The sequence below is a fragment of the Rhinoraja longicauda genome, chromosome 5 (assembly GCF_053455715.1).
Source record: "Rhinoraja longicauda isolate Sanriku21f chromosome 5, sRhiLon1.1, whole genome shotgun sequence".
NCBI lineage: Eukaryota > Metazoa > Chordata > Chondrichthyes > Rajiformes > Arhynchobatidae > Rhinoraja > Rhinoraja longicauda.
Genome location: NC_135957.1, coordinates 63,609,751 through 63,681,839, shown reverse-complemented (window position 1 = coordinate 63,681,839; position 72,089 = coordinate 63,609,751). Strand labels below are relative to the sequence as shown.

General features: G+C 43.1%; 2 protein-coding genes across 2 annotated transcripts; both read right to left on the bottom strand.

The window, feature by feature from the left end:
• Nucleotides 1-8,313: 8,313 nt before the first annotated feature.
• LOC144594029 (4-galactosyl-N-acetylglucosaminide 3-alpha-L-fucosyltransferase 9-like) lies at nucleotides 8,314-9,390 on the bottom strand. Its single transcript, XM_078400194.1, has one exon. The coding sequence runs from the start codon at nucleotides 9,388-9,390 to the stop codon at nucleotides 8,314-8,316; it is 1,077 nt and encodes a 358-aa protein (XP_078256320.1).
• Nucleotides 9,391-32,163: 22,773 nt separating this feature from the next.
• Nucleotides 32,164-33,240, bottom strand: LOC144594028 (4-galactosyl-N-acetylglucosaminide 3-alpha-L-fucosyltransferase 9-like). The gene has a single exon (XM_078400193.1). It carries the CDS (start codon nucleotides 33,238-33,240, stop codon nucleotides 32,164-32,166), a length of 1,077 nt encoding a protein of 358 aa, XP_078256319.1.
• Between the last annotated feature and the right edge of the window lie 38,849 nt (nucleotides 33,241-72,089).

The following is a 72,089-nucleotide window of genomic DNA, read 5'->3' as shown; positions in this document are numbered from 1 at the left end:
AAATTGAATTAGTCAGTTGCTTCTGAAAAGGTTTTTTTTTAGATTAGAAGCAAACTAGAGTACTTCTTCAATGCTAATAGACCAAATTTTACTTACATAGAACACCACTGCTGACATCCTTGATATGGATCAACTCACTTTTCAACGCGCACACATCAAAATCAATGTGTAAGTCAGAGCTGAACTGGAGATCTGATACTGGTGCATCAAATCCCCATTCCACTCCTGGACTCGTGACTACGTCAAATGAAGGAACACCAACAACCTGAGCAGAGAGGGCATTTGTACCTTAGCTTGGCACCTTAACTCTATTCCAGCCAGGGATCACATTTGTATTAATTTGAATGGGCTTGCCAGATATCGGCAGGTCAGGCAGCAAAAAGTGGAGAAAGAAACAGGGTTGACATTTCATTTATGAATTGATTCTCATCAAAACTAATCAGTGTTATGAATCTAAAGTGTTAAATCTATTTCTCTCCAAGATACTTACCTAATGCATTTCTTTTGTAAATAGCATCATGCATAAATTGCACCCTTGCTACAAAGGAGATAGTAAAGTATAATGCCATCACGTTTATCCTCAAATTCTAACAATGAGTCAAAGCTCTGTGCACTAAAGTTTGCATACTTTACGAATATAGAATACATTTCATTTCAATTGTTGGAATATCATCAAGATATATACAGAAGAATTACTGCAAAATAACTACAAATGAATGACAGAGATGTTATACAAGACGTTGGCTTGGCGACACAGATATTGTGTTCAGTTTTGGTCACCATGCCGTAGGAAAGATGTCTTAAACTGGATAGTGCAGAGATGATTTACAAGGATGTATAAGAAGATAACTGCAGATAACCAAGCACAGGCTCGGCGATCGCTTCGCTGAACACCTGCGCTCGGTCCGCATTAACCAAACTGATCTCCCGGTGGCCGAGCACTTCAACTCCCCCTCCCATTCCCAGTCTGACCTTTCTGTCATGGGCCTCCTCCAGTGCCATAGTGAGGCCCACCGGAAATTGGAGGAACAGCACCTCATATTTCGCCTGGGCAGTTTGCAGCCCAGTGGTATGAACATCGACCTCCAACTTTAGATAGTTCCTCTGTCCCTCCTGTCCCCTCCTCCTCCCCAGATCTCCCTCTATCTTCCTGTCTCCATCTATATCCTTCCTTTGTCCCGCCCCCCTGACATCAGTCTGAAGAAGGGTCTCGACCCGAAACATCACCCATTCCTTCTCTCCTGAGATGCTGCCTGACCTGCTGAGTTACTCCAGCATTTTGTGAATAAATACCTTCGATTTACAAGGATGTTGCAGGACTTGAGGGCCTGAACTATAGGGAGAGACTGGGCAGGCTGAGAATGTACAGAGTTTTTTAGCCAGTGTAGGGAAATCAAGGACTAGAGAGCATAGTTTATTTTTGTAGTTTAGTTTAGTTTAGAGATACATAGGTTTAAGGTGAGAGGGGAAAGATTTAGTAGCAACCTGAGGGGCATCCTTTTCACAAGGAGAGTGATGGGTATATGGAATAAACTGCCAGAGAAAGTTATTGACAATAGACAATAGGTGTAGGAGTAGGTCACTCAGCCCTTCGAGCCAGCACCACCATTCAATGTGATCATGGCTAATCATTCTCAATCAAAGTACCCCGTTCCTGCTTTCTCCCCATACCCCCTGACTCCGCTATCCTTAAGAGCTCTATCTAGCACCCCCTTGAAGGCAAGTACAATAACATTTAAAGACATTTGGACAGGTACATGGATAGGAAAGGTTTAGAGGGATATGGGCCAAATGTTGGAAATCGGGACTCATTTAGATTGGCATCTTGGCCGGTCTGGCGAGTTCAGCCAAAGTCTGTTTCTATGCTGCATGACTCTATGACATGGGTTCTTTAAAAAAAGCCTTCTGTTTTTATTCATGCGCTGAACAGAACTCAGCTAAATCTGGCAGATATCAGTGATCGCCATCGGGTGCCAGTTCTGGCCTGACGTACTCCAAACTAAGGAATCTATGAAGCAGTATCAGAAAAAAAAGGACAAAATGCATGAATCTTTATCCTTCATCTAATTATATGGGGTATGGGGCGAAGGCAGGAACGGGGTACTGATTGAGAATGATCAGCAATGATCACATTGAATGGCGGTGCTGGCTCGAAGGGCCGAATGGCCTCCTCCTGCACCTATTGTCTATTGTCTATTGTCTATTGTCTATTGTCTATATGACCTATTTGTACCTAAACATTTTTAGTGCCTGCTTCCAGCAACAACCACCTCTCCATCACCACTCCTTTCTCCCCCCCTCCCACCTTTAACAAGAATTATCTTTTGACTGCTGTACCTTCAGGCCAGACACAATGGTGTAATTTACAGAGAGAAGCTCGACCATTTGTACTGCAAACTGTTGTGCCGAGATTCTTGTACATTCACATCATGCTAAATCTTCTGCTTGTTGCTAGGAGTCAACAATTTCACCTTCTGCCATGCCCTGCTGTTGTAAAGCTGGTGTAGTACATCCCTGTATGTCGCTCATTATAAATCCAGCTCACAACACTAGCTCTATTATGATAAAAATCCCATCTTTGTTATCAGGTTACACGAACAAATTATAATCCTTCACCTTTTGGCAATTCTATTACCCTGAAGATGTTGTTAAAAGTTGATCTCCAACGAATTTTATTCTGCAGTATGTCTAAAATCAACATAGTTGAAAAGGTTAGTGGGTAATAATACTGACAACACATATTCAAATTTGTTAATAATTCAAGTATAATGTAAGATGACACGTTATTCGATATGCAAAAGAAATATTAAGAATAATACCAGATTAAGGAATATTACTGCATGCAACCCTAGACATTTGTTATGGCTCTGCCCTGCTTTGTGAATCGATGACAGGGCTACATACAATCCAAAATTGTGAAGCGTTGGCAGAAGTCCCATAATGGAATTTAAAATGATTAGTAATATCCCTAGAGTGGAGAAAACCTAAAATCTAGGTCACCTCACACGATCATTTTCTCCTTTCAGAGGCAACTTTCTTGGTGCATTTTCTTTTCAAATTTCTCATCTCAAGGCCACACAGCTTCCATTCACTGTCATAATACATCTACCTAAAAAAAAATCCCATTCATCCACAAAAAAATGGCTGCTCTGTGTTACAATTAGAAACCATTCACAAAATCTCGTTCCAAAGGCAAAGTACAACAATACCATTTGAATAACCCAGCCACTAATATATTTAATTACCGCTCCGAATAAAATAAATATTCAGATGAAAACTTCTCATTGGAGCGTAACAGGAAGAACTAAACAATAGTTACTGAAATTTATTGTAACACCATATCGATATTTTTATACTGCCTTGCGCATTGAAGGTCAGATTTACTCCTTAATCCATAGCAACAATCCAGAAGATAACAATGGTTCAATGGTCAATTGGCTCCATTTTATTACATCAGGAAACAGTAGGGATGAGTGGGTCTTTACCTGGCTGACAAAATGTGATGAGTGTGGTGAGTGTGCAGGGGGGGGGCTCAGTTTTTAATAATTTATAGAAATTACTTCAACGAATGAAGCACAACTATGGCTGCTGAGGACATAAAGCAAGATTGTAAAGTAAAACTTATGGAAACTATCAAGGGAAATAGGTTAAGTAAATGGTCGAAGACCTGACAAACGGAGTAAATGCATGGCCAGAAACATATAAAATGCATATTATCTATAAGATGGAAAATTGCAAAGCTCTAACGTGCACTGAGATCCAGATGTGATAATGCACGATTTTCAGAAGACCAGTGCATAGATAAACAAGAGTTTAGGAAAGGCAAGAGAATGCCATTGTTTATTATTAGGGAAATTGAATACAAATCTCGGGAAGAGGTTCACTTTGTGAAGGTTGCTAAAGTCTCAAACACTGTGCAGAAAAGATATATGAGAGAGTTGCAAGGATGAGGGATTACAGCAGTAAATTGTAAGATGGAGAAGCTGGGATTGTTCTTCTAGGAGCAAAGAAGGCTGAGAGGAGATTGGATTGACCTGTGAAAGATCATTGCAGTTTTAGATAAGTAAAGGGAAGCTGTTCCATTTCAAGAAGCGTTCAAGGCCAGTGGGTGGAAAGGAATGGTGGATGACTGTTGATCCTCTTCCTGCCTCCCCCCGCCCCTGCTTTTTCCTCGCAATGTGGTTATGATCTAGAATACACTGCTTGTAAGTAGTCAATCAGCATTTCCAAACAAGGAACTGGGTCATGAGCGAGAATATTTTGCAGAGCTATTGAAAAGGCAAGGGAATGGGACCAAAATAATTATTTTATAAAGAGGCTGCAAAGGCTCTGTGAACCAGATCGCCTCCTTCTACTCTGCTACTGAAGACCGACAGGTAACACTAACGTCTGTGATGATCAAATGCTTGGAGAGGTTGGTAATGGTATTTATCAATTCCTACCTCAGCAAGAATCTGGATCCACAACAATTTGCCTACCACCACAATAGATCAATGGGGGATGTGATCTCACTGACTTTCCACTCTGCACTAGACTATTTGGATAATAAAAACACATGCATGAGACTGATGTTCATTGACTACAGCTTGGCATTCAACACCAACATCCCTTTCAAACATTACCAAGCTCAGGGAATTGGGTGTCTGTGCATCCCTCTGCAACTGGATCCTCGACTTCCTCATCAACAGAACACAACCAGTATGTTGTCTCGGAGTACACTACCTCCATCTGTTTCGTCGGCGGCAAAGACAACAGAGTGGCCGACGCCTTGTCTCGACCTGTGGTCCACGCCGTCCTGCAAGTGACCGATGGCATCGACTACTCAGCCCTGGCGGCCGCCCAGTTGACGGACGAGGAGATGTCCGCCTATCGTACCGCCGTTTCGGGCCTGCGGTTGGAGGACCTTCCCTGTGGCGCTGGGGGCGCAATGTCGCTGTGCGATGTCTCCACCGGGCAGCCGCGCCCCATTGTTCCTGTTGCCTGGCGGCGCCGGGTGTTCGAGGTGCTCCACGGGCTGGCCCACCCTTCCATTCGGGCGACGACGACCCTCGTGGCTTCCCGTTTCGTGTGGCACGGGTTGTGTAAACAGGTTGGACATTGGGCGCGCACCTGCATCCCGTGCCAAACTGCAAAAGTACAGCGGCATGTGCGAGCGCCACTCCAGGATTTCCCCGTCCCTCACCACCATTTTGACCACATCCACGTGGACATCGTGGGGCCGCTGCCGCCTTCTCGGGGCTTCACCCACCTCCTGACTATGGTGGACCGTTTCACGCGGTGGCCGGAGGCAGTTCCACTGCCGGACACTTCTGCCACTACTTGTGCCCGTGCGTTGACGGCTCACTGGATTGCCAGGTTTGGGGTGCCGCTCGACATCACGTCTGACAGGGGGCCGCAGTTCACCTCTGAACTGTGGTCATCCATGGCTCAACTACTGGGGGTTAATCTGCACCGCACCACAGCGTACCATCCGCAGGCGAACGGCCTGGTGGAGCGCTTCCACATCCAGCTCAAGGCTGCCCTGAAGGCCCGGCTCGTTGGTCCGGACTGGGTCTGGGTCGACGCGATGCCATGGGTTTTACTGGGTGTCCGCACCGCACCCAAAGAGTACTTGGCCACTTCCTCGGCTGAATTGGTGTACTGGGCTCCACTGACAGTGCCCGGTGAGTTCGTTCCTTCCGCCCAGGGTCAGGCGGAACAACCATCGGCTGCCCTGCAACGCCTTCGGGAGACAGTGGGCAAGCTGGCACCAGTGCCGACGTCTCGGCACGGTTCGGTTAGGTCGCATTTCCCTTCCGCCCTGCAGGACTGTCCATTTGTTTTCCTGTGCCGGGATGCACACCGGACGCCCCTTCAGCGGCCGTATGAAGGACCGTTCAAGGTGCTTGAGCGTGGCTCTGCCACCTTCGTTTTGGACATGGGGGGTCGTCCTGAGACTGTCTCTATTTCGCAGCTGAAGCCGGCGCACGTGGACGTTAGCCAGCCGGTCCTACTGGCGTGGCCTCGCCCTCGGGGTCGTCCTGCGTCCCGGCCCTTACCCCCGGAATTCCCGTGGGTGTCTTCCCCTGGCGGGGTGGTTCCGGTTCCTGCGACCGATGTGGTGCGCACACGGTCGTCTTGTACGTCCCCCTGTCCGTTTCGTGCCTGCGGTTCTTGGGGGGGGGGGTCCTGTGGCGGTGCCCGGGGGCTAGGCCACTCCCTTGGTCATTCCCCTCGGCACTGAGTGGACAGGGGGGGATTAGGTCACTCCCTGGGTCATTCCCCTGGGGACAGAGTGGTCTGGTGCTAAGGGGTTTGTTGGAAGGGGTTATTGTTTTGACTCGTGGTGATGACTGAGTGAGTGTATATTCAGTTACTGCATTAAAGTTATTGTTACTTCTTACCTGGCGTCTGGCCTGATCCCTGTCACGTCCAGACCCACTACAATGCCATCTTTTACAATAATTCAACCGTCCCTTTGACCCCAGCCTAACCTATACAATCTTCCTTCATAAGGCATATGACGGTTCAGACCAGTAAACATTCTCAGAACTGCTCCAAACAGATTCACATCCCTCCTTAAACTACATTGAATCACCAGTGTGATCTCACCAATGCCCTCTATAACTGAAAAATAATAACTCAACTTTCTACTTAATTCCATTTGCAACAAATGATAATATTCTTTCAGACGCAAGGAAATGAGCTGCTGGTTTACAAAGAAAACCCCCACAAAGTGCTGGAGTAACTCAATGGGTCAGGCAGCATCTCTGGAAGACGTGGATAGACAGCGTTACGAGTTGTACCCTTCCCCAGCTGACATTTTGTCAGCAAGCCTCAGTAATTACTGTACCTGCAAACCAGCCTCCTGTGAATCTTGGCCAATAGAGAACATTCAGACAGGAATAATCTGCTCAATTTACTTACAGTCTTTTATCTATTCTAGTTTTGAGGCAGTTATCTCACTGTAATAATATTTTTGCCAAAAATATAGTTTAGAAATTTTTCTTTTACCCAGTAAGTGTAGATGGGACATGCCAGCGTGTGTTTGGAGCAGATAACAATCATTTCAGTACAGTGTTTAATGAATAAGTGCCAAAAAAAAAGAATAGTTGTGAAACTGGTCTCTTTGTATAATTTTCCTTTATCCGGAACTTGGTTCAGAATCCACCACTCACAATCCCAGCACAAACTCTGAACTAGTGTGTGCAGTTATAATCTCCAGAAATAAACAGCATTTTACATTGTTGTCATATGTACCACTGTGTACAAATACCTGATAAAACGATAGCGTGAATAACGTTTAGTGCAAGATAAATAATAATAATAATAATAATATATTCCTTTATTCGTCCCACACCGGGGAAATTTACAGTGTTACAGCAGCAAAGTGGATAGCAAGAGAGCAAGAGATCATTCATTATAAATAAAAGATATATAAATTGTCATCAGTTTTCTGTGTGTTCATAGCTGTTATTGTTGACTCGTCTGCTGGGAGCAGTGCTGGTTGAGCAGTCTCCCAGCAGCGGGAAGGAAGGACCTCCTATGTCTGTAAAGTCCAATCAAAGATTGGACATGTAAAGTCCAATCAAAGATTGGACATGTAAAGTCCAATCAAAGATTGTTTGAGGGTAGATAGTAGCTCAGGACCACGCTCCAGATGTTGGTAGGATGGTTCAATTGTCTGATAACAGCTGGATAGAAACTGTCCGTGAATCTGGAGGTGTTCGTTTTCGCACTTCTATACCTTTTGCCTGATGGGAGGCATTGCCTGATGGGAGTTACTGATATATATATACTTCCAAGTAGAAAATGGGATTGCAACGAGTAAACTAAGAAGCAAACTGCACCATGCTGAAACCTTTCTGTTAGTCAACACACATATATTTAGAAGATAGACACAAAATGCTGGAGTAACTCAACGGGACAGGCAGCATCTCTGGAGAGAAGGAATAAGTGGTGTTTCGGGTCGAGACTCTTCGTCAGACTGCCTGACCTCTCAGCCTGAAGAAGGGTCTCAACTTGAAATATCACCCATTCCTTCTCACCAGAGATACTGCCTGAACAACTGAGTACCCCAGCATTTTGTATCTATCTTCAGTGTTAGATAGACACAAATCTTACAACATCTGCATTTCATCCTATATATACAATTAGGTCTGTTTCAGCTTTATTAAGAAATCTATCGATCTATTTTGAATTCATGTGCAATAAAATAAAATCAAGTTCCATTGTTAATTTTGAAGATGAATTTACAAAATTTCCTTTTGGAGATAAAAGCTAATAAAAATTATCATATGCTGCTGATGATTGACACTATTTACACACTTCAGTTCAATTCCAAAACCATTTCATCAAATTGGGGATGGATTTATATTCTTTATGTCGCCGAATATTTTCACAGACAGAGCATGCATGTTCATGCCCGAATTGAGCCTTCCTCACTTTATAGTATTTTTTCCATTTGAAGTAGCTCATGTACAATTTTTCATCACCATCCAGCTTGTGAAGGTAATCAGCAAGCTCTTTGGCTGAACGAAAGTCAGCCACGTGAATGAAGGAATCACCTGGAATGTAATTTTCATAGTTCTCCCTGGATGGGCCCAGGACCACAGGAACACTACCCGCCAGCAGAGCATTGTAGAGCTTTTCAGTTATGTAATCTTTATGTATTGAGTTCTCGAAGGAAAGGTAGAACTTACATTTAGATATCGTTGGGATCAAATCATTATTACTCAGATATTTTTTGAAAGCTCGACCATATGTGTTAATCGGAACATATTTTTGAAGTTCTTTGTAATATTTTACCCTGGCATAATTAAAATTCCAGTTGCTTACAATCCAACACACTAGGCTGCTTTTCTTTGGCAAATCAAAGGCTTGCTGAACTCCGTTTATTGTTAGCGATCCATAAGGCACAGGAATATCTGAGTCTCTTCGATATGTCACGGTCAAATTGAAGAGTCGGTTAAGCTTTGTCGTTTTAGGAGAGTTTGTAGGTGACTCCATATTCATCCAAACCCATTTCTGGAAAACTGGTCGAGGGTGTGTGGGCAGATTGGACAGGTCTCCTCTGATATTCCTGTGATGGAAAAGTACAGCATGGGATTTGTTATACATGTTCTTATCCACTGTCAAATGGCAGTCATGGATGTTAAAAACAGATCCACAAGAATTGAGCGCAAATTTTTGACCAAAAGGCCAATGCCAAATGAGCACAATAATTTGATTATCTTCTTGTCGTAAACCAAGGATATTTTTCATGCTTTGATTTGAGGTGGCCGATTTCATGGGAGGAAGAATCCATCTGTTTGTTGGCTTAGCGTAGAGCATAAACAAGGCAAAAAAGCAGTAGAAAATCATGATGGAAATTAAAATGGTGTGCATAATCCATTTCTTAGAAGAAGTCATAATATGTCCTGTGAAAGAGAAGAATGAAAACCATTAGGATCCAAGGAACATGGGTCCTCATTCACTATAACTAGATCAATATCTCGGATAGACACAAAATGGTGGAGTAACACAGCGGGTCAGGCAGCATCTCTGGAGAAAAGGAATAGGTGACATTTCGGGTCGGAATCCTTCTTCAGACTTAAAGATAGAGAAGGCCAGAACTAAATAGAGACCGCAACAGATGACCTGAGGAAGGGTGGAATCCATTATGGCCCATAGTTGGGTGGGGAAGATGTGTTAACGTCAGGGATACAAGAATTAGAACAGTGGAACAAGTTGAATGACCGGGTGGGTGGGGGGGGGGGGGGGGAGAGGGGGGGGGGGGGGGGGGTTGGAAGAAATACAGGAGTTACTTGAAATTAGAGAAATTAAAGGTTTCAAACCGCTGGATTGAAATATGAGGTGCTGTTCCTCCAATTTGCTTGTGGCCTTACTCTGACAGTGGAGGAGGCTTGGGACAGAAAGGTCAGTATGGGAAAGGGAAGGGGAGTTAAAATGTTTGGCAACCGGGAGAACACGTAGGCCACGGCGGACTTAGCGTAAGTATTCAGCAAAATGATTGCCAAGTCTACGCTTGGTGTTGCCGACAGAACATTGTCTGTAGTTCCTCCTGTGCAACTGAGGTTTGTTTGCCCAGGTGATATTAAAAAAAGATGTCACCAACAAATCCTAAAAATATTTAAAAATTGCTAAAGGAAAAAATGGAAAGAAAAGTGAATGGATGCCTTTCTCCAAGTTTCTTTCAAAACTTGAAGAAATTAAACTTGTTTCAAACCATTCAACACTCCTTTTATAATGTATTGAATGAGACATCCAATTTACAATCTGCAAGACCTTATAGAAACGTGGTAAATAGGTGCAGGAGTAGACCATTCGGTCCTTCGAGCCAGCACCACCATTCAATATGATCATGGCTGATCATCTAAAATCAGTACCCCGTTCCTGCTTTTTCCCCATATCCCCTGACTTCTTTAGCCCTAAGAGCTAAATCTAACTCTCTTTTGAAATATAATATGGAACTATAACCAACTTTTCTGCTGAGAGGGTGCAGCCATTGGGTAAAGTTTTTCAATATTCAGTTTCAGGAGGACACCAATGGATTGGAAATCGAAAATGTGACTCCATTGTTCAAGTAGGGAGGAAGAAAAAATATGTGCAACAATAATAGGCTTGTCAGCTTAAAATCTGTAGTGGATAGATGCTGATCAGTTCTTGGCCTCAGTTATTTAATATTTTTATTTATGACACGATCAAGAGGGCAGTGTTTGGGAGAACATGTTACCATTAGGCCTCTACAACTGAATGAGTTAGCAAATGATGATTAATGTGGGGCAGTGTGAGGTTATGCATTTTGTTTGGAAGAATCTAAAGAGAGACTAATAATTTACTGCAGGAAGATTATGGATGAGCAAAGTGCAGAGGTACCTTGACGCTCGTGCAGGAATTGTGAAAGTGTAGCTGTTGAGATGTCTCCAGTCATGCAATGAGGAGATATGCTGACAAGATAATGGGGCAATCATTTGAACCGATTGAGGTGCGTTGGCACCAATTCTCCCAAAATATTGATAACATTTTGTAGGATCACACACTGAGGGATATGAGGGACTGTCACAGAAGAGGAGATGAGGCCTGAGGGAAATCGGCCAATGTTTCCGCGCTGTATCTGAAATATGAAAATAAAATATGAAAATATGAAATGATTATTTTGAATAGCTGGGATGTTATGATGGTCCATGTGGTCAACTCCTCTTTCTATTTAATTATATTTTTATAAAGAGTAACATCTTCACCCAAACAATTGTGAATTTTTGGAATAATCCTCCAGGTGGTCTGCGGAGGCATAATCTTAGAGTTGACTCAAAGTAAAAATGGACACATTACTGGTTATAATTGAAATGGGTATAGTGCAGGAAACTGAAGCTGAGATATCTCAGCTCCTAAATCTTATGTTTTCTCTTCCCTTTCAACCCCTAGCTTGTTCTGACTTATCTGTTACAGATTGTGTGAGGTGGGAAGATTTGAGCACACAGCTTCAGCAATCATCAACATTTTGAATATAGTGCATTTGAAAACATGCAACTGAACCTGCAGTGTTTTCAAACCATCCGTGGCATTTCGGAAGTCATCTATTTAACCCAAAAGACATTTCAATTAATTTAGCTTTCTAAAACTCACTGCAAAACCTAAACTAATTCATCAATAATGAGATCAGTAAAACAGAAAAAACAACATTTTAATCAACAATTCCAATGCAAATTTGACATAAAGCCATTATTGTAGTACTTTCCTTACTCAATGACAAAAGATATGGCCACAAATGAGACAGATGAATGAAATATAATTATCAAACGAAATATAGGGTTTGATTGTGTGTTTATTAGGAATCATGAACATTCTGACTAAGATTACAAAGAATACTTAAAGTACATCAATTTCTCCAAAGAGCTTGAACTTACTGTTGTAGTTCCAATCAAGTAAACGTTTATGGATTTATTGTTGCTCAGTTAAGATAATGTTCAAATGTCTGTATTTCAGGATAATACTTTCTTTAAAATTTATTGCATAAAATTTTAATTATCTTTCTAACAAAAGGGAATACTACATCCTGAACACATTTTATATTGTTATACAAAGCACAGAAGGAGAATTAGAAACTACCATAAAATTATTGAAGACATACACAAAATGTGAGAATAACTCAGTGGAATCAGGCAGCATCTCTGGAGAAAAAGAATAGGTGGCGTTTTGGGTTGGAACCCTTCTTCAGACGTTACGCCACTATTCTTTTTCACCAGAGATGCAGCCTGACCCGTTGAGTTACTCCAGAATTTTGCATCTCTCCGGTATAAACCAGCATCTGCAGTTCCTTCCTACATAAAATTATTGAAAGCATTCATATTCTGGTTTTGGGACAACAATCCTTTCCTGGTTTGGAGCTGCTTCTTCTCTCTGATTTCTAACGCACAGCCCCATACTTATTCCCCTAGATTCCCCCAAAGTTCCAATGTTTCCCCCCTTATCCTCCCATCCTCCTCTTTCTGCAGCTCAGCCCCCATTAGTAATAAGGTTCATCCAGAAGTACAAAGTAGATGATCCATCTCAGTTTCCACCTGAGACCATCTGTTGTCTCAGTCCATCAGTGAAATCATGGCCTGGCCAATAGAATTCACTCAACATGACACCAAGAAAAACACTTGTCAAAAGTTATGTCAAAACCCTTTTTCATCTTCCTATCTATGTGAAGCCATTTCCAGGGAATTGTCTACTTGTATTGCTATACCCCACTGTCTACTCCCCAGAGACTGACAATGCACTGTGAAGATCCTACCTTGCTTTGACTTCTCCAAATACAACACCACACATATCTGAAATAAATTCCTTTCCTCAGCCCTTGTGCCATCTGCAAGCTTACGATTCATGCCTTGCACATTCTCATCCAAATCATTGATATAGATGACAAACAGCAATGTACCCGACATTGATCCTTGAGGTTGTATCCAGTTTTTTGCTAATTTAGTATCCAGTCAGCAAGCTGTCCTTGTATCCTGTGCAATCTACCACAGCAGCCTAGAATCTTATCCAAGGATTTGCTAAACTCCATATAAACAATGTCTATGGCCCTGCCCCAACAACCAACTTGGTTACGTTAAAAAAAAGCTCAATAAACTCGCGCAACAGGATTTCCCTCACACAAAACCTTGCTGGCTATTAGTGATAATTTTACAAAACTCTTTAGATTCTGGAGTAGTTCCTGAGGACTGGAGGGTAGCTAATGTAACCCCACTTTTTAAAAAGGGAGGGAGAGAGAAAACGGGGAATTATAGACCAGTTAGCCTAACATCGGTAGTGGGGGAAATGCTAGAGTCAGTTATTAAAGATGTGATAGCATTACATTTGGAAAGTGGTGAAATCATCGGACAAAATCAGCATGGATTTACCAAAGGCAAATCATGTCTGACGAATCTTATAGAATTTTTCGAGGATGTAACTAGTAGAGTGGATAAGGGAGAACCAGTCGATGTGTTATATCTGGACTTTCAGAAGGCCTTCGACAAGGTCCCACATAGGAGATTGGTGTACAAACTTAAAGCACACGGTATTGAGGGTTTAGTGTTGAGGTGGATAGAAAATTGGTTGGCGGACAGGAAGCAAAGAGTAGGAATAAACGGGTCCTTTTCAGAATGGCAGGCAGTGACTAGTGGGGTACCGCAAGGCTCAGTGCTGGGACCCCAGCTATTTACAATATATATTAATGATTTGGACGAGGGAATTGAATGCAACATCTCCAAGTTTGCGGATGACACGAAGCTGGGGGGCTATGTTAGCTGTGAGGAGGATGCTAGGAGGCTGCAACGTGACTTGGATAGGTTAGGTGAGTGGGCAAAGGCATGGCAGATGCAGTATAATGTGGATAAATGTGAGGTTATCCACTTTGGTGGCAAGAACAGGAAAGCAGACTATTACCTGAATGGTGGCCAATTAGGAGAAGGTGAGATGTAACGAGACCTGGGTGTCGTGGTGCACCAGTCATTGAAAATAGGCATGCAGGTGCAGCAGGCAGTGAAGAAAGTGAATGGTATGTTTGCATTCATAGCGAGGGGATTTGAGTATAGGAGCAGGGAGGTTCTGCTGCAGTTGTACAGGGCATTGGTGAGACCACACCTGGAGTATTGCGTACAGTTTTGGTCTCCTAATCTGAGGAAAGACATTCTTGCCATAGATGGAGTACAGAGAAGGTTCACCAGATTGATTCCTGGGATGGCAGGACTTTCATATGAAGAAAGACTGGATAGACTCGGCTTGTACTCGCTGGAATTTAGAAGATTGAGGGGGGATCTTATAGAAACTTACAAAATTCTTAAGGGGTTGGACAGGCTAGATGCAGGAAGATTCTTCCCGATGTTCGGGAAGTCCAGAACAAGGGGTCACAGTTTAAGGATAAGGGGGAAGTCTTTTAGGACCGAGATGAGAACGTTTTTTTTCACACAGAGAGTGGTGAATCTGTGGAATTCTCTGCCACAGAAGGTAGTTGAGGCCAGTTCATTGGCTATATTTAAGAGGGAGTTAGATGTGGCCCTTGTGGCTAAAGGGATCATGGGGTATGGAGAGAAGGCAGGTACGGGATACTGAGTTGGATGATCAGCAATGATCATATTGAATGGCGGTGCAGGCTCGAAGGGCCGAATGGCCTACTCCTGCACCTATTTTCTATGTTCTATGTTTCTACGTTTCTATGATGCCTCGATGGTCGATGAGAACGTGGAGGTACCACTGTATGCGGGTAGGGGAAGAACATTGGAGGACCCGGCATGGAGGGATTGCATTGGGGAGGGGGGGAAACAAAGTACAATGGTGACCCGTGTTGAGGAACCACTGTGGGGGGGGGAGAACTAAAGGAGGAGCCGGCGTGCTTTGTAACTTTGTCAGCACTGTAGGTTGTCACTATTTGTATACATTGGGTGTGCAAGCAAAGAATTGCACTGTGCCTAGTCACATGTGACAATAAAGAATTCCTAATCCATTTCAGAATCCAATTAAGAATTTTGTCATTTCTAATTTACAAGGGCAAATACATGTATCAGTGTTTTGGATTTAGTTAGGCGTGAAATGTTGGCCATCATAACGAGAGGATTTCAGTACAAGAGTAAAGAGGTTCTTCTGCAGTTGTATAGGGCCCTGGTAAGACCACATCTGGAGTATTGTGTACAGTTTTGGTCTCCTAATTTGAGGAAGGACATCCTTGTAATTGAGGCAGTATAGCATAGGTTCACGAGATTGATCCCTGGGTTGGTGAGACAATAGGCAATCGACAATAGACAATAGACAATAGATGCAGGAGGAGGCCATTTGGCCCGTCGAGGTAGCACCACCATTCAATGTGATCATGGCTGATCATTCTCAATCAATACCCCGTTCCTGCCTTCTCCCCATTCCCCCTGACTCCGCTATCCTTAAGAGCTCTATCTAACTCTCTCTTGAAAGCATTCAGAGAACTGGCCTGCACTGCCTTCTGAGGCAGAGATTTCCACAGATTTAGAACTCTCTGACTGAAAAAGTTTTTCCTCATCTCCGTTCTAAATGGCCTACCCCTTATTCTTAATCTGTGGCCCCTGGTTCTGGACTCCCCCAACATTGGGAACATGTTTCCTGCCTCTAACGTGTCCAACCCCTTAATAATCTTATATATTTCGATAAGATCCCCTCTCATCCTTCTAAATTCCAGTGTATACAAGCCTAGTCACTCCAGTCTTTCAACATATGACAGTCCTGCCATTCCGGGAATTAACCTAGTAAACCTACGCTGCACGCCCTCAATAGCAAGAATATCCTTCCTCAAATTTGGGGACCAAAACTGCACACAGTACTCCAGGTGCGGTCTCACTAGGGCCCTATACAACTGCTGAAGGACCTCTTTGCTCCTATACTCAACTCCTCTTGTTATGAAGGCCTCAGACTGATTCCTCAGACTGTCATATGAGGAAAGATTGAAAAGAATAGGCTTGTATTCACTGGAGTTTAGAAGGATGAGAGGGGATCTTATAGAGACATATAAAATTATAAAAGGACTTGACAAGCTAGATGCAGGAAAAATGTTCCCAATTTTGGGGAGTCCAGAACCAGGGGCCACAGTCTTAGAATAAAGGGGAGGCCATTTAAAACTGAGGTGAGAAGGAACTTTTTCACCCAGAGAGTTGTGAATTTGTGGAATTCTCTGGAAAAGAGGGCAATGGAGGCCAAATCACTGGATGAATTTAAGAGAGAGTTAGATAGAGCTCTGGGGGCTAGTGGAATCAAGGGATATGGGGAGAAGGCAGGCACGGGTTACTGATTGTGGATGATCAGCCATGATCACAATGAATGGCTGTGCTGGCTCAAAGGGCCGAATGGCCTGCACCTATTTTCTATGTTTCTATATCTTAATTGTTAATCTGAATTGCACAGGCATAAGTATGAGACAAAATCTCTACTACAAGCTCCGTTTTCACCCCAAATAATTCAAAGAACTGAAAGCTTTCATAGGTATTTACATAAAACAAGTATTTACATGTATAGCAAAACAGTTCTTATTGATATATTAGACTTAATATATGCAGTGTATTTATGTACGGCAAGTACAATAATCTCTCCCAGAGCACTAAAATCAGAATGCTAAAGAGTTGTATTTTTACTTGTATTTAGATTAGATTAATACAAATAATAGTAAACTCGTACCTGCTGAATGATATAGTCAAATCTCTGAGATGGGTAAATAGTCCAGTTTTCAGTCTGTCCTTCCCTAAAATATCCTTCTTCTTTCCGTAGGTTTTGATAAAAGGACACTGAAAAATTATAACTTGTGCATGCCTCACCTTTTACGATATGGTTTCGAGAGATTCCTGTTTGATAGGTGTTTATTTAAATTAGCTCAGTCTTGCTTAACCAGGAAGCAGGTCAACAGTTGAATTTGAAATGAAACAAGTCCCGATTGTTAATGATCTCCAAAAGTGCAATACAATTAGTTCTCACTGTTATAATTTCATAGCAGAAAATATAGTTTTATGTTGAATCTATTAAAAGTCTATCCTTCAGGTTGAGATCAGGTTTAGGCAGACTGAGCGGAAGTGTTCAGCGAAACAATCGCCGAGCCTGTGCTTGGGTAAACTCAAACTCTAACATATAACATATAACATATAACAACTACAGCATGGAAACAGGCCTGTCCGGCCCTACCAGTCCACGCCGACCATTCTCCCTGACCTAGTCTCATCTACCTGCACTCAGACGTAAAGAATGTCAACTGGCCTGGATAAAATATATCTGAGGTTGTTTTAGTTAAATGCAGGTGCATTTAGGAGGTTTTATTATCTTTATATTTTATTTTAAAAAACAAAAAGATACTTCTTTAAATTTTAATAGATTTTTACTGCTCTATTATATTTTTTCATTTGTTGAGGATCTGGCCAACATTTATTTTCTGGTAGATAGACACAAAATGCTGGAGTAACTCAGCAGGTCAGGCAGAATCTCTGGAGAAAATGGATAGGTAACGTTTCAGGTCAGGACCCTTCTTCAGACTGATTGTAGGGTGGTGGTGATGTGGGCGGGGATTGTTGTGGGGTACTGTAATGAAGAAAAAAGCAGGATAAATTGGGGCCAGCAACTGATGACCTCAGGCAGGGAGGTTCCCTGAAACACTGATTATTCGCAAGAGATGTACGATCCCAAGAGGGATACATCGGGCTGCAAATTGTGGAACTGGTTAACTGACCTTTAGTGGAGGAAGTGGGGTAAAGTGGGAACAGAAAGGGGAGGGAGGGAATGTTTGTAGAAGTTATCTAAAAGTATAGAATTCAAAGTTCGTACAGCTCGGATGTCAGTTACCTAAGCAAAATATGAGGTGCTGTTCCTCCAATTTGCATGTGGCCTCACTCTATCAGAGGAGGAAGCCCTGGACAGAAAGGTCAGTATGGGAATGGGAAGGGGATTTAAAACGGTTCAAAGCCGGGAGATCTAGTAGTCCTTGGCGAACCAAGCGTATGTGTTCAGCGAAACGGTCGCCGAGTTTGTGATTTGTCTTGCCAATGTGCAGGGGATATTTTCCTATCATCATTAGACTTGAAAGGTTGTGATGGCTGTTCTGGTGAGGACAGTCCCGTAATCTTGTGGATTGAGAGTTTCCAGATTTACGATACGATAAAGGAGGGAAATTGATCAAACCTTTAGGTGCAGCAACAAAGAAAGAATGGTCACATATTTCTGAGTCGGTCTATTGCAATTGGACTATTAGTGCTTTAGTGCTTGGATAGATTCTGGAGGCAATGTCTTCACTACTACAGCTGGAATATTATCCGATGCCACGGCCTTTGCCACATCTCTCACCCATTTCTTAATGTTGCGCAGCGTAAATCAAATTGGATTCCAAGAGTGTGGATGTCAAAGTGGATCGTTGGCTGAGCACAAGCTTTTGAGTTATGCTTGGTTGTGAAGGCTTTACTCTCACCTTTAACACTCGTGCTCAGACCTGGCATAACAGCTTCATTCATTTGGGTGTAATTCTTGGGTCTCTGTGATCATGTAGGAGAATTCGAGCATTAATAAATGAGGAAATAAATTTAAGTCCATCAGTGCTCACCAATCGTCCTTACCTGCCTGCCCTGATAGCCCAACAGTTGGATAATATTAGGTTCCACTGTTTCTGGGTCTCATCCTGTGCAGCATTTATCTAAGTTCATAATATGTGCTTGTGGTACCAAGGGGCAGAGACTAGTCTTTATCCAGTAATGCCAGTGAGTATCAGTTGCGGGTTGCTCATGCCTCCACAAACTTGGTTCATCCAGAGACAGTCCATGGGCATCGGCGTAGTCAATGATAGTGTCTTGAGAACAGTCATCATTACGGTCAAGGAGGTGATGAAGGTCCTAACACATATGAAGAAGGGTCTCGGCCCAAAACATCACCCATTCCTTTTCTCTAGTGATGTCGCCTGTCCAGCTGTTTTACTCCAGATTTTTGTGTCTATCTTTGAAGGTAGACAAATCTCCCAGGCCTGACCAGATATATCCGAGGGCACTGCGAGAAGCTAGAGAGGAAAGCGCAGGTGCCCTGGCTGAGATTTACGAGTCATCATTAAATACAGGTGAGGTGTCAGAAGACTGGAGGGTGGCAAATGTTGTCCTTCTCTTTTGCCCTCCCCTTCCCAGTTCTCCCACTGTCTTCCTCTCTCCACCTATATCCTTTCTTTGTCCCGCCCCCCTGACATCAGTCTAAAGAAGGGTCTCGACCCAAAACGTCACCCATTACCTCTCTCCCAGATGCTGCCTGACCTGCTGAGTTACTCCAGCATTTTGTGATACCACCAGCATCTGCAGTTATTTTCCTACATTCTTTCCTTGTATATCCTTGGACCAACTCCACTGCTGTTCCAGGTGTGGACTCCTATATATCGACGAGACCAAGCATAGACTGGGCGATTGTTTCGCTGAACACCTCTGCCTTGGCTTATGATCTAATGATCTTATGATCTTTTTTTAAAACTTTTATTTATTTCTTCAACACACATAGTACAGAACACATACAACATGGAGGAGATACATATTCAGTTACGCCTGTTTTCACGTATATTCTCTCGTTTTCATGTCTGTTATGAACATGGTTAATAACTACTTTGTAATGACCATAGGGATTGGTCCTTAGAGTCGAACCCTCGGATTGGCCAGCAAGGTCACATGGTGGTGCGACCATAGGGATTGGTCCTGAGAGTCGAACCCGCTGATTGGCCAGCTAGGTCAGGTGGTGGTTTTGTGGCCCAAAAACCAGGCAGTGGGAAGAGAACATCGATGTGAACAGTTTGAGTTAATGGTTGACTGTAATCTCGTTTGTTATCCTTTGTTATTGAATATTGCTGCCGCAATAAACTTCTTTAACAAAGTACAAGCCTCCAGACTCGCCATATTGGTGACCCCGACGTGATCTCGCCGATCATCTACCATGGAGGGACAAGACGCCCCTTCTTTGGTTCTAACGCCCGGCGTACCGCAGCTAAACGCGGTCAGCGTTCATCTTCCTCCGTTTTGGGCGCATCAACCACAACTTTGTTTTGCCCATGCTGAAGCTCAGTTCCACCTGAGAAACATCTCGGTGGACGAGACAAAGTTTTATTACCTGGTCAGCGCTCTACCGCCTGAGACGTCCGCACGAGTGATGCAGTTCATCACCTCCCCTCCTGCAGACGGCAAGTACGAGGCGCTGAAGGTACTCTTGCTTCGAACCTTCGGATTCAGTAGGCATGATCAAGCTGAGAGGCTTTTGCACCTGCCGGATCTCGGAGATCGGCTGCCATCCGCCCTCATGGCCGAAATGTTGGTGCTGGCAGGTGAGCACAAGGATTGCCTCATGTTCGAGCAGGCATTCCGAGAACAACTTCCAGAAGATGTTAGGCTTATGCTCACGGATTGTTCTTTTAAGGACCCCATGGCATATGCGGAGAAAGCCGATGCGCTCGAAAAAACACAGTTCGATCAACAGGGTCTCGGCACCATTAGGCAGCCGGCAGCGGCACCAAGATGGCGCCGCGACTCCTTACTCGTTCTGGTCGCGAAATCCGGCTCCCTGCTAGGTTCCGTACCTCGGGGTCTGGGGGGGGGGGGGGGTCATGTAGTGGCCATAGGGATTGGTCCTGAGAGTCAAACCCTCGGATTGGCCAGCAAGGTCACATGGTGGTGCGACGGATTGGTCCTGAGAGTTGAACCCGCTGATTGGCCAGCTAGGTCAGGTGGTGGTTTTGGGGCCCAAAAACCAGGCAGTGGGAAGAGAACTTCGATGTGAATAGTTTGAGTTAATGGTTGTCTGTAATCTCGTTTGTTATCCTTTGTAATTGAATATTGCTGCTGCAATAAACTTCTTTAACAAAGTACAAGCCTCCAGACTCGCCATAACTTCCTCATTGGTAATAATAATTCACATATTATCTCAACAAGGATATCACTCATCATATACCTTACCTCTCGTACCACCTATGAAATTACTCCTGTAACTGTGATATTAACCAAACGATCAACCGATGTAATAAAAATTAAAATCAATCCGAAAAAGTAAATAAATAAACAAAGCAAAAAAAAAAAAAAAAAAAAAAAAATGGTGACTAGAGTTCTGGCATCACCTGTATTAATGGTGACCATCTTTTAACAAACTCGTCTGTTTTCAACTGTATTTTTGCTGTGATTTTCTCCATGATAAATACACTTTTTACCCTGTCTCTCCATTGCGTTATGTGGCTTCAACTAGGAAACTGTTATCATTTTATTTTGCTATCAAAAGTAGAATTCTCAGTAGATAAATTAACTGTCCATCTGTCACATTATCAGGGAGTGTACCCAGTATACAGAGTGCTGGATCTAAAGTAAAGTTAATGCCCAATACCTGTTCAATTTTGTTTTAAACACTCTTCCTGAAATCCAGGAGCTTTGGGCAATCCCAAAATATATGTGTGAAGTCCCCCAACATTCCACAATCCCTCCAACATAGCTCAGATGTGTTACTATATTTTGATGTGATAGATGGAGTGTTAAAATACCGCATTTTCACCTTCCAATCAAATTCCCTCCATGTTGGACTGTTGGTTAATTTATGTCCTGCTTTGAATGATTCCTCCCAATTTTCATCTGTTATTATAATATTTGATTCCAACTCCCATTTTTCTTTGACATCCATATTGTTATCATTAGATTAATGTTGTATTATTTTATAAATTTTCAATAGGGCTCCTTTTTTTGTCTCTTCCTCTGAAGATGACATTAACAGTTCGTCTAGTTTGGATGGTTTTTTACAAATATTCCCACTGTAGCGACCATAGAAAGTGGTCCTAGTTGTCGAACCCTCAGATTGGCCAGCAAGGTCACGTGTGGGTGCGACCGTAGGGATTGGTCCAGAGAGTGACAAATGCCTTTTGTGCATCTAAACTGAGCAACATGGTAGGTTGAGGATTACTTTTAGTGCATGATATAAGATTTAGTGTTCTCCTAATATTGTTGGCTCCTTGTCCACAAGGAATAAAACCTGTTTGATCCGGTTTGATTAATTTGGTTATACATTTCTGCATTCTCTGTGCTAATATGTTTGTTAATATTTTTAAGTCATTTCAGATCAAGCTACCAGGCCTATATCCCTCACGTGAAGTTGGATCTTTGCCCTCCTTGTGTAGGACTGAGATGATGGCTTCTGACCAAGTTTTTGGCGGGTTACCTGATGATAGAGCATAGTTAAAGACTTTAGATAGTACTGGTGTAATCTCTTCTGTAAAACATTTGTAAAATTCTCCCGGGTACCCATCTGTGCCAAGGGATTTATTATTTTAAAGAGTTTTTATAGTATCAGGTATTTCTTGTAATGAAGTGTGCTGTATCATTTTAGATGCATCCTCTGCCGATAGAGATAGGGTCTCGACCCGAAACGTCACCCATTCCTTCTCTCCCGAGATGCTGCCTGACCTGACCAGCCCCCGGTACAGGAGTTTGAGGTCCCAGCGGTTCGTTTTTTCCATATTCACGTGGATTTAGTAGGACCCTTGCCTTCCTCCCGTGACTACACCCATCTGCTCACGGTGGTGGATCGGTTCACCCGGTGGCCAGAGGCTTTCCCATTGTCAGATACCTCTGCTGCCTCTTGTGCCAGGACCTTGGCCCTCCATTGGGTGGCACGTTTCGGGGTTCCGGCTGTTATTACCACCGACAGGGGGCCACAGTTCACTTTGACCCTCTGGGCCACGCTAGCAGAGCTGTACGGTTCCCGGTTGCAACACACCACAGCGTACCACCCCCAGGCTAATGGGCTTGTGGAGAGGTTCCACCGACAACTCAAGGCTGCCCTCAGTGTGAGGCTGGAAGGCCCGGACTGGGTAGACCAACTTCCCTGGGCCCTTCTGGGCATCCGGACCGCTCCTAAGCAGGATCTCGGTGCTTCGTCCGCGGAACTAGTATATGGATCGCCACTTCGAGTACCCGGGGATTTGCTTCCGGACTCCTCCGGCCAGCTGCCTCCAGTTCAGTCAGACTTAATATCTCTCCGGGCACGCGTGGGTTCCCTGTCCCCGGTTCTGACTTCACGTCATGGGTGTCCCATGGTACACGAACCGCCTGCCCTGCAGGACTGCGAGTTTGTATTTCTGCGTAAGGATGCCCATCGTTCCCCGTTGCAGAGGGTCTATGGGTTTTGCGTAAGGGGACGGTCACCTTCACCTTAGACGTGGGCGGCAGGAGTGAGCTCGTCTTGGTGTCCAGGCTTAAACCTGCGCACTTGGATCCGGACCGCCCGGTCCTGGCCGGCCAACCACCTCGGCGAGGCCGGCCTCCTGCAGTTCCGCTCAGTCCAGGACCCCCCGCTCTGGTAGTTCCACCAGGTCCGGAATCCCCTGCTCCTGTGGTTCAGGCTGCCCCTCTCCTTACTCGTTCTGGTCGCGAAATCCGGCTCCCTGCTAGGTTCCGTACCTCGGGTTCTGGGGGGGGTCATGTAGCGACCATAGAAAGTGGTCCTAGTTGTCGAACCCTCAGATTGGCCAGCAAGGTCACGTGTGGGTGCGACCGTAGGGATTGGTCCAGAGAGCGACACCGCTGATTGGACAGCGTGGTCATATGCGCTTTTGGCGCCCAAAAAGAGTCAGTTGGGAGACGTCTTCGAAGAGAACAGTTAGTTTTAATGGTTGTCTGTAATCTTGTTAAGAAAACTTTGTAATCGAATATTGCTGTCGCAATAAACTTCTTCAACAAAGAACAAGTTTCCAGACTCGCCATACCACATTCCTTATGTTTCTAAAGGTAATGTCGCAGTTGTAGGAATTTATAAAAGTCATGAGCTGGTAGATTAAATTCCTGTGCAAGTTGTTCGAATGACTTCATGGTCTGTCCATTAAACACTTGTGCGATATATATTAACCCCTTTTTTGTCCAATTGTTATACCCTGAGTCCATAGTTGATGATATATTTTAAAAGTAGAATTAGAAACCCCAATAGGCAATGACTGGAACAAAAACAGGAATCTTGGTCGTATGTTCATTCTTATCGTTTCTATTCTCCCCATCAAAGTCAGTGGTAAAATTTCCCATCTAGCCAAATCCTTCTTTATCTCAGTTGTCAATTTCCCATAGTTTGCCTCAAATAGCTGTGATATAATGGGAGTAATAATAACATCCAGGTATCTAATCCCTTTATTAGTCGATTTAAAGTGAACCTTTCCCTCTAGTTCTGCTGGAATATCACCTGAAAGCATCATAGCTACTGATTTAGTATCATTGGTCAAATATCCCGATATTCATTCAGGGTGTATAACAGGGCTGGTATAGATGAGGATGGGTCACTTATACATGTTAATATATCATCCGTGAATAAAGATATTTTGTGTTCTATCCCCCCATCGTCCCTTATTCCTTTTATGTCTTTATTTTTTCTTATTAACTCAGCCAACGGTTCCATACTAGCAGCAAATAATAATGGACTCAGACAATCTCCTTGTCTGACTCCTCTTTTGAGGAAGAAAAAATCTGAGCAACAACCATTAACTCTGATCCGTGATTTAGGGTTTTTATATACCATTTTCACCCAGTCTATGAAAATCGAGTGGAACCCAAAACCCTCCAATGTGCGGTATAGGAAACTCCATTTTACCCGATCAAATGCCTTTTGTGCATCTAAACTGAGCAACATGGTAGGTTGAGGATTACTTTTAGTGCATGATATAAGATTTAGTGTTCTCCTAATATTGTTGGCTCCTTGTCCACAAGGAATAAAACCCGTTTCATCCGGTTTGATTAATTTGGTTCTACATTTCTGCATTCTCTGTGCTAATATGTTTGTTAATATTTTTAAGTCATTTCAGAGCAAGCTACCAGGCCTATATCCCTCACATGAAGTTGGATCTTTGCCCTCCTTGTGTAGGACTGAGATGATGGCTTCTGACCAAGTTTTTGGTGGGTTACCTGATGATAGAGCATAGTTAAAGACTTTAGATAGTACTGGTGTAATCTCTTCTGTAAAACATTTGTAAAATTCTCCCGGGTACCCATCCGTGCCAAGGGATTTATTATTTTAAAGAGTTTTTATAGTGTCAGGTATTTCTTGTAATGAAGTGTGCTGTATCATTTTAGATGCATCCTCTGCCGATAGAGATAGTAAATGTAATCTTTTAAGGAATGCCTGTGTTTTGATTTCTGTGAAATTGGACTCCGAGTCGTTATATAGATTTTTATAATAATCTGCAAAAGCTTCCGCTATCTCTGATGGCTTTACCATAATTTGTTTGGAAGTAGGGAGTCTTATTTTTGAAATTATCCTATTTGTTTGGGCCTTTCGAAGTTGGAATGCTAATAAACGACTTGCTCTATTACCCATCTCATAATATCTTTGGCTTGTAGAAAACGTAGAGCTCCATCCGCTTTATATGTTAGAAGTTCTTCTAATCTTTGCCTAATTCTTTTCAGTTCAAGGAGTATGGAGTTGTCTGATGTTCTCTTATGTTCTAACTCCAATTCTCTAATTTTACTCTCTAGCACTCTCTGCTGTTGTAGATGCGCTTTTCTCAACCTAGAAGTTATTTCTATTATTTTCCCTCTTATGACTGCTTTACCCCCTCCCATAAAATCGATGGTAATACCTCACCATTGTCATTTATTTGAATGTATTCCCTTAAATTTTATTTTAGTTCCTTTACTACCCTCTCGTCTGATAGGATTGATACATTAAGTCTCCAATATTTGAAAAGATTTTATTTGTCCATTATTTGTCCATTATTTAATACTCTAGATTTTTTTGTGTGATTGGTCCCTGTTCTGGTGGTAACCTGTCTAATTTGCCATTCTGTACTGTATTGAAATCCCCACCCATTAATATCATCCCTTTTCCATTACTGGTAATTACATTAGCTACGTTTTTAAAGAATGTCTCTTTCCCCTCATTAGGGGCATAGATATTGAGTATAGGGATAATCATGTCTCCTATGGAGCCAATTATCATAACGTATCTTCCCATATTATCTTTTATCACTTTCTCTGCAGAGAATGGCAGCGATTTATTAATTAATATGGCCACTCCCCTTCTCTTGCCATATGAAGCATGAAATACTTGGTTTACCCTTTCCCTTTTCATTTTTTTATATTCCTCCTCAACCAAATGTGTTTCTTGTAATAAAGCAATTAAACATTGTAGTTTCTTCAGTTGGCTCAGTATCTTCTTCCTCTTGATGGGATGATTTAAACCATGGACATTATAAGATACAAAATTTAACCCATTCATATTAACCAACACTTCTGTTAGTTTGCATAGGTAGTATATTACCTTTAACAAGCTCTGCTTTTACTTCATATGTTTTATATTAGGCAGTTATTCTAATTGTCTAAGTATGTTTCAGGACCTCCACTTATTTATGCATTTATTTATTCAAGTACTTTTTCTGGTCCTACCATAATGATCAAGTTCGTGAGTTCACTCAGTGAGGGCCTATAAGTCTGTCTCTGTGATGTGTGGCTGCCACTTCTTCTCCTTCCGTCTTGTCACCATAGTCCAGCTGCCTTGCGCCAAGTCCCTCTGTAGTCTCTCTATCTCATCCTCCTCGACATGAATCCCCATGTCCTTCAGGGTAGGCGCAGCTTCCGTTAGTGTAGTGAACGTCTTAGTCCCCGAGTCCTTTAGTTTTTTTATTACGTCCCTTACCTTCTTCCTCTTTTTTTGTATCTCAGTCGTTCGTATAGTCTTGATTGAAGTAAATGGTCCGTCCTTCAAATGTAGCCTTTTGGTTCCATGCTTGCTGTATTATATGCTCTTTCACTTGTTCACGGACAATGATCGCTCTCGGGAGGGCAGTCTTCTCTTTCGGTTTGGCGACCAGCGAGCCGTGTGCTCTTTCATGGACATGAACGACAGGATTCATGTCCATGTCGTTTGGAATTTGCAGTAATGAACGAATAAAATCAGTCACAAATCCTATTGTGTCATTTTTCTCAGAGCCCTCCGTGATGCCATGTGTCCGTATATTATAACGTCTCGACCTTGATTCCAAATCGTCACACTTTGCAGATAACTTTGGCTCTTGGTGAAGTAGGAAGGCAACCGATCTTTCCAGCCGCGCTGTCTTATCTTCTGTGCCTCCCAGTCTTTCTTCCATATTTATTGTTCGCTGCTCCAAAGTGACTGTTCTTTCCACAAGTTCCATGTTATTCTCAAGTCTAGTCAAAGCATTTTTGTTGTCATTAACCGCTTCTGTGTGCTCTTGCCTTAGCCTGTGTATCTCCACCAATATTACCTAGTCCTGTTCGCCTCCTCCATGCTCGGTCTCCAGTTTCGTTCCTTTCGTCGCGTCGGCACCTCCTTCATTTACATTTTCCTTCTTCCCAGGCCTGCCTTTTCTCTCCATCTCCTTTTATTAAATTTCTTCGTCACATTTCCATTAATTCGACTCACTTTCTGCCGTACATGTTGTTTTTAAAGAGCTTGTTTTGGTCGGTTTTTGGAAGAGCTAAATTTCAACCCGTGTCCTACCACATGTCGCCACCGGAAGTCTCCGATCTTATAATCTTAAATCGGAAGCAGACCACTCCGCCCCTAACCTTGCCTGAGGACACCATGCAGTCCATTTGGTGTAGCGAGAATCCCTCAAGTTGTTTGGCACAATGAGGTGAAGCAGGTGTGAGCCATGTCTCTGTAAAACATAGTACGCCACAGTCCTTCAGTTCACTGAAGTAGGCGTGGCTATAATCAGATTCCCGTCCACCCCGACGATGTCCCCAAGACGGCCATCGTGACGCCATTTGGCCTTTTCGAATTCCTCCGTATGCCGTTTGGACTTAAGAATGCTGCGCAAGCTTTTCAGTGGCTGTGTGTGCCGTGGCCTGGACGTTGTATTCGTGTACCTCGATGACATTTTGGTGGCAAGCCGCTCGAGACAGGAGTATGCTGCCCATCTCCGCCAGCTATGCCAGCTCCTTAGCGATCATGGGCTTGCCATCAACATCGCCAAATGCCATTTCGGGGTGTCGTCCATTGATTTCCTGGGCCAACACGTGACCCCGCACGGGGCGCTGCCGCTCCCGGACAAGGTGGACGCGGTGCGCCAGTTTCCATGCCCGACCACCGTGAGGGGCCTCCAGGAGTTCGTTGGGATGGTGGCCTTTTACCACCGATTTGTGCCGTCTGCAGCCCGGATCACGGGCCTGCTGTTTCACCTCATGGCGGGCAAGCGCAAGGAGGTCGAATGGACTGACGTTGCGGTGGCGGCGTTCCACCGCGACAAGGAAACCCTGGCTACGGCCACGATACTCGTGCACGCACGGGCGGATGGACCAACTAGTCTGCCGGTCGACGCTTCGGATGTGGCGGTTGGGGCGGTGCTCGAACAGCAGATTGATGGGTGTTGGAAGCCTCTCGCCTTCTTCAGCCTGCCTTTGACCGCGAGCTCCATGCCCTTTACCTTACAGTCCGCCACTTCCGCTATTTCCTCGAGGGGCGTGCCTTCACCGCGTACACTGACCACAAGCCTCTCACCTTTGCGTTCGCCAAGGTGTCCGACCCGTGGTCAGCCCGCCAGCAGCGGCAGTTGGCTTTCGTCTCGGAGTACACTACCTCCATCTGTTTCGTCGGCGGCAAAGACAACAGAGTGGCCGACGCCTTGTCTCGACCTGTGGTCCACGCCGTCCTGCAAGTGACCGATGGCATCGACTACTCAACCCTGGCGGCCGCCCAGTTGACGGACGAGGAGATGTCCGCCTATCGTACCGCCGTTTCGGGCCTGCGGTTGGAGGACCTTCCCTGTGGCGCTGGGGGCGCAATGCCGCTGAGCGATGTCTCCACCGGGCAGCCGCGCCCCATTGTTGCTGTTGCCTGGCGGCGCCGGGTGTTCGAGGTGCTCCACGGGCTGGCCCACCCTTCCATTCGGGCGACGACGACCCTCGTGGCTTCCCGTTTCGTGTGGCACGGGTTGTGTAAACAGGTTGGACATTGGGCGCGCACCTGCATCCCTTGCCAAACTGCAAAAGTACAGCGGCATGTGCGAGCGCCACTCCAGGATTTCCCCGTCCCTCACCACCATTTTGACCACATCCACGTGGACATCGTGGGGCCGCTGCCGCCTTCTCGGGGCTTCACCCACCTCCTGACTATGGTGGACCGTTTCACGTGGTGGCCGGAGGCAGTTCCACTGCCGGACACTTCTGCCTCTACTTGTGCCCGTGCGTTGACGGCTCACTGGATTGCCAGGTTTGGGGTGCCGCTCGACATCACGTCTGACAGGGGGCCGCAGTTCACCTCTGAACTGTGGTCATCCATGGCTCAACTACTGGGGGTTAATCTGCACCGCACCACAGCGTACCATCCGCAGGCGAACGGCCTGGTGGAGCGCTTCCACATCCAGCTCAAGGCTGCCCTGAAGGCCCGGCTCGTTGGTCCGGACTGGGTCTGGGTCGACGCGTTGCCATCGGTTTTACTGGGTGTCCGCACCGCACCCAAAGAGTACTTGGCCACTTCCTCGGCTGAATTGGTGTACGGGGCTCCACTGACAGTGCCCGGTGAGTTCGTTCCATCCGCCCAGGGTCAGGCGGAACAACCATCGGCCGCCCTGCGACGCCTTCGGGAGACAGTGGGCAAGCTGGCACCAGTGCCGACGTCTCGGCACGGTTCGGTTAGGTCGCATTTCCCTTCCGCCCTGCAGGACTGTCCATTTGTTTTCCTGTGCCGGGATGCACACCGGACGCCCCTTCAGCGGCCGTATGAAGGACCGTTCAAGGTGCTTGAGCGTGGCTCTGCCACCTTCGTTTTGGACATGGGGGGTCGTCCTGAGACTGTCTCTATTTCGCAGCTGAAGCCGGCGCACGTGGACGTTAGCCAGCCGGTCCTACTGGCGTGGCCTCGCCCTCGGGGTCGTCCTGCGTCCCGGCCCTTACCCCCGGAATTCCCGTGGGTGTCTTCCCCTGGCGGGGTGGTTCCGGTTCCTGCAACCGCTGTGGTGCGCACACGGGCTGGTCGTCTTGTACGTCCCCCTGTCCGTTTCGTGCCTGCGGTTCTTGGGGGGGGGGGGGGGTCCTGTGGCGGTGCCCGGGGGCTAGGCCACTCCCTTGGTCATTCCCCTCAGCACTGAGTGGACAGGGGGGATTAGGTCACTCCCTGGGTCATTCCCCTGGGGACAGAGTGGTCTGGTGCTAAGGGGTTTGTTGGAAGGGGTTATTGTTTTGACTCGTGGTGATGACTGAGTGAGGGTATATTCAGTTACTGCATTAAAGTTATTGTTACTTCTTACCTGGCGTCTGGCCTGATCCCTGTCACGTCCAGACCCACTACAATGCCATCTTTTACAATAATTCAACCGTCCCTTTGACCCCAGCCTAACCTATACAATCTTCCTTCATAAGGCATATGACGGTTCACACCAGTAAACATTCTCAGAACTGCTCCAAACAGATTCACATCCCTCCTTAAACTACATTGAATCACCAGTGTGATCTCACCAATGCCCTCTATAACTGAAAAATAATAACTCAACTTTCTACTTAATTCCATTTGCAACAAATGATAATATTCTGTCAGACGCAAGGAAATGAGCTGCTGGTTTACAAAGAAAACCCCCACAAAGTGCTGGAGTAACTCAATGGGTCAGGCAGCATCTCTGGAAGACGTGGATAGACAGCGTTACGAGTTGTACCCTTCCCCAGCTGACATTTTGTCAGCAAGCCTCAGTAATTACTGTACCTGCAAACCAGCCTCCTGTGAATCTTGGCCAATAGAGAACATTCAGACAGGAATAATCTGCTCAATTTACTTACAGTCTTTTATCTATTCTAGTTTTGAGGCAGTTATCTCACTGTAATAATATTTTTGCCAAAAATATAGTTTAGAAATTTTTCTTTTACCCAGTAAGTGTAGATGGGACATGCCAGCGTGTGTTTGGAGCAGATAACAATCATTTCAGTACAGTGTTTAATGAATAAGTGCCAAAAAAAAAGAATAGTTGTGAAACTGGTCTCTTTGTATAATTTTCATTTATCCGGAACTTGGTTCAGAATCCACCACTCACAATCCCAGCACACACTCTGAACTAGTGTGTGCAGTTATAATCTCCAGAAATAAACAGCATTTTACATTGTTGTCATATGTACCACTGTGTACAAATACCTGATAAAACGATAGCGTGAATAACGTTTAGTGCAAGATAAATAATAATAATAATAATAATATATTCCTTTATTCGTCCCACACCGGGGAAATTTACAGTGTTACAGCAGCAAAGTGGATAGCAAGAGAGCAAGAGATCATTCATTATAAATAAAAGATACATAAATTGTCATCAGTTTTCTGTGTGTTCTTAGCTGTTATTGTTGACTCGTCTGCTGGGAGCAGTGCTGGTTGAGCAGTCTCCCAGCAGCGGGAAGGAAGGACCTCCTATGTCTGTAAAGTCCAATCAAAGATTGGACATGTAAAGTCCAATCAAAGATTGGACATGTAAAGTCCAATCAAAGATTGGACATGTAAAGTCCAATCAAAGATTGGACATGTAAAGTCCAATCAAAGATTGTTTGAGGGTAGATAGTAGCTCAGGACCACGCTCCAGATGTTGGTAGGATGGTTCAATTGTCTGATAACAGCTGGATAGAAACTGTCCGTGAATCTGGAGGTGTTCGTTTTCGCACTTCTATACCTTTTGCCTGATGGGAGGCATTGCCTGATGGGAGTTACTGATATATATATACTTCCAAGTAGAAAATGGGATTGCAACGAGTAAACTAAGAAGCAAACTGCACCATGCTGAAACCTTTCTGTTAGTCAACACACATATATTTAGAAGATAGACACAAAATGCTGGAGTAACTCAACGGGACAGGCAGCATCTCTGGAGAGAAGGAATAAGTGGTGTTTCGGGTCGAGACTCTTCGTCAGACTGCCTGACCTCTCAGCCTGAAGAAGGGTCTCGACTTGAAATATCACCCATTCCTTCTCACCAGAGATACTGCCTGAACAACTGAGTACCCCAGCATTTTGTGTCTATCTTCAGTGTTAGATAGACACAAATCTTACAACATCTGCATTTCATCCTATACATAGAATTAGGTCTGTTTCAGCTTTATTAAGAAATCTATCGATCTATTTTGAATTCATGTGCAATAAAATAAAATCAAGTTCCATTGTTAATTTTGAAGATGAATTTACAAAATTTCCTTTTGGAGATAAAAGCTAATAAAAATTATCATATGCTGTTGATGATTGACACTATTTACACACTTCAGTTCAATTCCAAAACCATTTCATCAAATTGGGGATGGATTTATATTCTTTATGTCGCCGAATATTTTCACAGACAGAGCATGCATGTTCATGCCCGAATTGATCCTTCCTCACTTTATAGTATTTTTTCCATTTGAAGTAGCTCATGTACAATTTTTCATCACCATCCAGCTTGTGAAGGTAATCAGCAAGCTCTTTGGCTGAACGAAAGTCAGCCACGTGAATGAAGGAATCACCTGGAATGTAATTTTCATAGTTCTCCCTGGATGGGCCCAGGACCACAGGAACACTACCCGCCAGCAGAGCATTGTAGAGCTTTTCAGTTATGTAATCTTTATGTATTGAGTTCTCGAAGGAAAGGTAGAACTTACATTTAGATATCGTTGGGATCAAATCATTATTACTCAGATATTTTTTGAAAGCTCGACCATATGTGTTAATCGGAACATATTTTTGAAGTTCTTTGTAATATTTTACCCTGGCATAATTAAAATTCCAGTTGCTTACAATCCAACACACTAGGCTGCTTTTCTTTGGCAAATCAAAGGCTTGCTGAACTCCGTTTATTGTTAGCGATCCATAAGGCACAGGAATATCTGAGTCTCTTCGATATGTCACGGTCAAATTGAAGAGTCGGTTAAGCTTTGTCGTTTTAGGAGAGTTTGTAGGTGACTCCATATTCATCCAAACCCATTTCTGGAAAACTGGTCGAGGGTGTGTGGGCAGATTGGACAGGTCTCCTCTGATATTCCTGTGATGGAAAAGTACAGCATGGGATTTGTTATACATGTTCTTATCCACTGTCAAATGGCAGTCATGGATGTTAAAAACAGATCCACAAGAATTGAGCGCAAATTTTTGACCAAAAGGCCAATGCCAAATGAGCACAATAATTTGATTATCTTCTTGTCGTAAACCAAGGATATTTTTCATGCTTTGATTTGAGGTGGCCGATTTCATGGGAGGAAGAATCCATCTGTTTGTTGGCTTAGCGTAGTGCATAAACAAGGCAAAAAAGCAGTAGAAAATCATGATGGAAATTAAAATGGTGTGCATAATCCATTTCTTAGAAGAAGTCATAATATGTCCTGTGAAAGAGAAGAATGAAAACCATTAGGATCCAAGGAACATGGGTCCTCATTCACTATAACTAGATCAATATCTCGGATAGACACAAAATGGTGGAGTAACACAGCGGGTCAGGCAGCATCTCTGGAGAAAAGGAATAGGTGACATTTCGGGTCGGAATCCTTCTTCAGACTTAAAGATAGAGAAGGCCAGAACTAAATAGAGACCGCAACAGATGACCTGAGGAAGGGTGGAATCCATTATGGCCCATAGTTGGGTGGGGAAGATGTGTTAACGTCAGGGATACAAGAATTAGAACAGTGGAACAAGTTGAATGACCGGGTGGGTGGGGGGGGGGGGGGGGGGGGTGGGGGAGAGGGGGGGGGGTTGGAAGAAATACAGGAGTTACTTGAAATTAGAGAAATTAAAGGTTTCAAACCGCTGGATTGAAATATGAGGTGCTGTTCCTCCAATTTGCTTGTGGCCTTACTCTGACAGTGGAGGAGGCTTGTGGAGGAGTGGAGGAGTTAAAATGTTTGGCAACCGGGAGAACACGTAGGCCACGGCGGACTTAGCGTAAGTATTCAGCAAAATGATTGCCAAGTCTACGCTTGGTGTTGCCGACAGAACATTGTCTGTAGTTCCTCCTGTGCAACTGAGGTTTGTTTGCCCAGGTGATATTAAAAAAAGATGTCACCAACAAATCCTAAAAATATTTAAAAATTGCTAAAGGAAAAAATGGAAAGAAAAGTGAATGGATGCCTTTCTCCAAGTTTCTTTCAAAACTTGAAGAAATTAAACTTGTTTCAAACCATTCAACACTCCTTTTATAATGTATTGAATGAGACATCCAATTTACAATCTGCAAGACCTTATAGAAACGTGGTAAATAGGTGCAGGAGTAGACCATTCGGTCCTTCGAGCCAGCACCACCATTCAATATGATCATGGCTGATCATCTAAAATCAGTACCCCGTTCCTGCTTTTTCCCCATATCCCCTGACTTCTTTAGCCCTAAGAGCTAAATCTAACTCTCTTTTGAAATATAATATGGAACTATAACCAACTTTTCTGCTGAGAGGGTGCAGCCATTGGGTAAAGTTTTTCAATATTCAGTTTCAGGAGGACACCAATGGATTGGAAATCGAAAATGTGACTCCATTGTTCAAGTAGGGAGGAAGAAAAAATATGTGCAACAATAATAGGCTTGTCAGCTTAAAATCTGTAGTGGATAGATGCTGATCAGTTTTTGGCCTCAGTTATTTAATATTTTTATTTATGACACGATCAAGAGGGCAGTGTTTGGGAGAACATGTTACCATTAGGCCTCTACAACTGAATGAGTTAGCAAATGATGATTAATGTGGGGCAGTGTGAGGTTATGCATTTTGTTTGGTATAATCTAAAGAGAGACTAATAATTTACTGCAGGAAGATTATGGATGAGCAAAGTGCAGAGGTACCTTGATGCTCGTGCAGGAATTGTGAAAGTGTAGCTGTTGAGATGTCTCCAGTCATGCAATGAGGAGATATGCTGACAAGATAATGGGGCAATCATTTGAACCGATTGAGGTGCGTTGGCACCAATTCTCCCAAAATGTTGATAACATTTTGTAGGATCACACACTGAGGGATATGAGGGACTGTCACAGAAGAGGAGATGAGGCCTGAGGGAAATCGGCCAATGTTTCCGCGCTGTATCTGAAATATGAAAATAAAATATGAAAATATGAAATGATTATTTTGAATAGCTGGGATGTTATGATGGTCCATGTGGTCAACTCCTCTTTCTATTTAATTATATTTTTATAAAGAGTAACATCTTCACCCAAACAATTGTGAATTTTTGGAATAATCCTCCAGGTGGTCTGCGGAGGCATAATCTTAGAGTTGACTCAAAGTAAAAATGGACACATTACTGGTTATAATTGAAATGGGTATAGTGCAGGAAACTGAAGCTGAGATATCTCAGCTCCTAAATCTTATGTTTTCTCTTCCCTTTCAACCCCTAGCTTGTTCTGACTTATCTGCTACAGATTGTGTGAGGTGGGAAGATTTGAGCACACAGCTTCAGCAATCATCAACATTTTGAATATAGTGCATTTGAAAACATGCAACTGAACCTGCAGTGTTTTCAAACCATCCGTGGCATTTCAGAAGTCATCTATTTAACCCAAAAGACATTTCAATTAATTTAGCTTTCTAAAACTCACTGCAAAACCTAAACTAATTCATCAATAATGAGATCAGTAAAACAGAAAAAACAACATTTTAATCAACAATTCCAATGCAAATTTGACATAAAGCCATTATTGTAGTACTTTCCTTACTCAATGACAAAAGATATGGCCACAAATGAGACAGATGAATGAAATATAATTATCAAACGAAATATAGGGTTTGATTGTGTGTTTATTAGGAATCATGAACATTCTGACTAAGATTACAAAGAATACTTAAAGTACATCAATTTCTCCAAAGAGCTTGAACTTACTGTTGTAGTTCCAATCAAGTAAACGTTTATGGATTTATTGTTGCTCAGTTAAGATAATGTTCAAATGTCTGTATTTCAGGATAATACTTTCTTTAAAATTTATTGCATAAAATTTTAATTATCTTTCTAACAAAAGGGAATACTACATCCTGAACACATTTTATATTGTTATACAAAGCACAGAAGGAGAATTAGAAACTACCATAAAATTATTGAAGACATACACAAAATGTGAGAATAACTCAGTGGAATCAGGCAGCATCTCTGGAGAAAAAGAATAGGTGGCGTTTTGGGTTGGAACCCTTCTTCAGACGTTACGCCACTATTCTTTTTCACCAGAGACCCGTTGAGTTACTCCAGAATTTTGCATCTCTCCGGTATAAACCAGCATCTGCAGTTCCTTCCTACATAAAATTATTGAAAGCATTCATATTCTGGTTTTGGGACAACAATCCTTTCCTGGTTTGGAGCTGCTTCTTCTCTCTGATTTCTAACGCACAGCCCCATACTTATTCCCCTAGATTCCCCCAAAGTTCCAATGTTTCCCCCCTTATCCTCCCATCCTCCTCTTTCTGCAGCTCAGCCCCCATTAGTAATAAGGTTCATCCAGAAGTACAAAGTAGATGATCCATCTCAGTTTCCACCTGAGACCATCTGTTGTCTCAGTCCATCAGTGAAATCATGGCCTGGCCAATAGAATTCACTCAACATGACACCAAGAAAAACACTTGTCAAAAGTTATGTCAAAACCCTTTTTCATCTTCCTATCTATGTGAAGCCATTTCCAGGGAATTGTCTACTTGTATTGCTATACCCCACTGTCTACCCCCCAGAGACTGACAATGCACTGTGAAGATCCTACCTTGCTTTGACTTCTCCAAATACAACACCACACATATCTGAAATAAATTCCTTTCCTCAGCCCTTGTGCCATCTGCAAGCTTACGATTCATGCCTTGCACATTCTCATCCAAATCATTGATATAGATGACAAACAGCAATGTACCCGACATTGATCCTTGAGGTTGTATCCAGTTTTTTGCTAATTTAGTATCCAGTCAGCAAGCTGTCCTTGTATCCTGTGCAATCTACCACAGCAGCCTAGAATCTTATCCAAGGATTTGCTAAACTCCATATAAACAATGTCTATGGCCCTGCCCCAACAACCAACTTGGTTACTTGTTAAAAAAAGCTCAATAAACTCGCGCGACAGGATTTCCCTCACACAAAACCTTGCTGGCTATCCCTAACCAACACTTGCCTTTCCAAATACCAATATACCTTATCCTTCAGAATCATCTCCAGTAGCTTTCAACCCACGGATGTTAAGCCTACTGGTCCCTGCCTTCTCCCCATACCCCCTGACTCTACTATCCTTAAGAGCTCTATCAAGCTCTCTTGAATGCATTCAGAGAATTGGCCTCCACTGCCTTCTGAGGCAGAGAATTCTGTAGATTTACAACCCTGACTGGATATTGAAGTTTTCAACCATCTCTACTTTGGTGCCATCAATGTATGTGTACCGCTTCACTTCCTGAATTCGAGCACTATCTTCTTGCTGACATTGAGAGACAGGTTATTGTCTTGACACCAGGTTACAAGGTTCTCAAACTTCTTCCTGAACTCCGTCTTGTCATTATTAGATATCTGGCCCACTACGGTGGCGTTGTCTGCAAATTTGTAAATTGAGTTGGACTTGGATTTGGCTGCACAGTTGTGGGTGTATAAGAAATAAAGAAATAAAGAAGGTGGCTGTGAATGCATCCTTGAGGAGCACCAGTGTTGAGGATAATAGTAGGGGGTGATTTGTCCCCTATCCTCTCTGATTGTGGTCTGTTGGTCAGGAAGTGAAGGATGCCTTTGCAGAGATGAATGCTGACTCCAGCTAGTTTGGTGATGAGCATCGTTGAGATAATGGTGATAAAAGTAGAGCTGTAGTCTATGAATAGGCATCTGACGTAGGTGGACACAAAATGCTGGAGTAACTCAGCGGGCCAGGCAGCATGCCTGGAGAGAAGAAATGGTGATGTTTTGGGTCGCAATCCTTCAAACTGATGTCAGGGGAGTGGGCGGGACAAAGATAGAATGTAGTCAGAGACAGTAAGACTGGTGGGAGAACTGCGAAGGGGAGGGGATAGAGCGGGAAAGCAAGGGCTATTTGAAGTTAAATAAGCCAATGTTCATACTGCTGGGGTGTAAACTACCCAAGCGAAATATGAGGTGCTGTTTGTCCAATTTGCTCTGGGCCTCACTTTGACCATGGAAGAGGCCCAGGCCAGAAAGGTCAGATTGGGAATGAGAGGGGGAGTTGAAATACTGACCAACCGGGTCTCTCTTACGCAAATGTCGGGCAGGGAGATGGCATCAACCATGGACCTGTTGTGGCGGTAGGCGAACTGCCGTGGGTCTAGGTTGCTTGGTAGACTGGATTTATTGGTCTGTTCCCTAACTGCCTCTCAAAGCACTTTGTGATGGTGGATGTCAAGGTCACTGGATGGTAGTCATTTAGGCATGAGATCTTGCATTTCTTTGGCACTGGGATGATAGCGGTCATCTTAAAGCAGGTGGGTACCTCAGAACGGAGTAGGAAGAGATGAAAGATGTTCATGAATACTCCCGCTATTTGTTCCGCGCAGTTCCTTAGGATGCTTCCAGCGACTCTGCCTGGCCTAGTTACGTTCTGTGGGTTCACCCTCAGGAAATACGATCTAACCTCTGCAACAGAGACCCTGGGATGAAGAACAATTGAGTTTGTAGGTCTATGTCATCTCAGAATCCCTGAATATGGTGGACCAGTCCACGGAAGCTAAGCAATTACGTAGCATGTAGCATGTGATACGTGTCCGTTGATCAGCATTGAACAACTCTCTGTACCGGATCCTCCTGCTTGTTTGTGGGCGGGAGTAGAGACACAGCAAACTGATCAGATTTACAGTGAAGTCATTTGCATCCTCTTCACAACTTGCTTTCCTACGATTGTTTGGGTTATCATCAAATTTACCAACCACACCTTTGGTGCCTGCAGATGTCATTTTTGAAAATTGCCATAAATTGAAGCATCACCACTGATCCCCATGAGAAGATTAACAAAGAATATACTGGAGTAACGCAATGCAGCATCTGCAGGAGGAAAGGATTTATCTATGAGTTGGGAAAACATGCTCAGACCTGAAATGATTGATAATTCTAATCCCCCCCCACAGATGTTGCTCAATCCATTGAGTTCCTCTAGCAGATTGTTTGTTGATCCATACTCCAGCATCTGCAGTCTCGTGTTTGTGTACGAGGATGGACCATAGACTAAATATCAAGAAGACAAAGGACCTCTAATGACCTGCTCCACCACAATATTGCACTCCACCACATGCAGTGTTGCAACACTCAAAATGCAGGGCGCCAGCAATTTCCTCCCGAGCTTCCCACAATGTCCTTGGATATATTTGATCAGGCCCGGGATATTTGTCTACCTTTATACACATCAGACCCTTCAGCACCTCCTCAACCATAACACTGACTGCCCTCAGAACACCTCCATTGACTACCCCAAATTCCCCTGTCCTCATCTCTTTCTCTACGGCAAAAACAGAGGAGAAATACTCATTCAAGACCTTGCCTATCTCTTGTGGCTCTATGCAGAGTTGGCCGCCTTGATTCCTGAGGGGTCGCATTCTCTCTCTGGTTACTCTTTTTCCCTTTATACATATAAAATCTCTTGGGATTATCTTTAATGCTATCTGCCAGAGATATCTCCTGCTCCCTTTTTGCCCTCCTGATTTCCCTTTATTAGTTTGCGCCTTAGTAACATGATAACATTAATATTGCAACAATACATGGGAGAGGAATGGTGGCAAAATGGAGCACTCGGGTTTCAGAGTGGACATAAATACAATCAAGCCATACACAAGAGCAATAGGTAGGGTGAAGAGAAAAATAAGAGAGCAGAATATAGTTTCTCAGTATTGTAGCACGACAGTTCCTGAGAAATAGTTCAATGATCCAATGATTCAATTATATTAGTCAATAGTCAATGGGCAGAGCTGGTCCCATACCAAACTGTGTTGCAACCCGACAGTTGGAGAAATACTGAATTCACTCAGTCTCCTGAGGAAGTAGAGACGGCGTGTTTTTTTTGGCCATAATTTCAATGTCGTTGATCCAGGACAGATTGTTCGCATATTTTAAAGAACAGCTGATCCAGTTTCAGGATCAGCATGTGCCAGTAAAGAGGAGGGACAATATTCTCAATGTAAGGGAACCTTTGATGACAAAAGAGGATGTAAATTTGATCAAAAAGGGAGAGCAAACATACGTAATATGAGGAACTTAAAATCAGGAGCTCAAAATCAGCCTTTGAGGAATATAAAGAACACGGATGAACTCAGCAGGGAATTAGTGAATTCCTCTCTGGGATCAGTGCTAGGGTATCCATTGTCTGTGATATACATCGATGACTAAGATGTTTGTTATCTTCAGATAAGGGTAGGAGAAATAATAGATGTAGGTGAGATATTGCTGTTTTGGAGGTCAAATGAAAGGAAATGTTTGCAGTTTATAGCAGGGCCCTTAGCAGCCTTGGTACACAGAGATCTAGGGGTCCAAGTACCCATTGCTTCCTGAAATTAGCAACACAGGTAAATGGAGAGTACGAGAGGTAAAGAAGGCATATGGCCAGAAGGACATGTTGCAACTTTATGAATATATCATTGCACAGCATTTGGAATGGTGTGTGCTGTTTAAATCGAAGGTAGACTCTAAATGCTGGAGTAACTCAGCTGGTCAGGCAGCTTCTCAGGAGAGAAGGAATAGGTGACGTTTCGGTTTGAGACCCTTCCTGAGAAGCCTGAGACTCACATCAAAGGTTCAGGAACACCTGCTGTTTTTGTGTAGACACAAAAAGCTGGAACAACTCGGCGGGACAGGCAGCATCTCTGGAGAGAAGGAATGGGTGACGTTTCGGATAATTTTTTGCAATGTCTTTCCCTGCACACGTGACAATAAAACATAATTCCCCTGCAACCGTAGGAGATGCAACACCTGTCCCTTTACCTCCCCCTTCGACTCCATGCAAGGACTCAAACAGTCTTTCTAGGTGAGGCAGAGGTTCACCTGCACCTCCTCCAACCTCATCTACTGTATCCGCTGTTTCAGCTGTCAACTTCTCTACATCGGCGAGACCATGTGCAGGCTCAGCGATTGTTTCGCTGAACATCTCCGCTCAGTCCGTCTTAACCTACCTGATCTCCCGGTGGCTCAGCACTTCAACTCCCCCTCCCACTCCCAATCTGACCTTTATTTCCTGGGCCTCCTCCATTGTCAGAGTGAGGCCCAGCGCAAATTGGAGGAACAGCACCTCGTATTTCGCTTGGGTAGTTTACAACCAAGCGGTATGAACATTGACTTCTCTAACTTCAGGTAGCCCCTGCTTTCCCTCTCTATCCCCTCCCCCTTCCCAGTTCTCCCGCTAGTCTTCCTGTCTCCTACTACATCCTATCTTTGTCCTGTCCCCTCCCCTGACATCAGTTTGAAGAAGGTTCTCGACCCGCAACGTCACCCATTCTTTCTCTCCAGAGATGTTGCCTGACCCGTTGAGTTATTCCAGCATTTTGTGTCTATCTTCGCTTTATACCAGCATCTGCAGTTTTTTGCCTAATTCCTTTGTATGGTACAAGCCCAACCGGGGCCTCATGGGTCGGACAGAGGAGCCAGGCCTCGCTGGTCGGAGTCTGGGTCGGCGTAGTGGCTGGGGCCCGCAGCAGCACCACGGAGGCGTGAGTGGGGCATTGACAGCGGTGAAGCCTCGGCGGTGGCGGTGAAGCCGTGGCGGCTACAGGGGTAAGACATGTCAGGTGAGATCGGCCCCGTGGAATGCTCATCCTGCAACATGTGGGTGATCAGGGATATTGTCGGTGTCCCTGATGACTACGTGTGAAGGAAGTGTGTCCAGCTGCAGCTACTGGCAGACCGCATTGAACGGTTGGAGCTGCGGTTGGACTCATACTGGAGCATCCACGATGCTGAGAAGGTCGTGAATAGCACGTACAGTGAGTTGGCCACACCACAGGTAAAGGTTAAGTGGACAGAAAGGAAATGGGTGGCCACTAGCCAGCGTAGCAGTAGGCAGGTAGTGCAGTGGTCCCCTGCGGTCATCTGCCTCCTAAACAGATATGCCATTTTGGATACGGTTGGGGGAGATGGCTCATCAGGGGAAGGCAGCAGCAGCCAAGTTCATGGCACCGTGGGTGGCTCTGCGGCAAAAGAGGGGAGGAAAAAGAGTGGAAGGGCTATAGTAATAGGGGATTCAATTGTAAGGGGAATAGATAGGCGTTTCTGCGGCCGCAAACGAGACTCCAGGATGGTATGTTGCCTCCCTGGTGCAAGGGTCAGGGATGTCTCTGAGCGGCTGCAGAACATTCTGGAGGGGGAGGGTGAACAGCCAGTTGTCGTGGTGTACATTGGCACCAACGATATAGGTAAAAAACGGGATGAGGTCCTACAAGGTGAATTTAGGGAGCTAGGGGATAAACTTAAAAGGTAATAATCTCTGGATTACTACCAGTGCCACGTGTTAGTCAAAGTAGAAATAGGAGGATATTTCAGATGAATACGTGGCTTGAAAAATGGTGCAAGGGGGAGGGATTCAAAGGTAATAATCTCTGGATTACTACCAGTGCCACGTGCTAGTCAGAGTAGAAATAGGAGGATATTTCAGATGAATGCGTGGCTTGAAAAATGGTGCAAGGGGGAGGGATTCAAATTTCTAGGACATTGGAACCAGTTCTGGGAGAGGTGGGACCAGTACAAACAGGACGGTCTGCACCTGAGCTGGAATGGAACCAATGTCCTTGGGGGAGTGTTTGCTAGTGCTGTCGGGGAGGATTTAAACTAATGTGGCAGGGGGATGGGAGCAGGAGCAGAGAGTCAGAGGGGTGCAAAATGAGGGTAGAAGCAATAGGTAGCAAGGTGAAAAGTAAAAGTGGCAGGCAGACAAATCCAGGGCAAAAATCAAAAAGGGCCACTTTTCAACATAATTGTATAAGGGGTAAGAGTGTTGTAAAAACAAGCCTGAAGGCTTTGTGTCTCAATGCAAGGAGCATTCGGAATGAGGTGGATGAGTTGAATGTGCAGATAGTTATTAATGAATATGATATTGTTAGGATTACGGAGACATGGCTCCAGGGTGACCAAGGCTGGGAGCTGAACATCCAGGGATATTCAATATTCAGGAGGGATAGACATAAAGGAAAAGGAGGTGGGGTAGCGTTGCTGATTAGAGAGGAGATTAACGCAATAGAAAGGAAGGACATTAGCTTGGAGAATGTGGAATCGATATGGGTAGCAGCACATTTGGAACGTGGTGAAATCATTGGACAAAGTCAGCATGGATTTATGAAAGGTAAATCAAGTCTGACGAATCTTAAAGAATTTTTCGAGGATGTAACTAGTAGAGAGGATAAGGGAGAACCAGTCGATTTGTTATATCTGGACTTTCAGAAGGCCTTCGACAAGGTCCCACATAGGAAATTGGTGTACAAACTTAAAGCACATGGTATTGAGGGTTCCGTGTTGAAGTGGATAGAAAATTGGTTGGCGGACAGGAAGCAAAGAGTAGGAATAAACTTGTCCTTTTTGGAATGGCAGGCAGTGACTAGTGGGGTACCGCAAGGCTCAGTGCTGGGACCCCAGTTATTTACAGTGTATATTAATGATTTGGACGAGGGAATTGAATGCAACATCTCCAAGTTTGCGGATGACACGAAGCTGGGGGGCAGTGCTAGCTGTGAGGAGGATGCTAGGAGGCTGCAACGTGACTTGGATAGGTTAGGTGAGTGGGCAACCTATAATGCGGATAAATGTGAAGTTATCCACTTTGGTGGCAAGAACAGGAAAGCAGACTATTACCTGAATGGTGGCCAATTAGGAGAAGGGGAGATGCAACGAGACCTGGGTGTCGTGGTGCACCAGTCATTGAAAATAGGCATGCAGGTGCAGCAGGCAGTGAAGAAAGCGAATGGTATGTTTGCATTCATAGCGAGGGGATTTGAGTATAGGAGCAGGGAGGTTCTACTGCAGTTGTACAGGGCATTGGTGAGACCACACCTGGAGTATTGCGTACAGTTTTGGTCTCCTAATCTGAGGAAAAACATTCTTGCCATAGATGGAGTACAGAGAATGTTCACCAGATTGATTCCTGGGATGCCAGGACTTTCATATGAAGAAAGAGTGGATAGACTCGGCTTGTACTCGCTGGAATTTAGAAGATTGAGGGGGGATCTTATAGAAACTTACAAAATTCTTAAGGGGTTGGACAGGCTAGATGCAGGAAGATTGTTCCCGATGTTCGGGAAGTCCAGAACAAGGGGTCACAGTTTAAGGATAAGGGGGAAGTCTTTTAGGACCGAGATGAGAAAGTTTTTTTTCACACAGAGAGTGGTGAATCTGTGGAATTCTCTGCCACAGAAGGTAGTTGAGGCCAGTTCATTGGCTATATTTAAGAGGGAGTTAGATGTGGCCCTTGTGGCTAAAGGGATCATGGGGTATGGAGAGAAGGCAGGTACGGGATACTGAGTTGGATGATCAGCAATGATCATATTGAATGGCTGTGCAGGCTCGAAGGGCCGAATGGCCTACTCCTGCACCTATTTTCTATGTTCTATGTTTCTATGTTTCTATGATGCCTCGATGGTCGATGCGAACGTGGAGGTACCACTGTATGCAGGTAGGGGAAGAACATTGGAGGACCCGGCATGGAGGGACTGCATTGGGGAGGGGGGGAAACAAAGTACAATGGTGACCCGTGTTGAGGAACCACTGTGGGGGGGGAGAACTAAAGGAGGAGCCGGCGTGCTTTGTAACTTTGTCAGCACTGTAGGTTGTCACTATTTGTATACATTGGGTGTGCAATCAAAGAATTGCACTGTGCCTAGTCACATGTGACAATAAAGAATTCCTAATCCATTTCAGAATCCAATTAAGAATTTTGGCATTTCTAATTTACAAGGGCAAATACATGTATCAGTGTTTTGGATTTAGTTAGGTGTGAAATGTTGGCCTTCATAACGAGAGGATTTCAGTACAAGAGTAAAGAGGTTCTTCTGCAGTTGTATAGGGCCCTGGTAAGACCACATCTGGAGTATTGTGTACAATTTTGGTCTCCTAATTTGAGGAAGGACATCCTTGTAATTGAGGCAGTACAGCATAGGTTCACGAGATTGATCCCTGGGTTGGTGAGACAATAGACAATAGACAATAGACAATAGGTGCAGGAGGAGGCCATTTGGCCCTTCGAGGTAGCACCACCATTCAATGTGATCATGGCTGATCATTTTCCGTCAGTACCCCGTTCCTGCCTTCTCCCCATTCCCCCTGACTCCGCTATCCTTAAGAGCTCTATCTAATGAGATGGAGGAACTGAGGGAAATCCAGGTTAGTCGGGAAATGGTGTTAGGTAAATTAAATGGATTAAAGGCAGATAAATCCCCAGGGCCAGATAGGCTTCATCCCAGAGTGCTTAAGGAAGTAGCCTCAGAAATAGTGGATGCATTAGTGATAATTTTTCAAAACGAAGCTGGGTGGCAGTGTTAGCTGTGAGGAGGATGCTAGGAGGCTGCAGAGTGACTTGGATAGATTAGGCGAGTGGGCAAATGCATGGCAGATGCAATATAATGTGGATAAATGTGAGGTTATCCACTTTGGCGGCAATAACAGGAAAGCAGAGTATTACCTGAATGGTGACCGATTGGGAGAAGGGGAGATGCAACGTGACCTGGGTGTCATGGTGCACCAGTCATTGAAAGCAAGCATGCAGGTGCAGCAGGCAGTGAAGAAAGCGAATGGTATGTTGGCATTCATAGCAAGAGGATTTGAGTTTAGGAGCAGGGAGGTTCTGCTGCAGTTGTACAGGGCCTTAGTGAGACCGCACCTGGAGTATTGTGTGCAGTTTTGGTCTCCTAACCTGAGGAAAGACGTTCTTGCCTTAGAGGGAGTACAGAAAAGGTTCACCAGATTGATCCCTGGGATGGCGGGACTTTCATATGAGGAAAGACTGGATAGACTGGGCTTGTACTCGCTGGAATTTAGAAGACTGAGGGGGATCTTATAGAAACATATAAAATTCTTAAGGGGTTGGAGAGGCGGGGGGGGGGGGGGCGTGTCCAATGCTTGGCTGAGTAGACATAACTTTTCAGCACTCCCGAAAACAAAGCCCTAAACTGCTAAAAAAAGACGAACTAAAGGAATCAAGTACTTTAAATTAAATCAGAAAGAATACAGAACGTACAGATGCCTTCCAAGAAAGTAAAAGGAGGAGTGCAACTGCCACAGAAGCAAGCAATGGAATCAAGGAAAAAAATCGAAGGAGGGCCCACAGCTCTGATGGAGCAGGGGACTAGATTTGGTGACCCCTCGGCAGGCGGTGAGTCTGGGGAGGGTTCCGGTATGAAGCTGGAATCTACTACTCCCAGCAAGCGCTCTTTGACTCGGGTCAAAATACGAGGGAGTCGCCGTGAGTTACCAAAAAAGCTCACTGTTTGCCGAGAGGCTGCTGATGTTTTGCCTGTTTTGTCTGGAGTTTCGGACTCGAGTGACGATGAGGTAACGGGAAACTCCACTAGCAGTGGAAGTGGAAATGAAGAAGAGGAAGAAAAGCAAGAAGATACAGAGACTAATATGAAAACGATGCTTCAAGAAATTATTAACAGGCTCAAGAAAATTGAAGGAGATAACAAATTAATGAGGAGAGATAACAAGAAATTTCGTAAGGCTTTGAAAAAAATGGAGGAGAAATTTCAAACAGTGACAAATAAAGTGGATAATATGCAAATGGAAAATGAAATGTTAAAATCTAGAGTGGAAAAAATTGAAGACAATATTACTGCAGCAGCAATTGAAAGCAAAAAGACGGCGGAGAAGTTGGATGCCTTGGAAAACTATAGCAGGAGAAATAATGTTAAAATTGTCGGTTTGCCAGAGGGAGTGGAGGGGGAAGACCCAATTAACTTTTTTCAAGATTGGATAGGGACCACTCTGGGAATAGATAAACAAGGTCCGATGGAAATAGAAAAAGCACATAGGGCTCTAAGACCGAAACCCTCGGCTAATCAAAAGCCAAGATCTGTGTTGATTAAATTTTTAAGATACCAAGATCGAGAATTGGTTTTCAAAACAGTCGGGAATAATATAAGAGAGGGAAAACCAATAGAACATGAAGGTACTAAAATAATCTTTTACCCAGACATCAGTAATGCCTTGTTGAGCAGAAAAAAAGAATTTAATAAGGCAAAAAATATTCTATGGAAGAAAGACTATAGGTTTATTTTACTGCATCCGGCTACTTTGAAGATTATGATCAACACTGGAGAAAATAAATTTTTTAAAGACTTTGTCAAAGCAGAAGAGTATGCGGAAGAATTGCCATCGAGAAATGCTTAAGAAGATTCATGAATGATTGATTATTAATAATATCTGTATACTATAGAGGGGATTAACTGTATTAAGGATCGTTAATTTTTAGAAGTACTTGATATATCGGGGGGGTTGGAGAATGTGGATGCTCCACCATAATCATGGGCACAAGTGTGGTGCGGACCACACCTCGTATAATAGAGGGGGGTAATGTTGCTAATCTATTTATTAACAACATTAGAGGGAGGGTCTATTTCTCTATCTTTCTTATTTCTTTTCTGTTTTTATACCTGGACTATGGAGGGGAGCACACTGAAATACGGCACAATGTAAATACCGGAAGAGGTATCAAGGTAAGGAAACAAAAAAAAAAGGAATGAATGGATAACACATTACATTTTTTAAGTTATAATGTGAATGGGTTAAATGGACCGATAAAAAGGAAGAGAATTTTAACACAGATGAAAAAATTGGAAGTAGATTTAGCTTTCTTGCAAGAAACACATCTAACGGAAAAAGAGCATCAAAAGTTAAAGAGAGATTGGGTAGGAAGTATGGTCGCATCTTCTTTTAACTCAAAAGCAAGAGGGGTTGCTATCCTATTTAAGAAAACGCTACCAATTAAGATACAAAATATTGTAAGTGACCCAGTAGGTAGATTTATAATTGTACATTGTCAAATTTTCTCAGAATTGTGGACTTTAATGAATATATATGCACCAAATACAGATGATGAGAAGTTTGTGCAGGATACTTTTCTAAATCTAGCGGAAGCACATGAAAATATATTGATAGGGGGAGATTTCAATTTTTGTTTAAATCCATTAATGGATAGATCATCAAGGACAACGACAAGGACAAGAGCAGCGAAGACAACCTTGAATTTAATGGAAAGTTTAAATTTAATAGATGTTTGGAGGAAAAGCCATCCCAAGGAAAGAGATTACTCTTTTTATTCCAATAGACATGATACATATTCTAGAATAGATCTATTTTTGATTTCAGCTCAATTAAGCGGTAGAATAATACAAATAGATTACAAGGCTAGATTGTTATCGGATCACTCACCATTATTAATGAAAATTACGATGCCAGATAAAGAACAGTCAGTGTATAGATGGAGACTCAACTCTTTACTATTGAAAAGACAAGACTTCTGTGATTTTATTCGAGGACAAATTGAATTATATTTGGAGACAAATTTAAATTCAGTGGATGATAAATTTATTGTATGGGATGCAATGAAGGCTTATTTGAGAGGCCAAATTATAAGCTACTCATCTAAGATAAAGAAAGACTATAGGAAGGAATCTGAAAGATTAGAAAAAGAAATCACCGTATTAGAAAAAGACTTACAGAAAACTTCTTCAGATACAAAAAAAACACAACTTGCAAATAAAAAATTTCAATACAATACTTTACATACTCACAGAACAGAAAAACTAATATTACGAACTAACCAAAGATATTATGAATTAGGAGAAAGAGCGCACAAGGTATTGGCATGGCAACTGAAAGAAGAACAAATATCAAGAACAATAAATTCAATTAGAACAGATCAGAACATTATTACTTATAAACCTAGAGAAATCAATGAGGTATTTAAGCAATTCTACACTAATCTGTACCATTCTGAATCTGAAAAGGATGAAATTAAGATAAATAATTTTTTATCCAAGATACAATTACCAACAATCTCTAATGAGGAGCAGATGGGACTAAATGCCTCCTTTACTTTGAGAGAGGTGGAGGAAGTATTATATTCTTTACCAAGTAATAAATCTCCAGGGGAAGATGGTTTTCCGCCTGAGTTCTATAAAAATTTTAAAGATTTGTTGTTACCACTATTTATGGAAGTGATACATCAAGCGGAAAAAACTTCTACATTACCAGACTCCTTCTCATTGGCAATTATAACTGTAATTTAAAAAAAAGGGAAAGACCCTTTAAATGCATCTTCTTATAGACCAATATCATTGTTGAATGCAGATTATAAAATAGTTGCTAAACTTTTAGCAAGGAGATTGGCAGAATATTTACCGAAGCTGGTTAAAGAGGACCAAACTGGATTTGTCAAAAAAAGGAAAATATCTGATAATGTAGCAAGATTTATAAGTATTTTACATTTAGCACAGAAAAGAAAGGAATTGAGCGTAGCAGTTGCTTTAGATGCTGAAAAGGCGTTTGACAGGTTAGAATGGGATTTTTTATTTAAAGTATTAGAGAAGTACCGATTAGGAAATGGTTTTATTAACTGGGTAAAAGCTCTTTATAAACAACCTAAAGCCAAAGTGGTGACAAATGGCCAATCTTCTCAATCATTTAATTTGGAAAGATCTAGTAGACAGGGATGTCCCTTGTCACCGGCTTTATTTGTATTGGCCATTGAACCTCTGGCAGAGCTAATAAGAGCAGATTTAGATATTAAAGGATTTAAAGTTAATCAGGAAGATCACAAAATTACTTTATTTGCTGATGATGTCTTAATTTGTCTTACTAGACCATTGGAATCCTTAAGAAAATTATATTTCAGACTGGAAGAATATGGGAAAGTATCAGGATATAAAATTAATAAAGATAAAACTGAAATAATGCCTCTTGTTGAAGGCAATTATGATCAATGTAAAAGAGAAAGTCAGTTTAAATGGCAAAAAGAAGGCATTAACTTTTTAGGAGTTAATGTAGATAATAAGTTAAATAATTTGTATAAATTAAATTATAAACCACTAATAAAAAAAATAGATGAGGACCTGAAGAAATGGATGAATCTTCCAATTACATTGATAGGGAGAGTGAATTGTATTAAGATGAATATTTTTCCGAGGATACAGTATTTATTTTCAACACTGCCAAACCTTTGCCAAATAAATTTTTTCAAGAATTGAACAAAACTGTGAGGAATTTTCTTTGGAAAGGTAAAATGCCAAGAGTGTCTCTGGAAAAATTAACATGGAAATTTGAATTAGGTGGATTGCAATTACCAAATTTTAAAAATTACTATCTGGCAGCACAAATGAGTTTTATTTCATCCTTTTATCAAGAGGGTGGAAAAACAGCATGGGTTAAAATTGAAATGGATAAAATAAAAGAATCTTGTCCAGAAGAATTTATATATAAATGGGAAGCGAAGCTATTAGTTAAGGATAAAGAGTCACCTTTGCTAAAACATTTAATTAATACATTGTTGAAAACAGTTAAAGTTAAGGATAAAAGATTTTTCTTAACAGCTAAAACTCCATTAGTAAAAAATGGATTATTGCCGTTTGCTTGGAATAATCAAATACTACAACTCTGGGAACAGAAGGGTATTAAAAATATAGGAGACTGCTATGAAGGGAATATCTTTTTGACATTTTCGCAATTGAGAAATAAATATCAAATTCCAGGGAATAGTATTTTTTTCTATTATCAATTACAATCTTTTTTAAGGGAAAAGTTAGGTAATTCAATGTCTCTATTTCAGATTAAAGGAATCGAATCCTTGATTCAGGGCAAGGGAATGAAAAAAATTATATCATCAATGTATAAACTACTACAGATATCTAGTCCAAAGATAGGAATTCATAAAGCAAGACAAAGATGGGAAACAGATCTTAATATTATTATTGATGAACCAAGTTGGGAAAGACTGTGTTTAGATAGTATGAAAAATACTATTAATGTGAGATACAGCTTAGTACAGTATAATTTTTTACAGCAACTATATTTAACCCCGGAAAAATTAAATAAATTTAAACCAAACTCATCTGAAAGGTGTTTTAGATGCAACCAAGACGTGGGGACTTTTATACACTCTACATGGGCATGTCAGAAGGTAATTCCTTTTTGGCAAGACCTAAAAAAGTTTTTAGATCAATTGATGAATAAGATCATACCAATGGATTCAAGGTTGTTTTTGCTAGGAGATACAAAAGGAATAATACCAAAGCTAAGTTTGGATAAACATCAGGAAAGATTTCTCAAAATATCATTAGCAGTAGCAAAAAAATGTGTTGCGGTCACATGGAAAGAACAAAATGAAATAAGATTTGAAAGATGGCATGCAGAAATGTGGAGTTGTATCCCATTAGAAAAAGCAACGTATAATCTGAGAAATGGATATGACTTCTTTTTGAAGGTGTGGAACCCATTCATGGCAAAGCTAGGATTAAGAATAGGAAGTAGTTAAATTCAGGATTGCTTTGATACCTAACAAGAATTTAAAAAGAAATTACTCGGAAGTGACTCCCTCGGGACTCCAGGTTTTTCTTTTTCTTTCTTTCTTCTGCTTTTTCTTTTTCCTTCTTTTGAACTGGGGGATAGGGGGGTGGGGGGGGTGGGGGGGAGGGGAGAAAATACAGAACAATACGGGTATAATCGAAGTTATAGGTCAGTGACTATTGTTTACGAAGGAATGTAAAATGTATAACGTATGGGTTCTGTTAAAACTTAAATAAAATATTTTTTTTTAAAAAAAGGGGTTGGAGAGGCTAGATGCGGGAAGATTGTTCCCGATGTTGGGGAAGTCCAGAACCAGGGGTCACAGCTTAAGGATAAGGGGGAAGTCTTTTAGGACCGAGATGAGAAAACATTTCTTCACACAGAGAGTGGTGAGTCTGTGGAATTCTCTGCCACAGAAGGTAGTTGAGGCCAGTTCATTGGCTATATTTAAGAGGGAGTTAGATGTGGCCCTTTTTGCTAAAGGGATCAGGGGGTATGGAGAGAAGGAAGGTACAGGCTACTGAGCTGGATGATCAGCCATGATCATATTGAATGGCGGTGCAGGCTCGAAGGGCCGAATGGCCTATTCCTGCACCTATTTTCTATGTTTCTATGTTTCTAACTCTCTCTTGAATGCATTCAGAGAACTGGCCTCCACTGCCTTCTGAGGCAGAGAATTCCACAGATTTACAACTCTCTGACTGAAAAAGTTTTTCCTCATCTCCGTTCTAAATGGCCTACCCCTTATTCTTAAACTGTGGCCCCTGATTCTGGACTCCCCCAACATTGGGAACATGTTTCCTGCCTCTAACGTGTCCAACCTCTTAATAATCTTATATATTTCGATAAGATCCCCTCTCACCCTTCTAAATTCCAGTGTATACAAGCCTAGTCACTCCAGTCTTTTAACATATGACAGTCCCGCCATTCCGGGAATTAACCTAGTAAACCTACGCTGCACGCCATCAATAGCAAGAATATCCTTCCTCAAATTTGGGGACCAAAACTGCACACAGTACTCCAGGTGCGGTCTCACTTGGGCCCTATACAACTGCTGAAGGACCTCTTTGCTCCTATACTCAACTCCTCTTGTTATGAAGGCCTCAGACTGATTCCTCAGACTGTCATATGAGGAAAGATTGAAAAGAATAGGCTTGTATTCACTGGAGTTTAGAAGGATGAGAGGGGATCTTAAAGAGACATATAAAATTATAAAAGGACTGGACAAGCTAGATGCCGGAAAAATGTTCCCAATGTTGGGGAGTCCAGAACCAGGGGCCACAGTCTTAGAATAAAGGGGAGGACATTTAAAACTGAGGTGAGAAGGAACTTTTTCACCCAGAGAGTTGTGAATTTGTGGAATTCTCTGGAAAAGAGGGCAGTGGAGGCCAAATCACTGGATGAATTTAAGAGAGAGTTAGATAGAGCTCTGGGGGCTAGTGGAATCAAGGGATATGGGGAGAAGGCAGGCACGGGTTACTGATTGTGGATGATCAGCCATGATCACAATGAATGGCTGTGCTGGCTCAAAGGGCCGAATGACCTGCACCTATTTTCTATGTTTCTATATCTTAATTGTTAACCTGAATTGCACAGGCATAAGTATGAGACAAAATCTCTACTACAAGCTCCGTTTTCACCCCAAATAATTCAGAACTGAAAGCTTTCATGGGTATTTACATAAAACAAGTATTTACATGTATAGCAAAACAGTTCTTATTGATATATTAGACTTAATATATGCAGTGTATTTATGTACGGCAAGTACAATAATCTCTCCCAGAGCACTAAAATCAGAATGCTAAAGAGTTGTATTTTACTTGTGTTTAGATTAGATTAATACAAATAATAGTAAACTCGTATCTGCTGAATGATATAGGCAAATCTCTGAGATGGGTAAAATAGTCCAGTTTTCATTCGGTCCTTCCCTAAAATATCCTTCTTCTTTCCGTAGGTTTTGATAAAAGGACACTGAAAAATTATAACTTGTGCATGCCTCACCTTTTACGATGTGGTTTCGAGAGATTCCTGTTTGATAGGTGTTTATTTAAATTAGCTCAGCCTTGCTTAACCAGGAAGCAGATCAACAATTGAATTTGAAATGAAACAAGTCCCGATTGTTAATGATCTCCAAAAGTGCAATACAATTAGTTCTCACTGTTATAATTTCATAGCAGAAAATATAGTTTTATGTTGAATCTATTAAAAGTCTCCTTAATTGTGATTTGAATCAGCAATATGAATCATTAGAATCTTTTTAGCAAATAAGACACTATTTGCAAAGCTAGCGTCCGGAGCAGAGTTCAGTGTTTGATGATCTAAGAGGGTTCTTCCATATATGTTAAATCTAGTTGTACTGTTTAAAGATACAAGTGTTCTGTGAATTAAAAATAGTTTTTGTTTTCAGTGGAATGAGCTATCAACGAAGAAGTAATTGCGAAAGTGGTCTCTTTCCCTAATTTTCAATGATCAGGAACCTAGCTCAGAAACCACCATCACCATCACTCACCGTCCCAGCTCAAAGTCCGAAATTATATTGAGAAATATTATAATTTACATGACTAATATTAGTTATAGATATATTATATTAGCTGACAAGTATAAACGTGATTGCAACTGACGAACTAATGAGCAAAGTGCATCACGCTGAAAACTTTAGGTACTATCAAGAACAACAATCTCTGGCTCACTGACAGGAAGACCAAATCCCAATAAAACTCAACTTTAATATTCCTGGACCTAGGTCAACACCTCCCCCCCCCCCCCTCCTTCCCCCTCCTGTTCCTATTTACTAATATATTTCTAAATGAGAGAAACTTTACTCAAACGCACTATAATTAGCATCTTGAAGAACCATAAATGTGAATGTCAGAGCCACTGGATGGTAGCCATTAATGCATAATAGCTTGCTTTTCTTTGGCATCGACATTTCGGGTCGAGACCCTTCTTTAGACTGACATCGGGGAAGAGGGAGATACATGGATAAGGAAGTGTAAGGTGTGAAAACAGGACAATGGGGAATGGATATCAAGGAAAATATAGAATAGATCATCGTTAGCTGGGAGAAGGTAACAACAAAGCAAACAGAGATAAAATGTAGTCAGAGACAGTAAGACTGGTCAGAGAACTGGGAAAGAGGAGGGATGGAGAGAGAGGGAAAGCAAGGGTTACTTGAAGTTAGAGAAGTTCATGTTCATACCGCTGGGGTGTAATCTGCCCAAGCAAAATATGAGGTGCTGTTCCTTCAATTTGCGCTGGGCTTCACTCTGACAATGGAGGAGGCTCAGGACATTCTTGTCGTAGAGGGAGTACAGAGAAGGTTCACCAGATTGATTCCTGGGATGGCAGGACTTTCATATGAAGAAAGATTGGATAGACTCGGCTTGTACTCGCTGGAATTTAGAAGATTGAGGGGGGATCTTATAGAAACTTACAAAATTTTTAAGGGGTTGGACAGGCTAGATGCAGGAAGATTGTTCCCGATGTTGGGGAAGTCCAGAACAAGGGGTCACAGTTTAAGGATAAGGGGGAAGTCTTTTAGGACCGAGATGAGAACGTTTTTTTTCACACAGAGAGTGGTGAATCTGTGGAATTCTCTGCCACAGAAGGTAGTTCAGGCCAGTTCATTGGCTATATTTAAGAGGGAGTTAGATGTGGCCCTTGTGGCTAAAGGGATCAGGGGGTATGGAGAGAAGGCAGGTACAGGATACTGAGTTGGATGATCAGCCATGATCATATTGAATGGCGGTGCAGGCTCAAAGGACCGAATGGCCTACTCCTGCACCTATTTTCTATGTTTCTAGGACAGAAGGTCAGTGTGGGAATGGGAGGGGGAGTTAAAGTGTTTAGCAACCGGGGGATCAGGTTTAGGCAGACTGAGCGGAAGTGTTCAGCGAAACAATCGCCGAGCCTGTGCTTGGGTAAACTCAAACTCTACGTAAAGAATGTCAACTGGCCTGGATAAAATATATCTCAGGTTGTTGAGGGAAATGCAGGTGCATTTAGGAGGTTTTATTATCTTTATATTTTATTTTAAAAAACAAAAAGATAGTTATTTAAATTTTAATAGATTTTAATTGCTCTATTATAATTTTTCATTTGTTGAGGTCTGGCCAACGGTAGATAGACACAAAATGCTGGAGTAACTCAGCAGGTCAGGCAGAATCTCTGGAGAAAATGGATAGGTAACATTTCAGGTCAGGACCCTTCTTCAGACTGATTGTAGGGTGGTGGCGAGGTGGGCGGGGATTGTTGTGAGGTACTGGAATGAAGAAAAAAGCAGGATAAATTGGGGCCAGCAACTGATGACCTCAGGCAGGGAGGTTCCCTGAAACACTGATTATTCACAAGAGATGTACGATCCCAAGAGGGATACATCGGGCTGCAACTTGTGGAACTGGTTAACTGACCTTTAGTGGAGGAAGTGGGGTAAAGTGGGAACAGAAAGGGGAGGGAGGGAATGCTTGTAGAAGTTATCTAAAAGTATAGAATTCAAAGTTCGGACAGTCGGATGTCAGTTACCTAAGCAAAATATGAGGTGCTGTTCGTCCAATTTGCATGTGGTCTCACTCTATCAGAGGAGGAAGCCCTGGACAGAAAGGTCAGTATGGGAATGGGGTGGGGAGTTAAAACGGTTCAAAGCCGGGAGATCTAGTAGTCCTTGGCGGACCAAGCGTAAGTGTTCAGCGAAACGGTCGCCGAGTTTGTGATTTGTCTTCCCAATGTGCAGGGGATATTTTCCTATCATCATTAGACTTGAAAGGTTGTGATGGCTGTTCTGGTGAGGACAGTCCCGTAATCTTGTGGATTGAGAGTTTCCAGATTTACGATACGATAAAGGAGGGAAATTGATCAAACCTTTAGGTGCAGCAACAAAGAAAGAATGGTCACATATTTCTGAGTCGGTCTATTGCAATTGGACTATTAGTGCTTTAGTGCTTGGATAGATTCTGGAGGCAATGTCTTCACTACTACAGCTGGAATATTATCGGATGCCACGGCCTTTGCCACATCTCTCACCCATTTCCTAATGTTGTGCAGCGTAAATAAAATTGGATTCTTCAAGAATGTGGATGTCAAAGTGGATCGTTGGCTGAGCACAAGCTTTGAGTTATGCTTGGTTGTGAAGGCTTTACTCTCATCTTTAACACTCGTGCTCAGACCTGGCATAACAGTTTCATTCATTTGGATGTATTTCGTGGGTCTCTGTGATCATGTAGGAGAGTTCGAGCATTAATAAATGAGGAAATAAATTTAAGTCCATCAGTGCTCACCAATCGTCCTTACCTGCCTGCCCTGATAGCCCAACAGTTGGATAATATTAGGTGCCACTGTTTCTGGGTCTCATCGTGTGCAGCATTTATCCAAGTTCATAATATGTGCTTGTGGTACCAAGGGGCAGAGACTGGTCTTTATCCAGTAATGCCAGTGAGTATCAGTTGCCGGTTGCTCATGCCTCCACAAACTTGGTTCTCCAGAGACAGTCCATGGGCATCGGCGTAGTCAATGATAGTGTCTTGAGAACAGTCATCATTACGGTCAAGGAGGTGATGAAGGTCCTAACACATATGAAGAAGGGTCTCGGCCCAAAACATCACCCATTCCTTTTCTCTAGTGATGTCGCCTGTCCAGCTGTTTTACTCCAGATTTTTGTGTCTATCTTTGTAGGTAGACAAATCTCCCAGGCCTGACCAGATATATCCGAGGGCACTGCGAGAAGCTAGAGAGGAAAGTGCAGGTGCCCTGGCTGAGATTTACGAGTCATCATTAAATACAGGTGAGGCGTCAGAAGACTGGAGGGTGGCAAATGTTGTCCTTCTCTTTAAGATGGGCTGCAAGGAAAAGCATAGAAATATAGAAAATAGGTGCAGGAGGAGGCCATTTGGCTCTTCGAGCCAGCACCGCCATTCACTGTGATCATGGCTGATCATCCACAATCATTAACCCGTGCCTGCCTTCTCCCCATATCCCTTGATTCCACTGGGCCCTAGAGCTCTATCTAACTCTCTCTTAAATCCATCCAGTGATTTGGCCTCTACTGCCCTCTGTGGCAGAGAATTCCACAAATTCACAACTCTCTGGGTGAAAAAGCTCCTTCTCACCTCAGTTTTAAATGACCTCCCCTTTTATTCTAAGACTGTGGCCCCTGGTTCTGGACTCGCCCAACATTGGGAACGTTTTTCCTGCATCTAGCTTGTCCAGTCCTTTTATAATTTGATATATTTCTATAAGGTCCCCTCTCATCCTTCTAAACTCCAGTGAATACAAGCCTAGTCTTTTCAATCTTTCCTCATATGACAGTCCCGCCATCCCAGGGATCAATCTCGTGAACCTACGCTGCACTGCCTCAATTACAAGGACGTCCTTCCTCAAATTAGGGGACCAAAACTGTACACAATACTCCAGATGTGGTCTTACCAGGGCTTTATACAACTGCAGAAGAACCTCTTTACTCCGATACTGAAATCCTCTCGTTATGAAGGCCAACATGCCATTAGCTTTCTTCACTGCCTGCTGCTCCTGCACGCCAACTTTCAGTGACTGGTGTACAAGGACACCGAGGTCTCGCTGCACTTCCCCCTTACCTAACCTAACACCATTGAGATAATAATCTGCCTCCTTGTTTTTGCCGCCAAATTGGATAACCTCACATTTATCTATATTATACTGCATCTGCCATGCATCTGCCCACTCACTCAACCTGTCCAGGTCACCCTGCAACCTCCTAACATCCTCTTCACAGTTCACACTGCCACCCAGTGTCATCCGCAAACTTGCTAGTGTTGCTTCTAATTCCCTCTTCCAAATCATTAATATATATGTTAAACAGTTGCGGCCCCAACACCGAGCCTTGTGGCACCCACTTGCCACTGCCTGCCATTCTGAAAAGGACCCGTTTACTCGTACTCATCGCTTCATGTCTGCCAACCAATTTTCTATCCATGTCAACACCCTACCCCCAATACCATGTGCTCTAATTTTACCCACCAATCTCCCGTGTGGGACCTTATCAAAGGCTTTGGGAAAGTCTAGATACACAACATCCACTGGCTCCCCTTCATCCATTTTACTTGTCACATCCTGAAAAAATTCCAGAAGATTAGTCAAGCATGATTTCCCTTTCTAGGTCATCCTTTCCTTCACTCCAGAGATGCTGCCTGTCCCACTGAGTTACTGCAGCATTTTGTGTCTACACTATTTGTTTGGATCGTTTCTGGTCAAACATTCCTCAAATCTAGTTTCCCAGGGTTTCCTCGCGACTTTTCATTCTATTAAATATACCCTAGGTCTTTGCTCCCAACATTTCTCTGATACAAGGTTTTCCAAAGTCTCAGACACCCTGAGATAAACACTGCAGTTATAAAAAGGTGTCCCTTCTTCTGAGAACATGCACTGAACATAACCTCTCAGCATTTATCCTGTCTCGTCCTCAAGAATCCTATACGTTTCAATGAAATTGCCTCTGAATAATCCAAACTCCAAGAATCCCACCACCCTCCTGTGTTCTTGTTTTCTTTCTTTTCCTATCACCATTTCCTGTTCATCTGCTCCCTTGGCTTACTATATTTAGCTTGGCTCTCACTTGAATTATTCACTGAGATGAAGGGTAGGCACTTTTGTTACATATAGATACAAGGAACTGCAGATGCTGGTTTACAAAAAAAACCCCACAACGTTCTGGAGTAACTCAGCAGGTCAATCAGCATCTGTGGAGAACATGGATAGACAACATTTTGGGTCAGGACTCTTCACACTTTTATTATATGATGTTCCCAATCTTCCTTGACAAACAAGAGTTCTGATTTTGGTCCCCCTATTTTCCCCATTACCTCCTGAATCATTTTTGGGAATAGTTTAGTTTATAGACAATAGACAATAGACAATAGACAATAGGTGCAGGAGGAGGCCATTCGGCCCTTCGAGCCAGCACCGCCATTCAATGTGATCATGGCTGATCATTCTCAATCAGTACCCCTTTCCTGCCTTCTCCCCATATCCCCTGACTCTGTTATCCTTAAGAGCTCTATCTAGCTCTCTCTTGAATGCATTCAGAGAATTGGCTTCCACAGCCTTCTGAAGCAGAGAATTCCACAGATTTACAACTCTCTGACTGAAAAAGTTTTTCCTCATCTCCGTTCTAAATGGCCTACCCGTTATTCTTAAACTGTGGCCCCTTGTTCTGGACTCTCCCAACATTGGTAGAACAAAGCTTTAGTGATCTCTGAATGGAGGTTGTGGGCTGGGAGAAACAAGGAGTCAGCAAGCATGGGCAATGGCTGTTTATGCATCCAAAGAGCTACCCTTCACACAACATTGGCTTTTTTCATCACCCCTTTGCCCAGTGGAGTATTGATGGTCAGTTGATCGCATTATTTTTGACTTAGTCATCAAGTCCTTCAGCATGAAAACAAGCCGTCAGGCCAACCTGCCTATGCTGACCAAAATGCCCCATCTACGCTAGTCTCACTTTCCCGCGTTTGGCCCATATCCCTCTAAACCTTACCTATCCATGTACTTATCCAAATATCTTTTAAATGTTGTTATTGTACCTACCTCAACTACTTCCTCTGGCAGATCATTCCATACACCCACTATCGTTGGTATCGGTTCGCAAAGTATAGGCTTTTTTTTTATTAACACCGTTCTGGGAAGCTCTTTGAAACATTAAAGGGCAGGAGTTGATTATATATTTCATTGTGTTAGTATGGGTTCAGTGTGCTTCAAAAGCAAATAGCAGGTGTTGTTTAGTTTTATTCACTTTAAAGGTATCACATTGCAACTGCTCCAAACAGTATTTGACCTTCTGGGCAGGGCTGTAACATTCCAACATGATAACATTAATATTGTAATTATTGTAGATATTATAAATATGAGATGGAATCAATATAATAGTCATGAGAGGAATGGAGGTAAAAGTGCTGAATAATTGTTAGCTCAGGCCAAGAGGGAAGGGAATTGTGAGAACAGTGTTAGGCAGAAGTTCACATGCACCTCCTCTAACCTCATCTTCTGCATTTGGTGCTCCCACTGTGGCCTCCTTTACATCGGTGAGAAGAAGCGTAGATTAGGCAGCCGTTTCACCAAACACTAATTTCAAATGCTACGATTAAATTTAAACTCTGGCAAACTAATGGAATGGAATACTTTATTGTCACATGAGTCTAGGCACAATGAAATTCTTTGCTTGCATACCCAATGTATACAATGTTAATGTTATGACGTGTATGAAGATTGTTTAATATTGGGGACTGTCTCAGTCTTAATTTTTTCCCTTTTTCCTGGTTAACCACATTCTCTATTGGCTGAGCTAATTTAAATAAAATCCTGATTTTTTTTTAAAAACACTGACAAACTAATTTTATGCCTCATGAAGATTATTAACTATTGGGGACCATCTCAGTTTTAAAATTTCCTGTTTCCTGGTTAAACACTTTCTCTGTTGGCTGAGCGAACTTAAATAAAATCCAGAGTTAAAAGAAACTGTATCAAAACACAATCATATATTGAAATATGAGTCATGCATAAGTTTTGTTTTATGCACTGTGTGCTTTATGACCAACATTGAAAAAAGGATAAGCATAGAACTAATCTATTCATCCATTTCAGAGATAGACCTATATTAGAATTCTGCATGTATGAATTTACTTATATTTGTATTAGTTTTAGCCAAATACAAGTTAAATACAACTCCACAGCATCCTGATCTTAATGCTGTGGAGGAGATGATCTTATTTATTGTATATAAAATATTATACATGTATTATGTCTAATATGTATAATATGTCAGTAAGAAATCTTTTATTATATTCCCACTTGTTTGCATGTCAGCACCCATGAACTCTTGTAAAAAATGAGCTTATAGCTAAATAATCTGATCTAGTAAATTTATGTGTGATCCAGGTTAACAAAGTCAACTTTTCATACCAAACCAAACCCAGCCACTTGATATGAAGTTACTCTTTCCAAGGTAGAAATGTCAAACTGCAGTAGTTCTTCATTTAGAATTCTAGTATCATAGAAAGGAACTTTATTGTATTTTTGTGTTCTTAAATTGTAAGAAATTGTAAGAAATGGAAAGCTGAATTGTTCTGTCACTAAAATCACTTTGGCTGTTGTCATTTCAAGATTTTTTTTTCAGGTAATGCAATTGATCATTTTAAAAACTGATGAAACAGTTAGAGCTTTTATATTCAAAACTAAATAGGAGAAAAAAGGTAAAAGTGATCAATAAGAAACTTTCTGTTGTAAGGGCTAAAATAGTTCCACCTTCTTGCTTGTAAGGAAAAAAAAGAAAGAATTGTATTGAAATGTCTCTCCACATCGTTGCATGTTTCAGATCTTTACACTAAGCCCTGACAATAATAGATTGTAAGCCATTCACACCAGCAAGGAACAAGACATTGCCAAATTAGTGACTTTATGTTTTTTATATTGCCATAAAATAATATTGTAATAACTGTACTCAAGGTGATGACTTGTCCTGAACAACTTTGTGAGTTGACTTGTTTGTTGAATATTTCATCATATTTTGTTAAATGTGCTTTGCAGTACAGTCATTTCTAGTGGATACCTGAAATTATGAAAACTGCACATAATTTTGTACATAACAAAACAGACATATTAAAATATAAGATGTACTTCTCAGTATTCTTATCTTCTCTTATACTGATAGCAAAAATCGTTCAAAATAATTGGGTGCACGTTGAATTATAGAAAAGTTGGGATCTGAAAAGATATACTGCATGCATGCATGCATCCATAGATTCTCCAAAATTCAGATTCTGAAGTATCATTAGGAGTAGGAGTAGAAAGGTAATGTGAATTTAGGATATAAATGAGGAAATTTGGCTTTACAGCTCAATGTGAATTTATTTTAACAATAGTCTCTTCTCATGAAAATGAAGGTAATGAAGCAAAGTACAGAAATAAGTTAGGATCTACAAAATTATGCTTTGCAACAAAGGAAACCCAACACTAAACAACAGCAAGAATCATTACCCAAGTCCACCCAATAACAGCAATAGTTAAAAGAGTTCTCAATGATTTACATGTTCACTGATGATGGTTAAAAGAAAGATACATGGATATATAGATACATAGACAATCGGTGCAGGAGTAGGCCATTCAGCCCTTCAAGCCAACACCGCCATTCAATGTGATTATGGCTGATCACCCACAATCAGTACCCCTGCCTTCTCCTCATACCCCTTGATTCCGCTAGCCCTAAGAGCTCTAACTAACTCTCTTTTAAATGCATCCAGTGAATCGGCCTCCACTGCCTTCTAAGACAGAGAATTACACAAATTCACAACTTTCTGTGTGAAAAAGTTTTTCTTCATCTCAGTTCTAAATGGCTTACCCCTTATTCTCAAACTGTGGCTCCTGGTTCTGGACTCCCCCAACATCGAGAACATGTTTCCTGCATCTAGCGTGTCCAATCCCTTAATAATTTTATATGTTTCTATAAGATCCCCTCTCATCCTTCTAAATTCCAGTGATAGGTTACACATTTTTGCTGCAGAACAACGTAGCTTCATACGTTTAGTTTAATTTAGTTTACAGTTATAGTGTGGAAATGGACCCTTTGGCCCACCGAGCCCATGCCGACCAGCGATCACCCATACACCAGCTCTATCCTACCCACTGGAGACAATTTACAGAAGCTAAATACTCTACACACCTGCACGTCTTTGGAATGTGGGCGGAAATCCATGCGGTCAGAGGGAGAACGTACAAACTCCGCACAGATAGCACCCGCATTCAGGATCGAACCCAGAACTTTGACGCTGTGCAGCAGAAGTTCTCCCACTGCGTCACTGAGCTGCCCTTTGCGAGACGTGGTCCTGGTGGAAGGAGTCAGAGGATGGTAGTGACTGGTTGTTATTTAGATTGGAGGCCTCCGAGCAGTGAAATGCTGCACGGGTCAGTGCTTGGTGCATGTTTGTGTGTCAATTTAGATAACAATATTGTTAATATGTTTAGTAGGTTTGTTGATGGTGTAGTAGACAGTGAAGAAGGATATTTTAGACTATAACAAGATGTAAAAACATAGCACAAAAAGTAAGGAAATTTGTGTTTGGTAGATTATTTCTTTGTTGTAACAATGCTTCTTGGCAATAAATCTTATACCGTTGGAAAGCCTGTTTATTTCCCTTTTAAATGGTGCCACATTTGTAAGGAACATGCATTTGTGGGATGAGCAGCAGAGCTGAGTATATGGGATGCGCCCATGAAAAATTTGCCAAATCTTCTCTGCCAATGCCAAACAGCTTATTCTGCTGTTGCTATTGACTCTTGTTTTGAGCTTCTGGTACCCCCAGGTGCTGACAAGAATGGGATGCCATCCCACAACAGTGTGTGACCAGGCTGGTGACCAGCATGAGGAGGAGGTGCCAGGCTGTTGTGGCTGTGTATGGTTCTTCCACACGCTACTGTGGCTCCTGTTTATTAAATGAATAAATTGTTAAATTGTCAATATGTCTTGTTTCTTCAGACCAATCATCCAATCCACCAAACAACACCGAACAAGAGTCAATGGCAGAATAAGCTGTTTGGCATTGGCAGAGAAGATTTGGCAAATTTTTCATGGGCGCATCCCATATACTCAGCTCTGCTGCTCATCCCACAAATGCATGTTCCTTACAAATGTGGCACCATTTAAAAGGGAAATAAACAGGCTTTCCAACGGTATAAGATTTATTGCCAAGAAGCATTGTTACAACAAAGAAATAATCTACCAAACACAAATTTCCTTATTTTTTGTGCTATGCTTTTAGATTAACTAGGAAAATGGGCCAATTTGGTGCAGATGGAATTTAACTTGGAAAAAGTGCAAGATTCTGCATTTTGGTAAGTTAAACAAGGGCAGGACTGACACAGTAGGGTCTTCAAGGGAGGACAGGGATACAGGTATATGACTCACTGACAGTAGTGACTCAGGTAGACAAAGTGATGAAGAAGACTTTGGCGCACTTGCCTTCATTGATCAGGGCATGAGTTTGAACATCATGTCGCAACTGTACATGTTGTTGGGAAGACTGCTCTTGGAGTATTCTGCACATTTCTGGTCGCCAAGCTATGAGAAGGATGTCACTAAACTGGAAAGGATGCATAAAAGATTCAAAAGGATGTTACCGGTATGGAGGGCTTAAGTTAAAACTAAAGGCTGGACATGCTGGGAATTTATGACCAGGAGCATAGGAAAATAAGACCTTATAGAGATATTTAAAACCAAGAGGAGCATAGTTATAGTAGATGGTTATAGTTATTTTTTTCCTAGGGTAGGGCATAGAGGGTTAGAGATGTAAGGTGAGGGGGAGGGGGCAGGGGGGAAGAGATAAAAATCAAAACCCCGTGAAATTGATTTATAATGAATTTGATCAAAAATTAATTTTGCAATAGAATTTAAAAAGTGATCCTTAATGGAAATAATTCCGACAAGGAATTAATGGAGCTTAGTTAATGTTTGTTCTGGAGCTGCTGACATTTATCTATCAATATAAAATTTGATGGGCTATTCCAGTCAAAATTATTAAGTGAGATGCTATGTTAAATAAATGTGATTCCTAAATCAGTCTATTGAAAAGATCTGTCAGACCCGGCATAGGAGTGCCACCACAATCAAAGAGGCCATTGGAGACTATATTGAACATTCTTTGTTGGCACTCATTTTGCATACTTTGTATATGGTATGTAAAACAAGGAATTTTACTGTGACATGTAACATGTGATAATAAAGTATCAATCAGTCAATCATATGCAAGATGCAAGGGATGTATTCCTGATCTCCCAGTCTACCTCGTTGTGACCCTTGCATTTTTTTCATCTGCGCTTTCTCTGGAGCTGCAACACTAAATTCAGCACTCTGCTTAATTTCTCCTTGCCTTAGCTGTTGCACTTGCGTTTGGTTTGATTGTATTCATGTCTGGTATCATCTGCATGGATAACACGTGCAACAACTTTTTTCATCGCATCTTGGTACACGTGACAATTTAAAAAAAATAACAAGATCACAGAGACACTTAAGCAATTGCTTGCTGTGATCGTCAACAATCGCCACTACGGTGTCCTTTTCCTAATCTTCTGAGGAGGCAAACAGTTCATGAGGAGATGGATGATCATCTCATCAGCACTGCAGCCATCTTGAAAGCAGCATGCAGTAGGATTGACACGTCCCCCCCCCCCTCCCCCATCCCCCCCATCCCCCATCCCCCCCATCCCCCCCATCCCACTATATGAATGTTCTTACACAGAGGGCGCCTCTCACTATCTGCAAAGCCAGGTCTTGGTATTTGATTGTGAGTTCTGGTGTTGAACCATTCCACCAAATGAGTTTGACAGACTGCTTGGGAAACCATCCTGCGAGATCCAGAATCTTCTACTCCCGCAGGATCTCCACAATATTCCATGCCGACTACTTGCTGAAAGACCTGTGATTAAACGTCATTCCACAGAAATATTTCTGCAAAGAACAGGTGGTGGAATAAGGTACAACTGAATGGAACTTTGGACACAGTGAGGTTAGGCCAATCATTTGCAACACTGGGGACAGGTGGAATCACAGCAGGTAATGTTACCTGGTTCTGTGCATAGGATTGTCATCAGGATGAGAGCTAAATTGGAAATGTTTTCTCACCTTTTCGCTGAAGACTTACACATTACAACCTGATGGATACAACCCGTTATGGATCTTCTTATGAAGTAGAGGTTTCAGGGCGGCACAGTGTTGCAGCTCATGGAGCTGCTGTCTCACAGCACCAGGGAGCCACGTTCAATCCTGATCTCACAGGCTGTCTGTGTGGAGTTTGCACATTCTCCCTGTGACTTCATGGGTTTCTCTGGGTGCTCCGGTTTCCTCCCCACATCCCAAAGATGTGCATATTTGTAGGTTAATTGGCTTCCGTAAATTGCATCTAGCGTGCAGAGAGTGGATGCGAAAATGGGATAACGAAGAACTAGTGTGAACTGGTGATCGATGTTCAGCAGAGACCCGATTGGCCAAAGAATCTGTTCCCATGCTGTATCCTTGCATCAATCGATCTAGTTGACTCTCATCACTACCATTTCACCGGTGTGGTTTGGGGACCACAACAGTTCCATGCACAGTGACACTGAGAGCATATTGTACCCAATGACCAGGTTTATCTCAGCCCTCTAGAGGGAGCACTGCTCTCACTCAGCGAAACTTTGCTGTGTGCTCCAGCCAATACTTGCCACTGTCTCCTTTGAGGGTTTGATATTTCCTCACCTTTTGGCCTCAGCTAATGACACCACTGCTTCTTTCTCAGCCTTTCCTGTCTCGATTATCATTAACATGTTAAAACTTTAAGGTCAGAATTTTAAATTGTATGCCAGATGATAAAGTACAGTTTCAAAATTTACAATGGTTTACTTCAATGCTGTGTACACAAAAATAGACACAAAGAGCTGGAGTAATTCAGCGGGTCAGGCAGCATCTCTGAAGAAAAGGAATAGATGACATTTCGGGTCGAGACCCTTCTTCAGACTGTCCGAAGTCTGAAGACGGTCGAGACCTGAAACATCACCTATTCCTTTTCTCCAGAGATGCTGCCTGACCCGCTGAGTTACTCCAGTATTTTGCGCCTTCGGGTTTAAATCAACATCTGCAGTTTCTTCCTACACATTTGTGCATAAAAGATTGATTCACAGAACTAATCATTCACGAAGGCAGCACATTTTAAGCAAAAACAACTTTGTAATTTCAGGCACCTTTTTTGAAACAAGCAAGTTCATGTCAATGGAGACACAAGAGACTGCAGGTGCTGGAATCGGGAGCAAAAAGAAAAGTGCTGGAGGAACTCAGTTGGACATGCAGTGTCTGTGGAGGCAGAAGGATGGTCGATGTTTTGGGTGAAATGGCATGCTTCGAGACTGAGACTGTAAAAGGGAAATAGCCAATGCAAAGAGGTGAGAAGGAGAGGTGAGGCAGTAGCTGGCAGGGGATAGTTTAAGAGATACAGTATAGAAACAGCCTCTTCGGCCCACCGAGTCCGCGCCGACTAGCAATAACCCATATGCTAGTTCTATCTGACACACGAGGGACAATTTACAGAAGCTATCTAACCTACAAACCTGCATGTCCTTGGAATATGGGAGGAAAATGGAGCAGCCGGGTAAAACCCTCGCGGTCACAGGGAGAACGTACAAATTCCGTACAGACATCACCAGTAGTCAGGATCGAACCCAGGACTCGGCGATGAAAGGCAGCAAAGCTACAGCTGCACCACTGTACCGCCCTGATTGGTGGGTCTAAGTGAGGAGGGGAATGATGGGCTGGGGGAGGCAGGTTGGAGGAGGCTGGAAGGTAATAAGTGGAGAAAACGAAGGGCTACAGATTCTGGTATCTGTTAATTAATGATAAGTGGAAACAAATAGCAGAGGGATGATGGGCTATTGGGGAAGATGATAGATATAGGGTCATTGGGAAATTGAGGATGGCGGGCGAGCCGGGAAGTAGTTTTGCAAAGAATGGGGCTGAGAAATCATAGGTGGATCAGGAAGAGAAAGGAATACGAGGTGCTGTTCTTCTCATTTGTGTTTGGCTTCACCCGGGTTCTGTACATGTAGCCATCAGGATGAGCGATTATGAGAGCTTATGTTGGATAAGTGTCTTTCAGCTTTCACTGAAGACCTGTGCATTGCAACCTGATGGACACGACCCATCTTTGATCTTCAAATGAAATAGGAGATGGTCCATCACTGCCCCAGCACTGGAGCATTGTGGGGACTACAACTGTTCCATGCACAGTAATACTGAGAAGGCATTGTACCTAATGACCAGGTTCTTGTCAGCCCTCTAGGGGGAGCACTGCTCACACATTCCCAGCTTCTGTTTCACCTTGTGTAGGAAGGAAATGCAGATGCTGGTTTAAACCGAAGATAGACAAAAAAGCTGGAGTAACTCAGCGAGTCAGGCAGCATCTCTGGAGAGAAGGAATAGGTGACGAAGAAGCTGCAGAAGAAGAGTCCTGAGCCGAAACATAACCTATTCCTTTTCTCCAGAGAAGCTGTCGGACCCGCTGAGTTACTCCAGCTTTTTGTGTCTACCTTCTGTTTCACCCCACTGTTTGCTCCAGCCATTTCTTAACACCGCTCCAATGTTTTGACATCTCCTCAGCTTTTGGCCTCAGCTAAGAACACTTCTGCTTCTTTCTCCTCCCTTTCCTATCTCAATTATTAATAGCATGTTAACATTTTACTTTCAGAATTTAAAAATGTTATGCCCGGTGATAAAATACAAATTCAAATGTATTTTCAACGTTACTTCAACGTGGCTCACAGAATGATACATTTACAAACGCAGAACAATTACTCTAGAAAACAACTTTGCAATTTTCAGACACCTTTCTTGAAACAAGCAATCTCATGTCAACCGAGACACAAGAGACTGCAGATGTCGGGAGCAAAAAGCAAAGTGATGGAGGAACTCAGCTGGACTTACAACATCTGTGGAGGCAGAGGGATAGTCGATGTTTCGGGTGGAATGGCAAGTCTCGGAACTGAGAATGTAAGGGGGAAATGGTCGGGACAAAGTGCTGAGAAGGGGAAGTGAGACGACAGCTGGCAGGTGGGGCTAAGTGGGGAGGGGAATGATGGTGGAGCAGGTGGGAGGAGGGAGAGACAGAGGCTGGAAGGAGACAGGTGGAGACAACAAAGGATTGCAGATACTGGAACCAGTTGAGTAATGAATGTAAGAAGTGGAATCAATGATAGAGGGGCAACGCGCAGATGGAACCAGTGGAGGAGAGGAAAGAAACTTGGGAATTGGGGTGGTGGGAGATCTGTAAAATAGTTTGGGAAAGAATGGGACTGAGAGAACTTGGGTAGATCAGAAGGAGATAGGAGTTCAGAGAGTGCAGGATACCTGAAAATTGAAATTTCAATGTTCATTCCATGGAATTGAAGATCACTCTGGTAGAATGCAAGGAACTGTTCATCTAGAGATAGACATAAAATGCTGGAATAACTCAGTGGGTCAGGCAGCATCTCTGTGCTTCTAGTTTGTGGTTTGGTTTCACCTTGGTAGTGGAGAAAGCTGAGCACAGACTGTTCAATCAGGAGAGGAAGGAACTGCAGATGCTGGTTTACACCGAAGATAAACACAAAACGCTGGAGTAACTCGGCAGGTCCGGCAGCATCCCTGGAGTAAAGGAATGTGACGTTTCAGGCCGAGTCTGAAGAAGGGTCTCGACCGGAAACATCACCTATTCCTTTTCTCCATATATATATATATATATATAATATATATATATATATATATATGTTATGCTCTGGGGCACACAGGAACTGGACTCAAACGCACGACTCACACACAAGAGTCAATTTGGAGAAAATAAAGGCGTTCTTTAATTTTCACATTAAAGAACACTGCGATTCGAACCAAAAACTCTAAACTTACTCAGCTACAAAAACATTAGTTACAAAAATTACTTACTGGCTATACTACGACCGAGAGCACATGAATCACAATACGAACTGGCACAGGACAAAGGGAGGCGTGGACTATATATACATGAGGCAAGGGCACACAGGTGGAAACAATCAAGGCGGGGCTGACAATTACAATGGCAGGAAGTCAAGGGACCTGAAATGAGAATCTAAACACAGAACATGACACAAGACTAACAGATCTGACGGGACATTACAGTACCCCCCCCCCCCCTTTAGGACCGACTCCTGACGGTCCAGGATGGTCAGGATGAGTCTTGTCAAAGTCCTTGATCAAAGTTTTGTCCAAAATGAAGCTGGCAGGAATCCAGCACCTCTCCTCAGGACCGTAGCCTTCCCAGTCGACCAGAAACTGGCGACCGCGACCTCTCTTGCGGACTGCAAGAAGTGCCTTAACTGTGTAGACCGGACCACCGTCGATGAGCCGGGGGGGTGGAGGGGGCTTGGAGGCGGGCACGAGTGCACTTTCCTTGACCGGTTTTATTTTGCTGACGTGGAATGTAGGGTGAACCCTTAATGACCTGGGGAGTTGTAGACGGACCGAAACAGGGTTAATGACTTTCGAAATGGGAAATGGACCCACGAACCTTGGAGCCAGCTTTCTGGCGTGGACGTGAAGTGGCAAGTCCTTTGTAGACAGCCATACCTTCTGGCCTGGGCGATAATGCGGAGCGGATCTGCGGTGGCAGTCGGCTGCCGCTTTCATCCGGGACTGACACCGGAGTAGAACCCTCCGAGCTCCGTCCCAGATTCGGCGACAGCGTCGGATCATGGCGTGGGCAGAAGGCACCGTCACCTCACCCTCATAAGCCGAGAACAAGGGGGGCTGGTAGCCGTAAGCACACTGGAAGGGTGTGAGTCCCATGGCAGCCGTAGGAAGCGTGTTGCGTGCGTACTCGACCCAGATGAGATGGTCGCTCCAGGTGGTCTGGTTCTGCGCGATCAGACAGCGCAAGCAGGTCTCGAGCTCCTGGTTCATCCGCTCAGTCTGGCCATTGGATTGCGGATGGTAACCAGAAGACAGGCTGACGGTGGCACCTATGAGGGAACAAAACTCACTCCAAAACTTGGACACAAACTGAGGACCTCGGTCCGAGACAATGTCTGTAGGGAAACCATGGATACGGAAAACGTGAGACATTATTACCTCTGCCGTTTCTTTGGCAGAGGGGAGCTTGGCCACAGCGATAAAATGTACCATCTTTGAAAATCGGTCTACCACCGTCAGGACAGTTATGTTACCTTTGGAGGCCGGCAACCCAGTAACAAAGTCAATGGAGATGTGGGACCAGGGCCTCTGAGGGACTGAAAGTGGGTGCAGCAGGCCCGCTTGGGCTTGTCTGGAGGGCTTGCTCCTTGCACAGACAGGGCAGGCGGCCACATATTCAGCTACATCCTTCTCAAGTGAAGGCAACCAAAAACGCTGTTTAACCACAAAAACAGTTCTCTTGGCACCTGGATGGCATGTGTCAAGGGACGTGTGAGCCCAGTGGATTACCTGGGGGCGCAATGTCACAGGAACAAACAAACAGTTAGTAGGACAGCCACTCGGTGCTGGAGTCTCATCATTAGCCTGCTTCACATCTGTTTCGATCTGCCAAGACACCGCTCCTACCACACGGTTAAGTGGCAGGATGGGTTCGGGTTGTATGTTATCAGGTTCAGGGTCATAAAGTCGGGACAGGGCGTCTGGTTTTGTGTTCTGGGAACCGGGCCTGTAAGACAGAGAAAAGTTGAACCTACTAAAAAACAGAGTCCATCTGGCCTGACGTGAGTTGAGTCTCTTGGCTTTACGGATGTATTCCAGGTTCTTGTGATCTGTCCATACCAGAAAAGGCTGCTCGGCCCCCTCCAGCCAGTGCCTTCACTCCCTCAATGCGGCTCTGACCGCCAGCAGTTCTTTGTTTCCGACATCGTAATTTTTTTCTGCGGGGGTCAACTTACGTGACAGGTAGGCGCAGGGATGAATCCGGTTGTCCTTCTCCGCTCTCTGGGAAAGTACCGCCCCAATCCCCTCGTTGGAGGCATCCACCTCCACAATGAACTGTCTCTGGGGATCTGGGATGGTCAGAACAGGAGCGTTGGTGAACAATGTTTTGAGGCACTGGAAGGCGGCTTCGGCCTGAGGATTCCACTGGAACTGGGTCTTGGAAGACGCGAGAGAGTGCAGAAGAGCAGCAACAGCACAAAGTATCTAATAAAACGTCTGTAAAAGTTTGCAAATCCGAGAAACTGTTGCACCTTCTTTCTGTTAGTGGGGGTGGGCCAATTGGCCACCGCACTGACCTTACCAGGGTCCA

Coding starts and splice junctions, on each gene's coding strand:
- LOC144594028 (XM_078400193.1), bottom strand. CDS start 33,240: ATGACTTCTTCTAAGAAATGGATTATGCACACCATTTTAATTTCCATC.
- LOC144594029 (XM_078400194.1), bottom strand. CDS start 9,390: ATGACTTCTTCTAAGAAATGGATTATGCACACCATTTTAATTTCCATC.